The 72,089-nt window shown below is 41.7% G+C and overlaps 3 protein-coding genes across 5 annotated transcripts in view; all 3 read right to left on the minus strand.

Moving 5' to 3' along the window:
• The window catches only part of LOC110565307 (putative dimethylaniline monooxygenase [N-oxide-forming] 6), an 18,935-nt gene extending 16,628 nt beyond the window's left edge, over positions 1-2,307 (minus strand). Inside the window, exon 1 of the mRNA XM_021662959.1 lies at positions 2,077-2,307. Coding sequence (XP_021518634.1) covers positions 2,077-2,211 — 135 coding nt within the window. The 5' untranslated portion in view covers positions 2,212-2,307. The remainder of the gene's footprint in view (positions 1-2,076) is intronic.
• Positions 2,308-16,696: 14,389 nt separating this feature from the next.
• LOC110565308 (flavin-containing monooxygenase 3) lies at positions 16,697-42,466 on the minus strand. 3 transcript variants are annotated; one of them, XM_060364594.1, is made up of 9 exons: positions 42,357-42,466; positions 36,303-36,440; positions 29,802-29,990; positions 29,030-29,192; positions 28,194-28,336; positions 24,907-25,106; positions 21,413-21,768; positions 18,127-18,199; positions 16,697-17,419 (listed from the first exon to the last, which is right to left on the minus strand). In XM_060364594.1, exons 2-9 carry the CDS (start codon positions 36,432-36,434, stop codon positions 17,077-17,079), a joined length of 1,599 nt encoding a protein of 532 aa, XP_060220577.1. In that variant the 5' UTR covers positions 36,435-36,440; positions 42,357-42,466; the 3' UTR covers positions 16,697-17,076. The 3 variants fall into 3 exon arrangements, with proteins under 3 accessions (XP_060220577.1, XP_060220578.1, XP_060220576.1); XM_060364595.1 differs by lacking the exon at positions 42,357-42,466 and adding an exon at positions 42,121-42,303; XM_060364593.1 differs by lacking the exon at positions 42,357-42,466 and adding an exon at positions 37,744-37,874.
• Positions 42,467-71,594: 29,128 nt separating this feature from the next.
• Mroh9 (maestro heat like repeat family member 9) overlaps positions 71,595-72,089 on the minus strand; it is a 90,818-nt gene continuing 90,323 nt past the window's right edge. Inside the window, exon 20 of the mRNA XM_021662958.2 lies at positions 71,595-71,926. Within this exon, the coding sequence (XP_021518633.2) occupies positions 71,595-71,926 (332 nt within the window). The remainder of the gene's footprint in view (positions 71,927-72,089) is intronic.

A 72,089-nucleotide genomic window follows, 5' to 3' on the forward strand; every position in this document is an offset into this window, starting at 1 on the left:
ATCCACCGAGCTGACAATAATTGAAGGCTATCTTGTCAACAACTTTCTGCCTGAGCTACTTAGAAGCGTGTATTTTATAGAATATGTACAGTTTTGAGTTATTATTCATAGCCTCCTAGTGAGGTCTGGGGGACCTAACTATAATGATAAAATTTCTGCAGAATAAAACAAAAGTGGGAATTAGTTGTATGACAATTTGGCTTATATTTTTTTATTTCACTGCTACTGAACTTTGGGTCACAGTCTGTGGCCCAAGTAGCCAGAACTGAGTACCTGTCCTCAATAAGCCAATTCGGGTAGCAAAATAAATAGCAAAAAGCAGAAAGGGGGAATTTATTTAAAGTGACTCTTGGGAAAATGAGCAGAGAGATCCAGTTACCCACTCCGCTCCAGTTTATCTTCAGGGCCCTAAAACGAGAGAGTGGTGTTTAGACAGAGGACCAAGCATACACACATATAAGTAGTTGTGGTCCCCTCCCCCCATTATCTCCGAAAGGTTGTAAATCTCTTTCCTCTGGGGAAGAGCCTCCTTGGTGAATGGCCCAGGCTTTTCTTTGTTCAGCTTGATCCTGGGGGAAATTCCAACTTCTCAAGGTTAACTGTTTTAGTAGTTTAGATAATTAAAGCGCACCTTAGAAAGTGCTCAGTTTTTCCAGGTTCTATCGTATACCTCATGGTCAGACTGTTTTCAGCATTACCTAACGAAAGGTTTTGCTATCAAATGAGTTTTTGTTTCTTTGCTATCGAAGACTTGTGGACTTAAGTTATGACTCCCTTCACTGGTAGAATGGAAGCCATCGATCCATGTGGAATGGTTGTGCCACGTGCTTTTCATCCCACTTGCTGGCACAAAACAGACGCATCCAACCTTCATGTGGCATCCAGCTGTTGCTGATGTGATTGTAGACAGTTGTATTATGATTTAATTTAAGCTGGTAAATGTAAAGAAAATGGAATTTTCTAGAAACTCATTTCCAGAATGGAAAATAAAAAATCTATGAGTATATAGCTCATGTCATACTTTTCATTTACAGAACAACAACAACAACAAAAACTGTAAATAATCTTGTGAGATGAAAACAGATCCATTCTAAATTAGTACTAAATTCTCTATCAGAGGGAATAGTTTTTTGTTTTTTGTTTTTTTTTTCCAGGTGGGCAAGAACCGAGACTGAGACAGAAAAAGATGGTTACAAGACAAATGTCGTGGATACACTATCTTCCAGCCCAAAATATGTATCAGTTACATGCAGTAATATTGACTGGAAAACTTAAGACAAAACAAACAAACAAACACCTAGACAAGCTCCTAGATCTGGATTTTAAAGCTTAAATGTTATATTTATATTGAAAATTTTATGGTCATATTGTTTTAAAGGCTATATGGCAAAGATCATATTTTTCTCCTCAGATTTAGAACTGACAGACAATCCAATAATCACACACACAATCAGCAGTTATAATAAATTTTTAACTCCCCAGAGAGGCATAGTCGGTCATTAAATAACACCCTGTTGGAACTTCCAGGCACATTAGACTTAACCTAATTTCCCATTTCTGTGTTTGACCTGTGAGTATTGAGCTCCAGCGTGTGGTAGACACCTTGCCTAAGGGCTTTTGCCTAGATAGCTGTTTACAACCTGGGTTTGAAATAGAACTCAGAATTTGATTCTAGTCCAGATTTTGCAAACTGTTTTGTTGATAAAAGAGGAATAAATGGTAGAATCTTTGCAAGTATACGGCAAGGTGTCAATGTATTATTTTTAGACTTACTGACTTTAGCATTCTATCAGCTTGGAGAACTGGAGTCCACCCTGGTATTGTGTTCGTGAGCTGGAGACTAGAACTGTAACACAGAGTCCTCCGCTTTCTCTGAGGACATCCTTTAAAGTTCACCTAAGCACAGCGCTGCTAGTGTAAAGCAGTTTTGAGCGAACCAATATTAGTGTGACAGGAGCCTAAAGACTTAACTTTCCAGACCTGGGGTTTTTGTGATATGTCTTTCAGGTCTGAAAGATGTGATTTTCAATGAAAACCATCTTTCTGCCGCCTGTGTCCCAGACATGCACCACTTACTGAGAATTTCCATAGGCCTCCAACATCGTCGCTCCTTTCAAAGCAGATGGGCTCCAGCCCTTCCTCCAGACAGCACCGTATTGCAGCCAAGCCACTGACCCCAGCTCCCACAATGGCCACTTTCTTGCCCATCATAGGGGGTATGAAAAATGTCTTCAGAAGAACGTCCGTTGGTGCTTAGGGGTTTTCAGTAGAAATTATTAGCCAAGTTTCGTGTGTCAGGATCCTCACCTTAACGGAAGAAGACACAGGTAGGTACACATTAACGGTTGTGTTCATTGTATACAATTCTGGTGTAGCAAGACACTAACCCTGCCTTCTTCTGGTCATTCCGTTTTCTTAGAAAGGATCAGGTCAGTGGCTTCCATGACAGATAGCACCGGGAGGATCACCAAACCAAGGCTCAAAAATTCCAAATGAAGCTTCAGTAGCTTGAAATTAAAAAATGGCTTCTCTACCAACTCAGAGATAAATACAGGGTTCAGAACTAGAAATGAACCACTTAAATGGAACCCCTTGCATCAAATCACTTGTGTGGACACTGAGTGCCTGATTCTAAGGGATTTTTACCTCTTAACCAGCCGCCTTCGTTGGTTTCCCAGAGAACCAGCAGCTCTCCAAGAGGATGGCTTTTAATGTCTTTTGATGTAAATAGTGAGAGAGGGGGCGGGGTTATTTTTCTTAAAGCAAAAAATTCCTTCTCTTTGTATTTTCTATGTTGTAGAGCTCTGCTAAGACCTAGAAGGGAAGGATTGTGTGCAGTAGGAATAAGAGAAGAACCAGGAGGGCATGAGTGAACAAGTAAGAAAGGGATAGAGGAAGGACATGAACGGGGCCCTGGCCCTTGGCTCTACGGAAAATACAATAATGACTGGTATGGTCACCAGGATGTAAAGTGAAACCCCTGGGAGATTAAACGACCAATAATTCTTTTATTTGTTCTTGCTTTGAAACTACAGAAAGTGGAAACAAAAGCCAAGCACCTGGACTGTAAGGGAAGAGTTTGTTGGGCCAACAGTGAAAAAAAATAATAAGCTCAAACTTCTGAAGACTTTAGATGGCTTGATTTGGCCTGCCGATCTAATTCTTGGAGAGGACCGTTTTGAGAAACTAGCCAATGGAAAGTGCAGACTGTGAAGCCAGGGGTCTGCTCTCTGAGCCTCCCCCACTACCTTTTCCCTTACCTGGACCCCCAGCCCCTCCCCTTGCTCTTAGTCTTTTTATGATTCGAGAGGGAGTCCAGAGTGGAGGCAATTAGCTAGCCTGAACAGCTGCATTCCAGCCAGGCTTTCTTTACCCAAGGGCTAATCTTGCTAATCAGTTTCCCGGTGTTCTCAATCATTGTTTAACTGGCCACGTCTCAACACTTAAAGGGTGTGCTTCTTTATCTCAAGGACCCCGTGGTGGTATTTCTTCTGCCTAGAGCTAGCTAAGCAAAAGGCAGGGATTCAGAAGTGCATTTTAGTTTAAGTAGCTGTTTAGGAATCTAGGGATTTTAGAGCACTTTGAAATTATGGAGCTCCAGCTTTTATTAGCGTGTTAGAGAACTGTAAAAATCTCCAAGCCTCCTCTGGGGAGGTGATTAGGACTTCACATGGGAGGTGAGATCATCACAGAAACTACCTGGTGGGTCTAAGGTTGTTCTGTAGACTTCACATCTCCACTCTTCAAGCTCCATAGGTGGTTTGCAGCCTGACTGTCACACAGAGCAGGGCCGTGTGAACAATTTGCTCGCTGGCCCATTGACTGGCTTCTCTGGCCAGTGGATTAGGACTTTTTGGGGAGTCGAGGGAATCGAAGTGTGGAAAGAACTGGTGTTTGCCAGACAAGCTAATTATTGTAGAATTTGTGAGAGTTTGGGGAGATTCTCCAGATGATTTTATATTATGTAATTCTTATTTTTGTATTTTCATGGACCTAAGGGAACCTTGGAGGACCCTGAACCCCAGCCAGAGGCCTTGATTTACTATGATTTCTCTGGGCTTCACTCCTTTCCTGGCCCACTTGCACTGCATAGGCCCTCCTCCCTTGCCGGGGCTGTGCCTTGCTAGCTCTGTTTTAGCTCAGGCATAGAAGAGAGGCAGGGAAGACAATTCAGCCTTATCTTTCCTGTAATTTTCCTTCTGTTAGTGGACATCTAACACTTCACTTTTTAGTGACACCTTCAATTAGGCAAGAAGGAGATCTTGGACCAGACAGCTCTACCAGGAGGTGAAGGGCATAACAGAAGCCTGCTTCCTTTCTCCCACCCAGTGGTCTTGGATACCGCCCACCCCTGACAGATGAACTTTGGCTCAACTCTGCCCTCTCTATGGAGCTCCTTTGTCTCTGGCAGTAAATTTTCATCATGTAGTTCTTCAGGACCTGTGAGTCATTTGGAAGCTCTAATGGCCATAGGAAATTAATTTTCCTAAGTGTTAAATTTCATGGTGTTCCTTCCTTAGAGATTAGGGCATACACAATCTTGCCTGCTTCCTCATCTCCTCCCTTCTGTGGTGATGCCCAGTACTGCCTGTGCTCCAGCTGCTTTCTCTCTCATCTCCCCACAAGAGATCATACTCCTTCTGACATAGCCCTTTAAAATGACTCTCCCATGTTCATTTAATCTGTGCAAAGTTCACTCTCCAATAGAAAGTTTCTTAGCATTTACATGTTTTGTTCCTACATTTCCATAGACCAAATGCCATGACCCACAGTACTTAATAGCCATATATTTCAGGAAGTTTTGTGAATTGGCTCATAAATGTATATTACTATCCTGGTGGCAGACTTCCTGTTTGCTGTCAGACACCAGCATGTCTGGTCCTTTTTACGCCCGTTGAGAGTTGAGCTGAATATTCAGTAGAGGCTCGATAGATACATGCTGATTTAACTTGACAGTCTTTCAAAAATGTTTTGTTTCATTTTTGTCTAAAGAGAATTTTATTGATAGGTACAAAAATTAGAGCTTTTATTTTTTTAAGGATATGTTAGCGATTACATTATATAATTATCAATTACATCTTAAGAAGATATAATTGATAAATAAAATGTATGTTTTAAGGTACACAAAATGATCTTTTGCTATACTATACAATGTGAAACGGGAACACACAGGCTAATCAACATATTGGTCACCTCACATGATGATGAGCCTTGGTTCTCTGTAGGGGAACATTTAACATCTCCTTCTTAGCAAATCTTGAGTACATAATATTTAATTTAGTTAGCATTCTCTACCCTACATATTCAAGACATTCATGCCACCCAACTGAGCCTTTTCCTATAATCAGCATCATCCCCTCTCTCCCACCTCCAAGCTTCTGGCAACTACCCTTCTGCTCTCTGGTTCTGTTGGGATCCCTTCTTGGGATTCCACATAAGATGAGTGTTAGAAGTATTTGCCTATCCGTTCTTGGCTGATTTCACAGACAATAATGTACTTCGGATTCATCTGTGTAATACGAGTGGCAATATCCTGTTGTAGACGCCTATTTCACTTTATGCATTCATTGATGGGCATTAGGATGGTTGTATATTCTGGCTGTTGTGTATAAATCAGCACTGTCTATAAAAATACATCTCTCTCTTCAGTATACAGATTTCAGTTCCTTTCAGTATATGCCCATAAATGGGATTGATGGTAGATTTGTTTGTTTGTTTGTTTTGTTTTTTGAGGACTATTCATTCTGCTTCTATAATGGCTTTGCATTTCACTGGACAATGTATCAGGATTTCTTTTTGTCCTTCCACATCATTTTTATTTTGTCATTTGGAAACAGCAGTTGTAACAGATAAAGGTAACATCACGTTTGGTTTTGATTTGTGTCTTCCTGTAGAACAATGATATTAAACACTTACATTTTTCTTTATTTTTGAGAATTCACACATGTATGCAGTGAATTATGATCGAGTGTAACCCCCAATTCCCTATGCAATGCTCCCCACATTCTCTCATCATGCTCCCTCCCAATTTCATGCCTCCCCAGTGACGCCCAGATGCGCATGAATGTGGAGCCACCTACTGGAGCTCAGGACGTCTGTCAACTGTCACACCCTCGATAAATAATTACTCTCCCTCTCCAGCAACTAACCCCTTCCAGTCACATCGCTGTGGATGGGATGGGGCCTACAGGTCACCTACCCATCCGTGATGGGATTTGCCTGGCTTGACCTTGTGTGGGCCATATACAGGTCACCACAGCTGCTGAGTTAATGATTTTGATAGCTATGTAATGTCCTGAAGATAGCATTTCATAGCACTCCCCCCGCCCCATCACCTGGCTTGTACATTCTTTCTGTCTCCTCTTCTGTCATGCTTTTTTTGAGCCTTGGTTGTGATGGTGGTGGTGGTGGTGGTGATGGTGGTGGTGATGGTGGTGGTGGTGGTGATGGTGGTAGCGGTGATGAGGATCAATGTAGATGACTCATTTAGAGCTGATCATTCAGTCTCTTATTCTTAGCTCTTTGCCCATCTAGGCATCTCTGCCTTGACTGCTGTCCACTGCCAACAAAACAAAACAAGAACGAACAAGGGGGAGAGCAGCCCAGTCTTACCGGCATGAACATAAATCCTTAGAAGGCAATTTAACAGAGCTGAATTGATGATTACTTTTCTCTGGTAGTGTGTATAGCATCTTTCAGCACAACAAAAGCTAGCTAGTTAGAGCTAAAGCTTCCAGCTGAGTATCGGCTGGGTTTCTCCACGGGCTATGACTCAAGTATGTATGTCGGTTTGTTGTTGTTGTTTTTGACAGTTTTGTTTTAGGACCTTTGACCAGTTTTGAATTGGATTGCCTGACATTTTGCTATCAAGTTTTTCAGCTTCCCTGTTTAATACAGTTTGTTATTGTTCTGTCCTTGCATGTATGCTGCAAATATTTTCTCTTCTATGGTCTGTCTCTCTACTCAATGGTTATTTTCTTTATTCAATAAATGCTTTTTTTTGGTGACATTCCACTGTGTCATTTTGCTTTTATACTCTGTGTTACAAAACTCCCTGCCAAGTTGCCTAAACAAGACCTGGGCATTGACAATATCAGTAGGCATGCTTTCACAAAAGGCAGAAAATATCATGTTATTCCACCCCCAGACAAAGAGCTGCAGACAACTAATGAATGCTGAGAGAGAGGAAGAATTAGCCTCTTCCAAGAACATGGCCCTTAATTGGTTATCCAATGCATAGTGTCCGGTCCTGAAATCATATACACACAAAGAAACAAACAAAAAATGAACCCATCAGGTTATATTTATATATTTGCACATATATATGTAACAATAATAATAACAATAATAATAATTAATAGATTATAAATTTGACATGGAGCAGGGGGAACATGGTAGAGTTTGGAGAGAGAGGACATGGATGGGAGAAGTTGGAGGGAAGAGAGGGAAGGAAGGAATAACGTAACTATATTTTAATTAGAAATATATTACATTAAAAATCATTACCAACAACAATATCAAAAAGTACAACCCCCTTCAGTAGTTTCATGTCTTGTGTCAAGTCATCAAAGCAGTTTGCATTGTTTTTTGGCATATGGGATGTGATAAGGTGTCAATTTCTTTCTTTCTTTCTTTCTTTCTTTCTTTCTTTCTTTCTTTCTTTCTTTCTTTCTTTCTTGACATAATGATATCTAGCTTTTCCAACACCATTTGTGGAAGACATACCCTTTGCCTCTGTGCCAAGTGTCCATGTCATGTTTGTCAAAGCTTAACTTACTGTGTTAAGTATCGGCTAATTGCTGGTATCTACTCTGTTACTGCCCTGTGTATAATTTTAGTTTTTGGTGTTTCAATCTGTCTCCTTGTGAGTAGCTTTCTCTGTCTGTCTGTCTCTCTGTGTGTGTGTGTACATGTAGGCCAGAAGGCCAGAGGGAAGTCTTGGATGTTGTTCCTTAGGTTGCTGTCCCAAATAGATCTCTGAATAATGGTCTGGACCTCTCCAAGTCATCCAGACTGGCTAGCTAGCAAACCTCAGGAGACTCTGGTGTCTGCCTGGTTTTGCCTCTCCAGAGCTGGGATTAAAAGCATGTGCTGCCACTCCTGGCTCTTTTGTGTAGTTTCTGGGAGTCAAGCTTTACCAGCTCAATTATCTGCTCAGCCCCAAACTTGCTCCTTTTGTCTCCTTAGTCCTGGGTGTGGTAGTGTCCTCTGCAGTTCACACCTCTGTGATACTCTGGGCTGGGGAAGTGCTTTGGCCATGCCCTTTGTCTTGTATTCAGTTCTGAGTTCCTTGAGTATTTCACACTTAGAAACAGAAACTCATATAGGGTCACTGTTGTCCTCGCTTATGAAGTACTCATTTCAGCTTTGCTCACCAAGCCTTTATGCTACAGCACCCATGTGCCAGACCTAATTAAAAAAAAATTTCCTGTAGCTTCATGACCAACTTTGCTGAAAGTCAGAATGTATCTTAACTTTTCCAGTCTTCAGAACTGCAAGATGACTGAGAAATCCCCTGCTCTTCCAAGTGTTTCAGTGGCGCTGAGACTCTTGACCCTTTGGGTCAGTCAGAGCTTCTAGCATTTCTAGTTCAGAGCTTGTCCATAGTTTACACAAGCTTCAGAGTAGATGACTTTTATCACCAGTCATACTGTCATTGAGGGAAATTTTAATCTTTTGGTTTTGCTACCCCTAAACACTAATCTAGCACAGGTCAAAGCAGAAGGTGTGTACCCAGTGGGGGAAGGGGCTAGAAGGCCTCCTCCTTTGGTAATTTGGTGTCTGAAGCAAGCCTAGCGTCTGTACGCTTATTAAGGCTTTGATAGCTCATATTGGATTGGCCCCTTCTGCTGACCTTGAGAATGGTTAGCTATACGATCACAGTAAATCACAGTAAGTACAATCAGCCAAGGACCCACGTTTTCTGAAGCCTCTGAACTGAGGCCACATTTGTCCTGGGTGCTGGCAGCCAGTGGCTGGGCTTTTCAGGGCTGCTAAGCAAATCTATTCTCTGTACCCTAGGACTTCTCAGCTATCTAGTTTTGGGTTGAGGGTTTCTTCTACAGCCTTGTAAAATCTGCCTTAGATTGCTTGGCAGTCTAGACTGTTTCGCTCCCCTTTATTTTTCATGTGGTATATGGCATGGCTGGTTTCGTCTCCCTTTCAGCTCTCCATGGCTTTTCCTGCTCACATTTATCAGAGATTTCCTCCTAGTAAAGCTCTAGTTTAGTGCATCTCAGCGTGTTTCTTGGAGGATTCTGTTTGAACAATAAACTTAATCTCTCTGATTTGACCTTTTCTTTCTTAGTCCTTCATATCTAGAGCTTGTGGCCCATCCTGATGCTCAGGCCACTTTCCTGGGGCCTAGGTTCTCTAGGACCGTGCCTGGTTCTTCACAGTGTTTCTGTCTCTACATTAGGAGCTAGATCTTTCCCTCAGGCTGTTTCTGGCTGGAGTTTTGCAGCCTAGCCACATACAGCCTTACCACCCACTAGTGTGCCTTCCTCTTTGACAGTGGCTATGAGGTCAAATGACCATCTGTACACAATATCAGCCTTTGAAACAGCGAAAACATTATGACCTCAAAAATCAGAGCACCAATCTCCCCTATGAGATGTTGAGATGTACTATTTTTTTGGGAAAAGAGGCACTTTCAGCTCTCTATCTATCTATCTATCTATCTATCTATCTATCTATCTATCTATCTATTTTTATTTTAATTACAGGTCATTCACTTGTATCCCAGCCATAGGCCGCCCCCTCATTCCCTCCCAACCCCACCCTCCCTCATCTCCTCCCTGCTTCCTTCCAAGTCCACTGATAGAGGAGGTCCTCCTCCCCTTCCATCTGACCCTAGCTTATCAGGTATCTTCAGGACTAAGGCTGCTTTTTCCTCAGGGGGAGGGGAAACTCAATGAGCCAGCCATTGAGTTCATGTCAGAAATAATTCTTGTTCCCCTTACTAGGGAACCCACTTGGATACTGAGCTACCATGGGCCATGTATGAGCAGGGGTTATAGGTTATATCCACACATGGTCCTTGGTTGGAGAAACATTCTCATAGAAGACTCCTGCCCTGATATATTTGCTCCTTGTGGGGCTCCTGTCCCCTCTAGGTCATACTAACTCCCCCTTCTTTCATATGATTCCCTGCACTCTGCCGAAGGTTTGGTTATGAGTCTCAGCATCTGCTTTGATACAGTGCTAGGTTGAGTCTTTTAGATGCCCTCTGTGGTAGGCTCCTGTCCTGTTACTTATTTTCTCCTACTTCCATTGTCGATCCCCTTTGTCTTTCTAGGTGAGTATTGATCATCTTACCCCTGGTCCTCTTTCTTTATCTTCTTTAGGTGTACAGACTTTAGTATGTTTATCCCATCTTATAGGTCTAGTACCCACTTATAAGTGAGTATATACTGTGTGTTTTTCTGCTCCTGGGATACCTTACTCAGGATGATTTTTTCTAGGTCCTACCATTTGCCTGCAAATTTCATGATTTCCTTGTTTTTAATTGCTGAGTAGTATTCCATTGTGTAAAAGTACCACAATTTCTGTATCCGTTCCTCCATTGATGGACATCTGGGTTGTTTCCAGGTTCTGGCTATTACGAATAAGGCTGCTACAAACATGAACAAATGTCCTTCTTGTGTATTTGCACATATTTTGGCTATATGCCTAGGAGTGGTATAGCTGGATCTTGAGGAAAAGTAGTTATTAATGGCAATAAGTTATAGATCCTTTGCTGAGGTTAGTGTGAAAGCAGAGGGGAGATGATGTGAGTGGATTTTCAGTGACAGCGAACTCTTCTGAAGGTTAAACGAGCTGGAAGAAAAAATAGTAACTTCCAAGTGTCAGCGAGCACTCTGGACTCTCCACATTCCTGTGTCACAGGTTCAACAGAAAACTGGAGCCTTTATTTACAGAATACCCACATGATTACATAACAAACAGGAGGCTGTACATTTCCGTGGAGGAAATAGTATAACAGCTTAATTCTTTCCAAAGTCACAGCTGGTCAAATACCTGATCAACTTACCTTTTTTTTTTTTTTTTTTTTTTCCACACAGGTCCTCATTCACAGGGAAACCTGGTAACTCAATCCGTGAAAGGGAGCCGTGAATGCAGTTGCCACCACAGTTACAATGGATGTTTTGACTACTGAAGGGATAGCTCAGAGTTAGAAGGGGTGGTCAGGATTCCCTTTATTACTCTTGGGGACTGTCAATGGGGAGCTGAACGTTCAGCCCGCTGGTTGCCTGTCCTGCGTTGCTGAGAACAACAGCTCACAGACTTAAAAATGTCACATCTCTTCAAGGCTCTAGAGTACAGTATGGCAATCTCGTAAACACACAGCCCAGCACCATAATGCATGAGCTTGGGGTCTCCTGCAGACAATATGTGTCAGGAGGGATAAAGGGACAGTTTAGAATAAATATGTGTCACCTGGAGGTGTGTGCCACCTAAAAGACGTGAATGGAAGGACAAACTCATGAATGTCTGACCTCACCTTCCTGGAGGCCAGCTAAAAATATCATCTCTCACCTAGCACAAGGCTCAGTTCAGAAAAAGCTTCACAAACGTGACTCATGCATGAGTTGGAAAGTATTATCATTGTCTTTAAAGTACATATTGTGGCCCCAGGGCTCTCCTCCTGGCCTAGGAAGCAACAGTAGCAAAACAGCAACCATGCAGTGGGCAGAGGACAGCTCAGTAGCTGCAAGGGGATGCAGAGGATATGTTTAATTTCTTGTTTTAGATGCTTGGACTATTTCCCACATTTTGTTGTTAAAGATGCTTTACAGTAGACAAAATTAGTGGGGAATAAATGAAGCATTTGAAAACATTGAAAAATGAGCAGAAGAATTTTTATATATTTTTCATTCATAATATAGATGACAATTACTTTTCTAGATAAAGTATGTAAGTTCTCATGGATCTACAAGACTTCTTGAAGCACAAGCATTATGCATATCTGAAAGGCCAGAAGTAACACTGCTCCCCTTCAAGAGATTATGTTTACCCTGCTCAGATGTAGCCCATGGCAGCTCGGCATCCAAGTGGGTTTCCCTAGTAAGGGGAACAGGGATTTTCTCTGACATGAACTCTTGCCCTCCCCCCCTGAGGGGAGAGCAGCTTTGCTAGGCCACAGAGGAGGACATTGCAGCCAGTCCTGATGAGAACTGATAAGATAGGGTCAGATGGAAGGGGAGGAGGACCTCCCTTATCAGTGGACTTAGAGAGGGGCAGGGAGGAGATGAGGGAGGGAGGGTGGAATTGGGAGGGAATAAGGGAGGGAGCTACAGCTGGGATACAAAGTAAATAACCTATAATTAATATAAAAACGTAAAAAAACACTTAAAAAAAGGGGTTATGTTTAAGGTCAAGCATGTTTGTACAAAGACTCTGGCACAGCACAAACCCTCCTAGTTGTGCCCATGAAGCTGAGGTTGCTGCCTGGCAGTCTCTACCTCTGCTGCCTCACTTTGACACCTGCCCATCAGGACAGCATATCTGGTTGCATTAATCAAACCTTTAAATTTCTTTCCTCCCTCCCTCTCTCCATCCTTCTTTCCTTCCTCCTTCCTTCTCTCCCCTCCCTCCCTCCTTCTCTCTCTCTCCCTCTCTACCAATCATAATTGTCTGTCTGCATTTGGGGGTCACATTGGTAGTGGCTTGAGATTAATATGTAATGTAACATAATCGAACTAATTGACGCATCGATGCATCTTTTGTGGTGAGGCATTTCAAATTTAATCTCTTATTTTACCTATCAGTGGATAACAGTTCCCATTTCACAGCATCTTTTCCAAAACATTATTATACTTTCACATGCATCGACCATTTAAATATCTGACCTTGAGAGGTGTCTTTTATTGTGTCATTTACTTTCTTGTTGTTTAGTTGTGTTCTTTGTGTATTTTGGAGATTAGCTCTTTATTGGATGGAAGGATTGCATTTTCCCATTCTTCAGGTTGTCTCATAACTTTAATAATTTTCGTTGTCTTGCAAAAGCTTCTCAGTTTGATACCCCCAAAGCACCTAATTTCTTTTATGAACACATTATTAGAATAGGGAGATATTACTGACTTTTATGTTGTTTCTGTATCCTGCAATTTTACTGACTTTATCACTTCTCGGGGTTTTTGGTGGAGCCTTCATGTTGTGTAAGATCACATGGTCCACAAATAGAGACCGTTGCATGTCTTCCTACCCTGTTAGCATCTCCTTTCACTTCCTTGCTTAGTGTCTCTATTTATGACATCCACTAGTATGATGAAAAGCACTGAGGGTAGACACCCTTGCTCCTGACATGTGAGGAAAGGCTTATGGCTTAGGTCAGTTGTGGGCCTTTCACCTGAGGCTTACGTTGTGTTGAGGCACACCCCTCCTTCCTAATGTATTGGAGTTTTATTGAGAAAGGATGTTGAATTTTGTCAAATGTATTTTTCTCTCTGACATGATTACATGGTTTTTGTTCTCCCACCTGCCAATGTCATGTATCATATTTATTGATTCACATATGTTGACTATTCCCTGAGTCACAGGAATAAAACTCATGCTTTTAGTTTAAATGTTTATTTTTGCATGCATTTGCTTTGTGTGTATATATGTGCACATGTGCTATAGAGTGCCTGTGAAGGCCAGAGGATGTCTTATAGGGGTAGGTTCTTTCCATCCTGAGGGTTCCGGGAATTGAACTCAGGCCATCAGGCTTCGCAGCAAGCACCCTTACCCACTGAGTCATCTCACTGCTCCATAAATTTTATTCTTCTTAAAAAAACATTTATGTGTCTATTTGTTTATATTTTATGTATGTGAGTGTTTTACCTGCATGTATGTATGTGTACCACATACATGCAAAGGCATGTAGAGGGTTTTGGATCCCCTGGAACTGGGGTGGCATGCTGTGGGTTCTGGGAACTGAACCCAGGTCCTCTTCAAGAGCAGCAAGTGCCTTTAATTCCAGAGCCATTCCTTTAGCCCCTAATTCTACTCTTCAACAACAAGACTAAGGTCTGGCTGTAGTACAGGGTGGCCTTAAACTCTTAGCACTCTTGTCTCAACCTCCAAAGCTTTGGGATTAAAAGCATGCACCACTCTCCCTAGATTATTATTTTTTCATTCATTCATTAATTTATTTACTTTACAATGCAGCCCCTCCCTCCTCTCCTTCTGGTCCTACCCTCCAACCTCTTTCTTCATTCCCCAATCCCCTTCTCCTCAGAAAAGGGGCGCCTCCCCACCCACATCAAGCCACATCAGAACTAAGCACTTCTTCTTCCACTGAGGCCTGACAAGGCAGCCCAGCTAGGGGAAAGTGATCTGAAAGCAGGCAACTGCGCTCCCTAGATTCTTAATGTGTTCTTGAATTCAGCTAATACTTTGTTGAGGAATTTTTGCATCTGTTTCATCAGTGATATCGGCCTATATTTTATTCTTTTGTAACGTCTTGTCTGGCTTTGTTGCCAGTATACCCTTGTCCCAGTAAAATGAGTTTGGAGGCCTTTCACTTTGATGTTTCTAGAAGAGTCTGAAAAAAAATTGGTATTAATTCTTCAAATGATTGGGAGAATTCAACAATGAGGCCACCTGGTTTTAGACTTTCTTTCATTACTGGTTTAATTTTCTTACTTAATATTTGCTTTTTTTTTTCCCCTTTTTCTTCATGATTTATTCATGGGGTCAAGTATGTTTCTGTGGACTTCATCCATTTTTTCCAGATTCTCCCACCTGTTGATATGTACTTATTTCTAATAGTCTCTTATAATACTTAAAAGCATGGAATCACCTTAATATTTTCTCTCAGTTCTGATTTAATTTAACCTATTATTTTCTTCCTCTCTTTTCCATCCTAGTTTGTCTAGTTGAATGGCTAGATCCAACTTAATTTATCATGTAAAAAACCCAAGTCTTAGTTTGTTGATTTTTCTGATCTGAGTCTCACTCATTTCTGCTCTGGCTTTTTGTTCCTTCTTTGTAGCCACCTTTAGCTCAGTCCTTTTTCTACTTCCTTTAGGTGTGACATAGAGTTTTGTTGTCAAATTCTCAATCCTCTGGCACAGCTCTCTCCACACCCCATGCTAAGATTGTAGGCATGATTCACCATTCCTAGCTTTAATTTCTTTGATCATCTTCTTGTTCTTACACAGATATTTTTTTTCTTTTTTTAATGCTTTATTAATTACAGTTTATTCACTTTGTATCACCCCGTGGTTTCCTCCCTCCTCCCATTCCAATCCCTCCCCTCTTCCACCCTCTGCATGCTTGCTCCTCCCCAAGTCCACTGATAGGAGAGGTCTTCTTTTCCTTCCTTCTCATCCTAGTCAATTAGTTCTCATCAGGTGTGGCTGCATTGTCTTCTTCTATGGCCTAGTAATGCTACTTCCCCCTCAGGGGGAGGTAATTAAAGAGCAGGCCAATCAGTTCATGTCAGAGACAGTCCGTGTTCCTATTACTATGGAACCCACTTGGATACTGAACTGCCATGGGCTACATCTGGACAGGGGTCTTAGGTTATCTCCATGCATAGTCCTTGGTTGGAATATCAGTCTTAGGAAAGACCCCTGTGCTCAGATATTTTGGTTCTGTTGCTCTCCTTGTAGAGTTCCTGACTTCTCCAGATCTTACTGTTTCCCACTTCTTTCCTAAGATTCCCTGTACTCTGCCCAAAGGTTTCCCATAAGTCTCAGCATCTGCATTGATAGTCTGCAGGACAGAGCCTTTCAGAGGTCCTCTGTATCAGGCTCCTGACTTGTTCCCTCTTTTCTCCTTCTTCTGATGTTCATCCTCTTTGCCTTTCTGGATAGGAATTGAGCATTTTAGCAAGAGTCCTCCTTCTTGGCTATTTTCTTTAGGTTACACAGACATTTATCATAATAAATTTCTACCTTGAGGCTGCTTTTGCTATATTGAATATGCTTTGTTTTGTTTGTGTCAAGATACATTTTTATTTCTTCTTTTATTTTTTTCTCTGATATATTGGTGGTTTTTGGACCATGCTGTTGAATTTCTCATCGTTCTGAGTTTCTAAGAAAGATTCTTTCCCTAGGGAATCTGTGTGTATAATGAGCCACCCTTTGAATGGCAGTCATTTCCTGATCCATTACCCTTGTCATTCCTAAAAAAACTTTTTTTTTTTTTTTGTCGCTGTGATGAAATGCCAAAGGCAGATCACAGTTTGAGAGCATGAGACACTGGCATTGGCTGAGTTCCCGGTTGTGTCCCTTTGTGGTAGACATAACAACGAGAGCACATGAGAGAACCAAACAAACATAATTACATAACAAGCCAGTACCAGAGAGAAGAAACCAATGGCTTATACAGCCCTTGAGGGCCTGTTCCATGGAATGACCCAAGGATCTTCTGGTGGACCCTGCCTGTAGCAGGTCAGTCCATCCTGGACCCCCTACAAAACACTTACCATACTTAAACACTTACCTGCTTTAAAAAAAACCGCCTTCTGTATTGTTGCAATTATTTATTAGCTCTGTGTGGGCAAGTTTCGTTCCTTGTTTTACTGATTTTCTTATCAGTGAATTGAGCTAATTTGTGGTAACCTTCAGTGTCAGTCAGATTTCTGTATTTGTTTCTTAGCTAGGGACATAATGCCTGCAGCATTATGAATAAAATCCAAACAGAATGTAAGAGGCAAGCTCTCCCTCCAGCCTCATGAATAGTTTACAGTGCCAGCCTGAGAAGATCATGTTTGAAATTCTCTACTTTATTCACTGTTTGGATTTGAAGTACATCTTTCAAGTGTTGTTTAAAAGAGAAAAGGAATCATGTCCAACTGTTTCAGGAGATGATTCAAGTGCGATGTAAAAATGTAATTCTCATTATGAATTGTTAGTGGAACTTAAAGACTGACGACTTATGCCCTTTGCAGATCATCATGATTCTGAGAGGGGCTTATTTACAAGGGTAGAGCAAGCGCTGGCTTGCTTACTAATGAAGGCCTAAGAATCCTGGCAAATGATCTCAAACAGGAAAGGGAGAGGTATGGAAGTCTTAATTTTTAAACAGCAAAGTTCCTGTCTGGTTATTGTTAGTGAGTCTCAGAAATTCTAGAGGGAATCACTATCAGATCAACACAAGGAAAAGCGCAATGAGAAGAATGGGGACAGCGAGGAGACTGAGCAAATGGGAGTATAAGCAAGGCTTCCGAACGCCACCGACGACTCGTGTCTTCATAGGCTTCAGTGACCGGTCCCACTGTGTCAGGATGGCATTCCTGGCTCCTGACCACTTCCCCGGGCCTACCAACCGGAACTGGTAGGGACTGCAAGGGCCAAAGAATACTTCCATGGCCAACCTGGGATCCTTGAGAAACAGCCATAGGAGATTGGGCTTGGCTCCAATAAAGGAGGCCAGTTCATCCATGTAAACAATGTAATCTGTCTGGATGGTTGTGCTGTTGCCAAACCTAGAGATGGGAGAGGAGAGATTCCAGTGAGGCCCAAGCTTTACAGAAGCAGGAAGAGGGAAAGCAACTCATGTTCCCATCAGGGACCCTTGTTGTTATTCTCTTGTGTTATTGATGAGACTATTTCATATCTCATTTGGAAATTCCCTGGTTCTACAGAGCAGTGGAAAACAGTTTTTGTCCCTGTTAGCAAATGGATAATTCACTTGCTCAAGTGAGGTTAATCATGTACAGCCCTTGAGCTAATTAGTGGCAGGATCGGGCACGGAGTCCGGTTTCCTAGGTTCACTCCCATGCTGCTGAGTCATTTTCATTTAAGGCATCTACTTGAAGTGTCTGCCCTGTAGAAGATTTCTGGGCAGAATTCTGCTTTGCTATATTTCCCCAAATACTTTGAGTTCATGGCGTTGGCATGTCCTTTCTGGGGTGTACTACAGAAGACAGGGAGAAAGATGACAATACAATGAGGATCCTCAGTCTTCCTACTCACTTACTGTTCATCTACTATGGGGACCTCACACTTAGTAGGACATAATGCAATGGCAGCTGGGAAGATCTCCACTGATGATTCTTGGATGGAAGGATGTAGCTCATAGCTTTTACTCTATTGACTTCATTAAGGATCGTTTAAGACAAAATTAGTTTTACTGGAAAATTCTGACTTCTCTGTTCAAACCCTAGATCTACGTTCTCATAGGTACTCTTACCATTTGAGTTTTTCCCCCATTTTCTCATCAATATCATCCATCATGTCTTTTACAGAAGGCAAAATACAAGTTCCTGAAAGAGAAGGAAGGGTATAATGCTAGTTAATGAATCTGGTGTAGGAGCACCCTGGTATTTTTTCTTCTCAGTGAATTAGGAACTATATTATATTTTTATTTCAAAAAGTATTTATTATTTGTGATCATGTGTGCATGCACACATGCCATGGCAGGACAACTTTCAGGAGTCACTCCTGTTATTCCACTTCTGGGAATCAACCCCAGGATGCTAGGCTTGTGTGCCAGGCACTTTTAGCCACTGAGACACCTTGGTGATCCTATTTTCATCTGGCTTTTCACTGTTTAACAAAACAAAAATGTGAGCAGATGAATAGGTGCTTATTTTCAGACTGATTGCTACGCTTCTCAGAACTGATACTGTCACAATAATAAAAAATCTATTATGTAATTGTCTTTGTCTTGATTCTTAAAGATACTAGATGTTTAATATGAAATAAAGAGTTAAACTAAGCTTTCCATCATACTTTGAAGAATATATCCTATAAATTATAATCTAATGCAAGTGAATTGCAATTATTTTTCAGGGTATTTTGTTGTGTGTATGGAGTAGGTGTGCGTATTGTCTTTGTAAGAAAGATAGAGACAGAGACACATACAGAAAAAGAGATAAACAAAGAATGACATACAGAATGAGCAGAGGTCAGAGGTTAAACTCAAGTGTTTTTCTCTATGGCTCTCTGCCTTAATTTTTGAAATAGGGTCTGTCTTTGAACACAGAGCCCACCAGCTACCTAGAGAAGTTGATCAACAAATCCCAGGAACCCAGGAACCATTCTATGTTCACCCACTCTCCCCAGTACTAGGGTTACAGGAATATGCTGACATACGTTGAATTTTTACAGGGGTGTTGGGGATCTGACTCAGGTTGCTTTACAAACTGAGCCATCTCTCTGGTCTGGTTTTTTTTTTTTTTTTTTTTAATTCTTCCTAAGGACGTAGTGAACACCCAATTTGTTTGGTGGAGAAATAAGAGATGATGAATGTGCCTGAGATTATGGACTATCCAAATCCACCAAGGATACGGGGAATTCTGGGTGATGAGCCTACGTTAGGATTTTGGGCTCATATAGGTTAATACAGGTCTCTGAAACATAAGCCAAAATGTATTTTTAGAATAATTTATTTGGCAATGTTTGTAACGAATGAGATTAAAATTTATCTCCGAAAAGAAAAGAAAAGAAAAGAAAAAAAGATTGCTCACTCCTTGCAGTGACTTGCTTAGTTCCCAGTTCTTGCAATCCTTATAGTGTCACTGGACAGCTTTTTGTCACATGACATCGGTGTCAGTATAGCCCTTGAAGTCTGTCCTGTCCAGGTGTAGGTGAAGGAACTGGGCGGTGGGAGCTATGTTCATTAGGCCACTCACCTCCACCATCAGGTTGCTTGTAACTGGTCCCATGGTCCTGGGGTTCTGATTTTTTTCTAGGAGCTGGGAATCAAATCCAGGGCTTTGTGTTTGTTCAGTAAGTGCTAACCACTGAACTAAATGACCAGCCTTTATCTATTGCCTGATTCTGCCAAACTAAGTTGATTTCTCAATAGTCCATTTCTTATCAGTCCAAGCTTTTGCCTTTTTCATCAGTTTCCTGTCAATTGCCCACTTTACTTTTCTCTTTCAAGATTATCTTTACTATCTATCTATCTATCTATCTATCTATCTATCTATCTATCTATCTATCTATCTATCTATCTCTCTCTCTTTATCGTGTCTGTGTATGCATACACGCCTATGTATCATGGTGTGTGTGTGTGTGTGTGTGTGTGGTGGTTGGGGGACAACTTTTGGGAGTCAGTTTTCTCCTTCTACTATGTGGGTCCCAGAACAGAGCTCAGGTTTAACAGTCTTGGCATCAAGCACCTGTGTCAATTGAGCCACTTCACAGTTTTCCATTTTGTTTTACTTTTTTCTTATTTCCTTTTTTTTCAGAGCCCAAATTACAGCTCTCTTCCTTACAGAGAATGAAGGAGCTGCCTTTAGGGTGAGTCTGAGGTGGACTCTGAGGGCCTAGTGGCTGCTGCTGCTTCGCTAAAGCAAATTTGCCCTCCAATCTTGGTGTGAGCAAGGAGAGGAGACTCAGGAACATCACTGCTCAGTAGGAACATACTGATGCGGGGCGCAGCCTGCTGGCCCGAGGTGGACAGTGGTATATTCTAAGCTTCAACACGAAAGGGGGAGTCTTCTGGCCCTACAAGCGAAGGCAGTACTAAAAGCCATAGCTGCGGCTTCACGTTGCTAAAACTCCCTCGTCAAGATGTTTCATAACTGTCAGGGCCTATGGGGGCATGTCTGTAATCTCAGTACTGCGGAGGCCTGGTCTACAAAGTGAGTCTAGGACAGCCAAGACTACACAGAGAAACCCTATCTGAAAAAACAAAACAAAGACACACACACACAAAAAAAAAAAAGAAAAAAAAATTCATAATTTAAGATTCAATTAAATGTGTTTGCTTTACCCTGACATCTCTGTTCTTGTTTGTTTGTTTGTTTAATTATGTCCCTACTTAGTCTTATGACCTGCGGATGCCCACAGCCATTCCCGGGTCATGCAGACATTACTGTGACACTGCTCCCAGCTCTGCTCCCAGAGGATGCTGGCTGCCTTCCTTGCCTGGCCCTAATCAGGTCTGTTGCTTCCTTTCCCCTTTGAAAGTGTGAATAACATGTACCCTGAGATCTTAGAGACTCAACATCTCTCACACCCAGTACTTCCTGTCTCCAGTCAACCACTGCTTATCCTTAACTAACATCCTGCAGGGAAAAAAAGCATCACAGCAAAGCCAATGCCTTCCCCAAGAGTATAATTTCCATGGCTATAGATATCTGAGGCTGCATACGTGCTGGCCTGGAACTATCTTTCTCTATCGCTCTTTCAAGCAACGTAATTGCATACAGTTTGAAATCACAGTTTAATAAAGTTGTCATGCAGTTAGGACCAAGGACTCTTGGAATTCTTGGCTAATGAATGATCTCAGGTAATTGTCAGCTCCCAGAAATCATAATTAGAAAAAAAAAATTCTCCTAATAATATCTTACTCTTGCATATGATAACCTAGTGACACATATTTCAAACTGCTTGTAGTCTGCAGCACGGATGGAAATAGTTACAGATTCTCAAAACTGGATAGGTCCATTGTAACTAAAATGATTACTTAGATTCTGAAAATCACTCCCATTAGCATGCACTGGTGAACTTTCTGGCTCACTTACCCACTATTACTTTAGCAGCCCAGCGCGCCTGCAGGTCAGTTATGGGGATGGCGGCACCGAGGGACTGCACCAGGCCAATCACTGCCAAGGTCGGCTTCTCCAGTTGAGGAGGGAAGATGCCCTTGTACAAGGTGACCTCGTTGTTTCTGCTTCTGATGATGGAGTCCTCCAGAAAGGGGTAGGCGTATCCATAGCCCGTGGCGAAGATGACGCAGTCAATGGCCTCAAACACGGTCCCATCCTCAAACACAGCGGAGGTCTCGGTGAATTCCTTCACATTAGGCTTGATGGTCACGGTGCCACACAGGATGCGAGAAGGGAGCTCATCGTTGAACACGGGTTCTTTCCTCAGGGTTCTGCGTGGAGAGCAGAGACTGGTCATTGTATCAGTAACACTTCCTCTTTTTCTTGTCTGTACACAAATTGTTAAAGAAGGAACAAAACAACCAAAGAGTTTCCCACAAGCTGTGGGATATCATTAATACACGAGAAGAACTGACTACATGAGAATTGCTTTGAGGCCATATAGGAAATAAGAGAAATTACTTTTGGCTTGGTCCTTCTCATCCATACAGCTCCTTTCAGATCTCAAAATGAACATCTATTCCTAACCACTAGCAAAACGTATGTCTTTGTTTTGTTTTGTTTTGTTTGTTTGTTTTTCAAGGCAGCATTTCTCTGTGTAGCCTTGACTCTTCTGAACTCACTCTGTAGACCAGGCTGGCCTTGAACTCACATTGATCCACCTGCCTCTGCCTCCCAGAGTGCTGGATTACAAGCGTGCACCACCATGCCTACTTCAGTGAAGCATATGCCAAAGAAAGTTCTAGAGTAGGGTACCTGGTACCTGAACTTTTCCATTGCTTCTTATTACCCAGGAAATTGTGAAGATTAAGTCCTCCTAAATTCCCTGTGGCTCATTTTTTTTTCTTTCCTGGATTGTCAGTAACACTTATCCTAGGTCACAAGGAGATCTAAATAATATAAAGAATTTTGTAGTCTGTAGTGCAGATAAAGGGTTAACAATGTTAACTTCTATTTTTAATTTTCAAACTGGCCATGGTCAGATAAACTTGGGAGGGTGTAAGAAAAAAAAAAGAATCGCAAAGTCCACCTAGATTTCCACAGAGTGGTGAACAGTGAGCCACATGAAGTAACTGTATAACTTGGGCCATGGCAGGAACACCTAGGAACCTAGATAAGGGTAGAGGAAGGGGAAAGGGCTTGAAGCACTGGCCCCTGGAGATCTGAGAAGAGATCTTTATTTTCAGTCAGTAAAATCTCTGGGCACACAGATTATTCTGAACTTGGCAATGAACTTGGATACTGTGGAAGGAAAAGGCTTTGTTATGGTATGGCTAAGACAGCCATGAGAAGAAACCACAGGAGGATTCCTCTGGAGAAGCAACGCAGACAGTGAGAGCAGCTGGCATTCTGTTTGGAAAAGATTTAACTGCATTCACATCTGTCACTTTTATTAAACTCATTGCCATCGTCATCATGCATTCTGACCTCACTGAGATGGCATTTGCCAAGGCTGTCAGAATCAAGCTGATTGGGGTCCAGTGGTCCACACTCAATTTTTTTGCTTAACTTTTTATTAACAACCATCAACTTAGTTGGTTGTACCTTCCCTTTTGAAACACTGTATATCTTCCAAGATCACAATTTCTTCTTGGTTCCTTTCCTAACATGGCTACTCTCACTCTCAGTGTCTCTTGCTGATGTTTTCTTTTCCTCGTGACTACTGAGCAATGGTGTACACCCCAGAACTCAGCCCTCAGACTTTCTGCCTTCTGCATCTACACTCATCCTTGAAGAGATGGCATAAGCTTTAACTTAGAGGTTGAACTTCTTTTCTGTCTGGGTATCCCACAGATACTCGACATCTTTTTTTCTGTATTATGGCATCTCAGTTTTGATTTGTCTATAGATAAATCTCTGTTCTTTCCAGGGGTTCTGTATCTCAGTAAATACCAACTGTGTTCTTTCTCAGATCAAGTCTTGAAGATACTTTTGAAGCTTTTCTTACTGTCACATTACTACAATAACTTTTGGAGCACTCTTTTTGTTGTTATTGTTAGTTAGGATTGAAGCTATGGCCTCACACATTCTACCACTGAGCTATATTCCAGTCCTGACCATACCTTGAGAAATGGTCATACTTAACTTCTGTCCATCTCTGCCTGTCGACACTGAATGAGGTGATGCAACTAAGGAATCTCTAGCGTTAACTTAGACCTTGTCAGGAATCGTGGATGGTTTGGCTTGCTGTTGTTGCCCTCAGAGTAAAAGCCACGCCCTCACAAGGTCTATCAGATGCAATACTAACTGGATATTTTCATGCCTCTGGTTTCTTTTCCATGCTTACCTCTTCTTCTCTCCAAGAAGAGAAGCTAACACTGCAAAGTTGACTATGCCAGCCCTACTCTGAAGAGAGGCCCTGCCTATATCCTCACTCTGTCATAATCTTCCCTAGATAGTTTTGTATTTAATTTCCTCATCCTATTTAGGGCTTTGCTTGAAAAAGTATCCCTTTCTCTGAGTCCTAATTCAAGGACCCTGTTGAAAACTGTCCTTGTGGTACTTTCCATCACCCTCACTTTCATTGTATTCTTCATGCATACATCAGCATACAGCTTTCTGCAAAGCATTTATTGTCTGTTTACAGCTACTAAGAGTGTATTTAGGTAGGCCAGGATTCTGCTTCTCTGCTTATTCTAGACAATGATGTATCCACAAGGAATTACTGTGGGACCTGATATAGTAAATACTTCATTTACATTTGGTGAGTTAATGAATTTGCATGAAGTTTGGGATTTGCATCCAATGCTGGAGTCATTTCTTATGTAGCAAGCTTATGGGGCTGTAGAAAGGAATTAAGAAGGGAACAGGAGATGCTGGACCTGTTCAGGAGAGCTTTTCCTGAAGGGGTTGAGAAGAGAATGCGGCACAGGAAAGTTATTTTGTTAGCCTCAACTTTGACATCGACTGCAGAGTAAGCGGATAAAGAACAAAGGGCCTGACATCTGCAGATCTGGGTTTATAACTGAAGGTCGTTTCTACTTCCTGGAAGTGGTACTTTGGTAAGATTATTAACTTTGTTGTACTTTAGTGTTCTTCTCTGAAAAACAGGGTACCAAACAGAGCCCTCTCCACAGTTGTGAGGGTACATGTCATAATATATGCTGGAGCCTAAAGGAGACACTAGGTAAGACTCTGGTACTATATGACCTTACAAAACATGTTTATTTTTTATTACTGCTATTGTGAGAACTAAATGCTTCAGTATTACCTAACTTTCTAGATGTGCAAATCTGGTAAGGAGGCTGTGTGGAAATCGTTCCCAGTATTTGCAGTTCTTTATCCTTTGGCACATGCGATGTGACTACTTCATGAATATTTTTGGTTTGTTTTGAGGTTACAACACACGTCAAGGGTTGTTGACACTGAAATGTAAGTCAGCAGATACATCATGTCTCAGTCCACGTTACCCCATTAAAGGCATCAGGCCGTAGTTTTCGTGCTTGAATCTCGCATTCATCTGCCTCGTGTACCACCAGTCGGAGATGGCTGTGGGTAAGTTGTTCTTGAGGAAAGTTTGAAATCGTGTGAGCACCACCATGTCCCAAGGGTAGCCATTGTCCCAGACCCTGCTCATCACCCAAGAGCCACTTCTGGAGCTGATGGTGACCTGAAGAGAAAAAACAAAAAACAAACAAAACAAAACAAAAAACAAAACAAAAAAGAAACCACCACAAATGTTAAATGTAGTGAGTGCATATTGTTTTCTTTCTCATCTCTTTATTTTATTCACTTTACAGCCTTGTAGCCCCTCCCCTCCTCCTCTTCCAGTCCCACTCTCTCCCCCTCCCCCTTCCCTTTTCCTCAGAAGAGAGGTGCTCCCTTTCCCATCCACCCCAGCTCATCAAATTGCATCAGGACTGAACATGTCCTCTTCCCCTGTGGCCTGCCAGGGGAAAACGATCTAAAAGCTAGCAAGTGAGTCCTTGTCTGATGCAGTTCCCACTTCTCTTACTAGAGTACTCACTTTAAGCCTAAGCTGCCCAACTGCTATATCCTTGTAGGGGTCCTAGGTCCAGTTCATGCATGGTCTTTGAACCCCTCTGGCCCCTGGCGCTTTCTTAGAATATTGGGAATAACTTTACTTCAAGACCCAGCTATACCTCTGGGAATATACCCAAAAGACGCTCTGCCATACAATAGGGTCACTTGCTCAGCTATGTTCATAGCAGCTTTATTTGTAATAGTGAGAATCTGGAAAAAACCTAGATGTCCCTCAGCCAAAGAATGGATAAAGAAACTGTGGCACATTTACACAATGGAATACTACTCAGCTATTAAAAACAAAGAAATGCAATTTGCAGGCAAATGGATGGAACTAGAAAAGATAATCGTGAGTGAGGTAACCCAGACCCAGAAAGACACCCATGGTATGTACTCACTCATAAGTGGATTTTAGCCATACAGTACAAATAAGCATACTATGAAGCACCAACCCAAAGAAGATAAGTAATGAGGAGGACCCAAGTGAGGATGCATAAATGCCACCCGGAAAGGAAGGTGGACTAGACAGAGGTGTACTGCATATTGTAAGAGACCCTCTGCATCTCCATTTAGGGATGGGCTTGCTACTCTTGCTCAGTTCTTTTTCATTTTCTTTTTGCAGGAAGAAGTAGTACTCCCTCAGCTGTCAGTCCTCCTAAAGATGAAAGGTAAAAGGAAGCTAACTTTCCTTCCTGGGAGACATTGACTCCAGGAGCACTTTAACACGAGCTTCCTCAACTCTTTAGGCTCTAATGGCTCCGCTTCTGCTGGCAGGATCCAACTTATTCCAGTCCTTAGCACAGGTGACCACCGATGTGAATTCCAGTCATATTTCTCTGGGTGCTCACCCAAATACTGATGTCTATAAAAGGCAATTATTATCTCCAGATAGGCATTGATGTGAAATAAGACAAGCAGATTATGACCAGGATACCGCAGGCACAAATCCTGGTCCTCCTACCTCTAAATAAGCAACATGGGGAAGATTGCCTTAACTTCATTAATCTTGTTTCCCTTCTTCTACAACCAAAAGAAACAGCATCTTAGTTCAAACACCTAAGTGACAGCCGTTTACTAATGAAGAATCCACATTCTTCAGTCCTCTGTTGTGGTTTTTGAAACCATCACTTACTGGTACTCCATCCTTTCTTTTCTGCTCAGTTCCTGGAGCTACTACGCTGCTCTTGGAAACTTAAGCTCCGGATTTCATTTCTCTTAAGTCTTCTCCTGCTCAAATCTTAGGTTCCTCTGAGCCTTCTAAGTTGCTGATGTTTCTATCTTCAATTTTCCTTTTTCTCCAATGGGAAAATAAGATCCAATGACCTTTTACCTACAGTTGAAGGCACTCACTTATATGGGAATATTAATGCACCTTTGTGCAGTATAACTGTAGTCGCCATGAAAAATAAAAAACCTTCATTTCAGCAAAATGAGTCAGTAGTTATCAAATACTGATAACTACTCCTGTTTTCATGTTTTGCTGTCATTCCCCCTGCTAAGAACAGCTTCAGCCACACCCTTCAACTGTAGGGTTTACATGTCTCTTTCAAGAATAGGTTCAAGAATAGATCCATCTGCTTTGTGAAGCCTCAAATTCTACAATCTTTTAGGCAGTTAGTGACAGAATCATCCTTTTATCGCTCATTCCAGTGGTAGGTCTTATATTGTTTTTATGCATTCTGCTTAGGTTTTGAGATTGTGTGTGTGTGTGTGTGTGTGTGTGTGTGTATAAGTGTATGTGTGCCTGTGTGCACCTGAGTGTGTGAGTGTGTGAGTGTGTGTGTGTGTGTGTGTGTGTGTGTACTGAACAGCTTTTACTACCTCCTGAGAAGAAAGACCATTCGGTTAATTTATTTGTATGCCTCCTGGTCGTCAAGTGCAGAGACATAGGAATACATTTTTATGCCATTTGTCTTGACGTGATGTTTGTACATCTTGACTGGAGTACTGTAAAGTAAAACTAGATATTTGCTGGGGATTCCCAGGGGCCCTGTCTTTCAAAGTGAGGAGGTGACATTTGTCACGCCCTGAAAGGATCTTCATCTCACCCTCTACGTCTCCCTTTCAACTTCCTTCAGTTCCTTCTTTTCCAGCCCCCCCCACCCCCCGAGATGCAGCAGAGAGGCAGTGTTTCAGCTTCTGATACACTCCTCACTTGGAGACCCTCTTCCCGGAGACTCTTCTGATACCGTGCCCTTTTCGACTTCTGTTTCTCTGCTCGTGTCATCACAGGGCTCTTTCCCTCCACGTGTGGAGCCGTCACCCCTGTGAGGCACATGCGCTTTGTGCTTTGCTCTCTTTGCCAGCCCTTTCCACACCCACAGTCTACGCTTGCGAGTCTGTGCTTACCGTCTTGGAGTTCAAGAGTGAGGGTTATGTTTGTTTTGCTCACCATTTTCCTCCAGTGTGCCAGCGCCTGGAGCCACAGATAAGGACCGGCCGAATGCATGCGTGCATGGATGAGTGAATGAGCAGCAATGTTTTTACCGACTGGATCATAGTTCATGTCTGTGAGAGGCTCATTTTTAAATTTCTTCTGTTTTTATCTGTTATACTGATGAGTGATGCCTACAAAGCTATCCCAAAGCCTAGAAAGCGGAGGTATACGGAGTATCACTTGGTGTTCACGGGCCGTCCCATTCCATTGCACAGTTTTCAAAGGAAAGCACAGTTTCTGTTTCCTTAAGATTGTGGAGTGTGTGGGGTACAGTACCTGTTGAGCTACGTGGCTGAGCTCTGCAGCGATGTCACAGCCCGAGTTCCCCAGGCCAATCACCAGGACTCGTTTTCCCTTCCAGATCCCTGGTTCCTTATAGTCTCTGCTGTGGAAGCATTTGCCTTTAAAACGGTTCAGTCCTGAGTGAAACGTGGAAGACACGTGAATCAATCTGATTTCCATGAAAATAAAACAACTTTAGTGGTCACAGAATAACACAATTTAATTATCCTACTTTATCATATATAACAGAAATATATTTTAATTTGCCTGTTTGCAGTCTAATTGAAAAGACATTCCCACAGTTTGGGGATGGCTTGAGTACATTGCTGCCAGCGTGGTGCCCAGTGTAGTGGCACTGAAGTATGCATATAAACCTTTAAGGGGCAGAGACAGCTGGGAAGTAATTTGGTCATTCAGGACCTCACCCTTGAAAAAGACGGTAGGATGACTTTAGTTACACGAGAGCAGTAACTTTTTTGCCCTAAAAGGAGCAAGTCTGGCTGTTGGATCCTTCTACCTGCCCTTCTCACTTTGTAATTCTCACCTGCTGGCTATGACCAGTTCTTTTTCCACTTCTTCACCATGCTGTGATGCAGCTGGTGTGTGTGTGGGGGGGGGGGGTGAGGGTTGAGGTCCTTGCTAGAATGCTAGCACCGTGCTGTTTAGACTTTCTCGTGCCTGTAATTATGAGCCAAGTAAACTCACATCCTTTACAATGTCTTAATTGCCAGGTGTTCTATTACTAGCACCAGGAAACAGACTAAAATGGACACCACTGATATGTTTATTCCTGACAGATGAGTAGGTGGCTTCCTAAACATCAGCCTTACCTGGAAAGGAGTCTTTTGGCAGATGGGGATATACATGATGCCCAGAACAAATCATTACAGCATCAAAGACAGTTGTTTCTTTTTTGCTATTCTTTTCAGTGGTAACTTCCCACTTTCCAGTAGCTGAGAAATCGGGACACTTATTTATGCTGATTACAAGTGTCTAAGGAACACGGAGAGAAAGCCTTTTTAATATGCTAATAGCAGATGGTCTTGATAAGTAAGGTACATCTTAAAGAATTCAAAAGTCTCTTGGAAGAAATGAAAACATTAATTATATATGTATGTATGTGTCAATATAGTGTGTGTTCTTTTTGCCTTGTTTTAAAAATATTTTTCATTGTTTACTGCAAATGTTTATTTTTAAGCTTATGGTCTCACAAAAGTATGACTTTCTATGCCTTGCACAAAAAGTCTAACTAGTAGCCAGCTCTAAATGTTTTGTATTTTTTCATTAAATTTCTTTTGGACACATGGATGGATTATTTAGAAAATAGAGTTTGAAGTTTACAATCCCATGGATATTTTGTATCTATTTCCTTGTTCCTGATTTCAAAGTTGGTGCTAATTTGATTTTAAGAACTGTGTGTGATCATGTTTCTGACAGATTCCTGGAAAAAGATAGTGCTCACAAATCCACAGTTAGAGACTCCAGACTGTTAAAATGTTGGTTAAAGAAACGGACTCTAGGAGGAAAAATAGTGTGACCAGAGCAACAGCCATGGGCTTCCTCGTTCCTATATCTGAAGCTGCTTTGCTGACAGCATCTTACCTCAAATTGTATGTATTTGAGAAGGTTCTTTTCTGTGGCAAATGAAGTGATATATTCTTGGAGCTTGCTGTTATGCATAAAGTTGGGAAAGTCATCGGGATAGGGGAAGTCTGGAAAACACATCATCTCTTTGGAAGAGTTGGTGAAGACCGACCGGTAAATGCTAGCCCTGCCCTCTTCTGTATTATCCTGGGAATGAAAATTTCAGATGAAATTTCAGAAGGAAATTGGTAAATGAACATACAGTTCTTGTCCATATTCAGTTCCAAGTCATTAGAGTAAGTGGAGTTGACCTTTATCCATGAGTGGATCTGATAAGGTGACAAATAAATATTAACTTCCCCTAAACAATTGATGCTAATCACAGATGTTTATCAAGGTAATTTAAAATACGGAAGCATACACTTAATGTATTGTTTTTGTAAGGGAAACATCTTCTTTGTTTCCTTTTAGAAGTATGTAAATAGAACTCTTATTTCTATAACATGTGGTGATGGATGTTTCCACAGCTCAACTCTGCGGGATTTCATTTTGTCATCAAATCCTCTCATGCATGGGCAACTAGTAGTCGATTTGATTCATAAAAATGGTGAGAGGTGACTGGAACTATTTACAAGATTTGTAAATGCAAGCATTCTCAAACCCAGTGTTTCAGAATTAAGTGTAAAATGTCTACTACCTATTTTGAATGACACATATTGAATATATAGGCACTGCCTGCCCACTGAACATTTATGCAGATAACAGTTTTAACTTTAGGAAATACAGAAACATTTGCACTGGTAAAGTTGATGGAGAAGTTACAGAATTGTAGAGGAGATCTTAAGTGATGATGAAAGAAAGGAACATTGGGGGAAAAAAGGCTTAGCAAAGAACACATTGGGACATAGGTCTGGTTCTCATTTGTAGCCATGTACCCATAAACTCTCCTTGCCTTTCCCTCTGCCTCTGTCTCTGTCTCTCTATGTCTCTCCCTGTCTCTCTCTCACACACCACCACTACCACCACCTTCACCAACCACATAACTAACTAACCAACCAACCAACCAACCAACCAACCAACCAACCAACCAGACAAACAAACTCTCCTAGCAATCCAGAATTAGGTGGAGGTCAATGAGCGATAGAATAGTTCTCACTTGAGATCATACCTTAGGACATGGTTGTTGCAGCTGGTGCTGCAATGTCTGTGTTAGGTGAATTACAGACCAAGTTAAAAAATATGTGCATGTTTATAGGTGGGGCTACTCTGTGTGTCCGTGTGCAGATGAGCCTTACCCCAGGGGTGTGGAGGACAATTTCAGGTGTGTGTTCCTTCAGTGCCACTCACTCACTGACAAGGCTAGGCTGGCTAGCAGGAGAGCTCCGGGAATCCCTCACTTCTGTATTCTGGTGCTGGCACTACAACACTGGCTTCTCAGGCTCAAACCCAAATGCTCACACTTACTAGGTAAACATGCCACTGATGGAGCCACCTCCTTAGCCCAAGGCATCAAACCAAACCAAACCAAACCAAACCAAACCAAACCAAACCAAACCAAACCAAACCAAAGAACCACAACAAAAAAATCACTGTAAAGACCACGATAAAAGAACTGAAACATTACTTGGCTCTATGAAACCACCAAGGTAGGTCGGGAGTTCTCTGTAGTTCTAAATAAAATATCTGTCTTTCTCAGAAGCCCTGTCAGCGATAAATCAGTACACTGTCTGGATTTGACCTTCCATTTTGTGAGGAAGGATTAAATTACAGATCTCCATGGATGTTTGTAAATGTGTAGAGAAACATGTGGACATTAGAAAGTTCTCATTAGGTTTCATGTAACTCCAAGCTGATGGGTGCCTGGATTCTGACCTTTTAGTAAACACTGGGATATTACAACATGCCAATCATTATTACTAGCAAGGCTGAATTTGTTTATTGTCAAGTGACAGATTAGCTGTTGTGTTTGTTTCAAAAAGGAATGTGACCTTGAAATGGTACCCATGTTTTCTTTTGTTCATGTGACTCGTCCACCGACTAGCCAGCGTGAGAATTTGAGGAGGTGAAGGGATTTGCAGCTTCTAGTCAGTTTAGAAAGCTCGACAGAAGTTATATTGTGAGGAAAGAAGAAGAAATTAAGGAACAAATTAATTCACATAGAAACGCTCAACCTGAAAATCCTAAATCTGAAACGTTTTCAGCACTAACGTAACAGTGCAAGTAGAAAAATCCAGCTGTGTAGATCCCCTCTCTCCAAGGCTCAGGGAACATTGTAGAAGAAAGGGTAGAAAGAATGTAAGGACCAGAGGGTGGAGAAGGCTGTTATGAAAAGATGTCCTATGGACATGACATGGCTGCTGTACTCATGAGCTCGTGTGTACAGGTGTGGTTACCTGCACAGGACCTGAACAACAGCCAGTTCAGAATTCAAACAAGGACTAGGGAGGGGGCTCCCAGGTCCCACTCCAAGCTGAGAAACTGTTGGCAGTTAATGGCTGCTGGGGGAGGAAGAATTACTTTTCCTTCTTCCCCTCCTTTCCTCCTTTCCTCCTTCCTTCCTTCCTTCCTTCCTTCCTTCCTTCCTTCCTTCTTTCCTCTCTCTCTCCAATACATCCTGACCTCAGTTTCCCCTCCCTTCACTACTCTCAGTACCCCTCTTCCCGCTCCCAAGATTCACTCCTTTTCATTTTCCTTCAGAAAAGAGCAGGCCTCCCAGGAATATTAACCTAAAATGGTGTAACAAGATATAAAAAGACTAGGCACAAACCCTTATATCGAGGCTGGACAAGGCAACCCAGCAGGAGGAAAAGAGTCTCAAGAGCAGACAAACGAGTCAGAGACATCCTCACTCACACTGTTAGGAGTCCTACAAGAACACCAAGCTGCACAACCGTGCCTGTATGCAGAGAACCTAGTGCAGACCCATGCATGCTAGAATGACTTTTCTTACAGGATGTGGCTACCGGTAAATTGCCCAAACCCAGTAGATGACCTAACCCATGAGCATATAGGCAGCACTAACTGAATTCAGTGAATTATAAAGTTAAGAAGGCAGTGTGTCTGGAGGTAGGAAGGGGGGATTTGGAGTTAAAAAACTTGGGGGTGGATATGGAGTGCATATGATCAAGATATACTGAATATGTGTATGCAAACTTCAAATCATTAATAAATATTAATAAAAATAGTCCATTGAAAAAGGAAAAGAAGAGCTTATATTTATTTAACTTCTTGTAAATCAGGGCAATTTACCGACTAATTGTTGTGGAGGGGGCTGCTAGGAAACAGAAATTTTCGCTAAATCTGTGGCCTTATCAGAGTAGCTCATTTACTCTGTGAGTAAGCAGTGAGAGGTCAGTACATTACTCTGGTGTTGAATCAGGGGTGGAATAAGAACCCCATGGGCACAGAATGTGTTTAAGAAAACAGTTACAAACCAGCAAGGTCTCTGAACCTATAGATTCTTATACTTGAGTAAGGCTTGGATTCCTATGAAAGGTGAGCAAATGCTGAGAGAATGTACAATGCTGACTTTAGAAACTAAAAGCAACAAAAAGAAAAATTAATATAATTTTATTATTATTAGTTCCTCAAGAGAGTACTTGTCTGGTTGCTGCTGACTCCTAGTGACTTGAGTGACACCGATTCCTGGTCTAGTTTGTGATTTGTTTGTTTTGAGACAATGGTTCTGTGTGTAGACTTGGCTGTGATGGATGTGTTTTGTAGACCAGGCTGGTCTCAAACTCACAGAGATCCACCTGCCTCTGAATGCTGGGATTACAGGTGGGTGCCACTGCACCTGGCTTCATGAGCAATCTTAACCCAGCTCATGCTGGTAAAAGAGCTGGGAGGTCTGAATGGCCAATTATGTTGGTTTTGTGTGGCTCCTGGAACAGACTGACACAAATGTGATCAACTAAAGCCATATGACCTTGTCCTCCTCCAGTGTGGAGGCCAGCCATGGGAGCCTTACCTGTTCACAGCCCCAAGCTGTTAACTCCCAGAGGCTGTGGAGAACCCTCTCTTTGCCCTTTTCAGGGCGCACCAGCTTGTCAGTGTCAAATGTATCTGCCTTCAGTCACTTGTGGATTCTGTATCTATTTACATACACAAAATGCAGTGCCTTTTCTCTTCTGTCTCTCTTAAGTCTCCCTTTTCTTCCTTCATAGAAGAGCATATGTTATGGCATTTCTATATAGCCTGGATAATTCAGGAGGATCTCTCCATCTCAAGATTTTAACCTAGTCTTAGCCCCACAGGTTAAGGTCCCATAGGTCCCAGGAATTAGGGAGCGACTTAGTACATACACGCACATCGGCCACGTAGGATAAGAAGACAGGGACAAATGGCATCAGGGAGCTTCAGTGTGGGCTCTACACTGCCCTTTGCTTGGGTGCCTCTCTTCTACTTGTTCAAAAACATTGTTTACTATAAGTTACAGTAGAGCATATTAATTTAATTTACCTGTATTCGGGTGCCTGCTAGCTAAACTCCCAGAATCTTCCCCGTCTCTTAAATTTCCCAGCCTTTAGTAATCACTATTACATGTTCAATTACTTAAGAACACACTTTTTTGGGTTTAATACAATGGTTTCCATTTCCACCTGTTTCATTGAAAAAAAAAAAAGGAATATTACTCTTTTTAAGGTCAAACATTATTCCATTCAGAGTATATGCCAGACTTACTTTATCCATTCCCCTCTAACATCCTGCGCTGCTGGGGTTGATGTATATCTATTTTCTTTTTTGCCTGAGTTAATGTCTTGCGGTATCTTTCCTGTTTTCTGCTAGTAATTTTGTAGTTCTGGGTCTTACAGTTAGGTCTTTGATTAATTTTTGCTGTGTCTTTGTACGTGTGAGAGATACAGGGGTCAAGTTTTAATCTTCTGTGTGTGAAGGTCTGTTTTTTTCCAGTGTCATCCACCAAAGTGGTTATCTTTCCAAGTTTCCTCTGTAACTAATGAAATTAAAGAGAAAGAGGTCATAAAAGGAACCTCATTCACAATGAGTACAAAACTGCCAAGGAGCTGAGCATAGTGGCATACACTTCTAATCCCAGCACTTGAGAGGCAGAGGTGGGCTGATGTCTGTGAGTTTGTGTTCAGCCTGGTCTACATAGTGAGTTTCAGGTCAGCCAGAGCCAGGGCTATGAAGTAGAGGACCCCAGCTTCAAACAAACAAACAACAACACAACAACAAACCGCTACTTCCCATAAAACTATAAAGGAATAATTTTAAGCAAAAACAAAACAAAACAAAACAAAACAAAACAAAAACAAAAACAAAAAACAAAAACAAAAAAAAAGTGAAAGACATCTCAGTGAAAATTGTAAACTCTGGAGAAAGGAATTAAGAAGACTTCTCCAGGTGGAGAAACCTCTGCTGTTCACAGATGGGAAGAATTCATGCTACTGTGTCCATACTACCCTAGTCAGTTACAGATTCAGTTCAGATTGTTATTCTATCTATCAACATACCAAACAAATTCTTTACAAAACTAGCGAAATAAAGTCCTGAAATTGTTCCAGAAGTACAGAAGACTACAAATACACACAATAGATTTGAACCAAGCAAAGCAATTCTAAACAAACAAAAAACCCAAAACAAAAACAAAGCTGGAAGTAATCATGTTACCTGACCCCACAATATATATCACAAAGCAATAGAATCAAAACATCACAGCAGTGGTATAAAAACAGACACGTAGACCGGTGGAATAGAATATGGAACTCAGAAACAACCTAATTCAATTGTAGCCACTTGTTTCTTGACAAAGCTGCTTACCAAACCCATCTGAGAAATTGAAATTTGTGGTCTAAACTACAACCATTACTTTTTTTGTAACTTCACATGTCTGCTATCTATCTATCTGTCTATCTGTCTGTCTGTCTATCTATCTATCTATCTATCTATCTATCTATCTATCTATCTATCTATCTATCTATCTATCTATCTATCTATCTATCTATCTGTGTGACAAGTGTACACCTTCAGGAACACGTTGAGGTCAGAGGCTGACACTAGATATCTTCCTCGGTTGCTTTCCACCTTATTTTTTGTGCTAGGGTCCCTCACTGAACATGAACTCACTGTGTTGGCTAGACTGGCTGTCCAGTAGTTATACATACTGATCTGGCTTTGCCTGGCCACATAGGTGTGTCCCGCTCGCACCAGACTTTTATGTGTTTTCTGGGCATCCAAACTCATACCCTCATGCCTGTGGGGACAAGCACTTTATGCACTGAGCCCTCTCCCAGCCCTACCCGGTGGCTTTCAAACAAGGAAGACATGTATCTGGATTGTATAAACATACCTAGTACTTGACTATGGATGCTTATCTCTAAGTGGCTCTTACTCATGATTTGTCAGATTTCCTGCTAACTCACAAGGAGGTTATTCCTGACCTGCTTCCATTATTGCATCCTGTGGGGGCCAAGCCTGCTAGGAATCACAACTCCCATCCTGGCGGGCCCGGAGCCTCCTCCTCCACTCCCCTGCTGGTGGCACAGATGCCCTACTCACAGAGAATTTCCACAGGCCCCCGACGTCATTACTCCTCTCAAAGCAGGTAGGCTCCAGCCCCTCCTCCAGACAGCTCCTGATGGAGGCCAGGCCACTGACGCCAGCTCCAACTATGGCCACTCTCCTCTTCATGGGTGCCTGTGGAGAGGGGCAGAGATCAGTTTCAGAAGCATTTCTGAGAACATATTTTGTTATATGTTTTTGGTTTGATAGGAAATTTTACTTTGGCATGTGAGAAAACATTGACAGAGTAGCTCAGAATTTCTGTCAGTAATCAAAACACATTTTGCACTTTTTGTTTCTTGGCAAAAAAAAAAAAAAAAAAAAAAAGGCAGCTGAACAAAGCCACCTGGACCTTGAGATTTGTGATCCAAATCACTAACGCTACCTTTGGTAACCTCATGTTTAAAAAATGTGCCTTGTGTATGTGGGGGGGGTGGGGTGGGGTGGGGGGTGTTCACTCATGTGAGTTAGAATGTGAAAGCAAAATGTATTAAGCATTTTGTTTTCAGTCAGCTCCCCAAATAAAGAGATTTACACCTAAGCTGAATAAACACTCACACACACTACACATCCACAGCCAAGTTTTATGCATACCCACTCTGCACATATGTTTATATGTAAAGCAAACCAAGATCTATGCATAGATGTGTGGCAGTCCCTCTGTGTGAGAGGGTTGGTTTCATGACCATCTGCAGATGCTCGGGTTCCTTCTATAAATGACCTCGTATTTTGTCTAACCTAGCGACTCCTGTATCCTTCAGTTCATCTCTGGATTATTTATAGTTCATAGTATTATCAACTCTATGGAAATACTTGCTTTGCTGTATCACTTCAGAATAGTATCAAGAGAGGGAAAAAAAGCCTGCATGTGTACATTCAATACAGGTGCAGCCCTCATAGTATCATTGGTTCATGGCTATTTGAATTTTCATATGTGAAACGCACATGCATACACTCACACATACTTGCACACATATACATGCATGCACACTTACACACATGACAGACATGTATGCATATGTCTATCTTACTTGACATAAGACTGGGAATACCCGTATCTCAATATGTCAGGTGACCACTCCTTTTGCTCCCTTAAAACAACTTCCTTCCATTGTTATACATTTTCAACTCCTTTTTTTTTTTTTTTTTGTTTTGTTTTGTTTTAGCATCTACCACTGCCCCTCTACTTTTCTTTTTTAGGTAAAATTCCTTACCTCTGCAAACAAAATACTTAGATGATGAGAATCATGGTCTGTGATTCCCAGGGAAAATAAAGACTGGACAACTTCCTGAGTGACATGCCACACTCATTCTAACCACACTGAAGGTAAGGTCACCTAACTTCATCCACCCACCTGACCCTCCTTCATGCTCCCCCATTCACCTGCAAGGGTCCCTGCCCCACCCCCAGCCCTTTGCAATAGATTTCTTTCTCTACCTTTTCTTTGTCTTTCTTGCTTCTCCGTGGTTAAGCCTGTGGTCTTCAGGGGAGTCTGAGGGAGATAATGCTGCACACCTGGGCTGTGTGTGAGCCTGTGTAGGGGGTGTTATTGGAATAGGGAGGAGCTTCTCTTAAAGAACCAATCCTTTGCCCTGTCACAAGTGAGCACACACCCCTGCTCCGGTGCTGAGCAGGTCTTTGGGTCACCTCTCTTGTCACTCAGGCCTGCTTTTCTGCTAACAGTAGTTACCAACCTCCAATTTTACCCCTAGGTCCTTTCCTCAGAGGACAGGTTCTCCTGTCTATGGCTCTTGACTCCATCTTCGTAGGTGTAATCCCAAAATTTACCTTATGTTCCTTATTTGTAGGTCTTCCAGGGTAGCCCACGGTAGCCTCCTAAACTCCACTGAAATTTATTCACTATTTGAGATAGAGCAGAAACACAGATGGCTCTTCTGTTCTGCTGGATGTGAGGGATCATCCTTGGCTTGCCAGTCACCGATACAACAAGTAGACCTGGTCCTGGGCATCCCCCTGATTTAGAAAAATTTTAACATTCACAGGAACCACACTGAGGGTGTTGTGGGCCTTCTGTGAGACCTTCCCCAGCAGCTCTGAACTTTAAAGGAGCTTGCAACTGAATTTTAAAGGAATTCCACAGGGAAGAGTTTGTAAGTGAATGTGCCTCTCACCACCTCAATTTACCCTCCTAAGGGACCTCCAGAAGGAAGGGGGGTCCCACTGTCCTCCATCCCTCAGGAGTGGAGAGTCTGCCAGGAAGGCAGAGACCTGGCAGGAGACTGTCCAGTTCTTTAGGAGCATCACTGAGCCGTCATCTCCACCAGTCAACCTCTTCTACATACAGAAATAGGCCTCAGCGTCTGAAACTGCCCAACATTTGGTCAGAATGGACCAGGGACATATGGTAGTTATGGGAGGGTGTTCCACACACGGAGCGAAGATGTCAGCAGAGTGGAGCTCAGCTTTTCAGAAAGCAGTGAAGAATAAGCCAGCACTTAAATACGCTCACGAAACTTGGTTAGGTACCTAACATCAATCCAAGCCACTTGGAAAAGTAACTTTACAAAGCTTTATTTTCTGTTAGTAATCTAAAGCATGCATCTTGGTTTGTTCCATTCAAAGATTTCTATCTCTGAAAAGCTGAGACTTAGTTTGTTGAATATGTACTTTCCGGAGGCAGCATCTCTGAGTGAGCGTGGTCACAGAATGCCTCACAGTCCAGGACAGGAGGAAGCACCTGTGCTTTGAACAGTGAGCTGGCACAATGACTGGCATGTGTGGAAAAACAGACATATCTGGGCAGTGTTAGGTCATGGTTTTTTTTTTTTTTAAGTGGCCGAATGCAGAATGATGACCATTTGCTAATGCACTTGATTTTTAAAGAAAGCACTTGTTTCCAAAGGGAGAATAATTACATGGGAAGGTAGACATGCAGTTTCCATTTTGGTGGAAATAGTTGGCCGAGACAAATTGAAGACAAATTGGTTCATGTTCATGCAACAACAGGTGAAGCTGACACTCTGGAGACAATGCGGGTGAGATGCTTGGCTCATCTCTTGGATCCTCCTGCAGGTCCTCTCTCAGTGACACCGATCCAGCATCCGCACAATTGGACTAGAAACATCATGAGGGTCGACCTTTGTTGACAGGTAAAAATGGTTATATATCCAGACCTGCCAATCTCTTTATACCTCTGAAGGGAGAAGGGAGAAACACAGGCTTCTTCTTCTTCTTCTTCTTCTTCTTCTTCTTCTTCTTCTTCTTCTTCTTCTTCTTCTTCTTCTTCTTCTTCTTTTTTTCAAATTTTATTGAGACCTAACTTTTCTTTTTCAGTTTATTTTTAGAGACAGCGTTTCTCTGTGTAGCCTTGGCTGTCCTGAAACTTGCTCTATAGACCAGAGCTGGCCTCGAACTTAGAGATCCACCCGCCCCTGCCTACCCGAGTGCTGGGATTAAAGGCGTCCTCCACCACAGCCCGATAAGACCTAACAGGTTAAAGTTACACATCTTTAGAATTTATTTCGGCATGTATGTGTGTGTGTATGTGTGAGTGTGTGAGTATGTGTATACATTTGTGCATACTGAGCAGACAACCTTGAATGTCATCCTCAAAAACACAATCCATCTCTTCTTGATGAAGGGTCCCTCAGTGACCTGGAGCTCGCTGAATAGACTATGTTGTGGCCAGAGAGCCCCAGGCATCTTCCTGTCTCCATTGTCCCAGTGCTGGAATCAGAAACGCATAGCACCGTGCCTGGATTATCTTCAGATAATTTCTAGGGATTCTCCAGTTCTCACAAGGCAATCACTTTACCAATGGGGCTGTCTCCCAGGCCGCACCCTTGTGCTTTAAACTGTTCACTAGAGTTAGAAGGCATTGGTCCACTGTTCCATTATTCGGGTGCCCTGTTCTTCTACTTATTGGCATTTGCCAGTATGTTTTACAATTCCATATGGTTTCTGAGCCTTTTTTACTTTAACTAGAAGTTGAAACTGCATTTTTATTTGACAGGCCTAGGGATAAGCTCTCTCAGGTTTTACTGGCTTTGAAATTGTCTTTACTTCTCCTTTATTTCTATATTTCTTTTGGACAGTTGTGGTACTTCTGGTGTTGTTGTTGTATTTTACCCTCTTTTAAGCATGTTGAAAAGTGCCACCTTTTAAAAAGAATTAATAATTAATTATTTTATCAGTTCCTGCTGATAAAACCAAGGAAAGCCGGAAAGCCTTACGGTAGTCGTGCTGCGTGTAACAAGTCTCTTCCATGTTGATGGGTTTGAAACCACATGTCTGTCTTTGATAAATGCTTATTGTTGGAGAAATTAATAAGTGATTTAATTCCCCGAGAGAAGGGCTGGGGGTTCTAAAAAGCTATGATGTATAATGGAATGTATTACGGTTGTAACAGAAGGCTTGTACTATAAGATATAGAGATCTTACCAATTATTTAAAAAAACAACTCTTTTAAATGAACATACAAGCACATGCAGGCACACTTATACAATCTATCATAAACTTTAACTCCCGAGAAAAATGTTGATGCATGCGACACCAAGCTGTTTATGTGCCCTGCCCTGCTGAGGGGAGGACCATATGAGCGCGAATGAGAGAGCCAGGGTGAAACAAAAACCGAACAAACAAACAGGACACAAAACACGCACAAAAACATTCTTACTGAGAAAAAGGAAACAAAATGTTCTAGAACTTAGACAGTAAGATTGCGTGTGTCATTCTGGAGACAACCGGTTAGTGCGAATTTGGACATGTGTTTCAGACAAGGTCTGGCTGTGAATCACTGCGCTCTTGGACCTTTGGGTACACTGTTGGGCAATACTGAGTCGAGCCCTGGATCCGACCACAGGGGCTACGGGCTTCTTTCACTCAGCGTTCTTTGCCAAGGGGTAAGGTCCTCACACTGCAAATGTTACTCCACAGGCGAGAACCAAAGGGGAAGCTACAGCTCCGTGTTCCCACCTGCAGCTTCTACAATCGTTCCAGAAAGCCTGAGAGGGTAGCAGCCCTCATTCCAGCCTTCCTGATAAAGAGCCCTGTGGCATGAGAATGCTCACACTGTGACTTGGGATATTTCTTGTCTTGGCTGGGGGTTGGCAATAGGGGCCAAGATAAACTACTGGGTTCCATTTTATTCCCCAGACCACAGGAGCTGGAACTGGTATTAGGAGCAGGGACATAGGTCAGAGTTCAGGCCAAAGCGCTTGGCTGCTCTGTTGCTGCCTTCTACATGTGGGCCCTGACAGTGAAGCCAGGGACATTCCTAAAGCTAACAGGATGCAGAGCTGGAGCCTTTTAGCTAATGTTAGCTTGAGAGTCATAACTGACAATTTAAAAATTACTTTTCACTTCGATTCATATAATTGTATAATTTAAAAATCAGTATTAAATTTCTAATTAACATCACCAGATACCCAGGACAGTTTTTCAATTTATTGGCCTATTCTTGGGAATTCTGGATATTTATCCCTCCTGGAATATAGTTGCTGATATATGCCAATTATGCTTGCCTGGCATAAAGAAAAACAACAAAGCCCCTGTGCCTAGTGGTTTTCAGCTCTTCCAATGAAGAAGTCTCGCTATCTCTGTGAGCAATTTATAGGCCAATTATGTTTTTATGTTTAGACAAAAAATAAGGACCTTAACTGAAAGAACTTTAATTGATTTATTCAATTTGTGACTTACCAATTCAACACGCATTTCGTGAACGCGTGGTACACGTCAAACACTGAGGACAAAGAAATTTATAAGGTATAGCACAGAGTCTGGCCAACAAGACAGCACAAACAGTTAACACTACTATAACACATATTTTTATATGTTAACTTAGTAAATACTTGCCTACATGCGCGCATATCCAAACAATCTCCATATTGGTGTTCTCCGATTTCACTACTAATTGCCCAACAACAATATTTCATATTTAAAACAGAAGGCTGAGTTGTTAGTCCATTTCATTATCTCTCCCAACGCCAGGCCAAGATCAAAAGAGAAGATATATCATGTATTGATCCAGAAGTAGTTTAAACATCATTGAGACAGGCTATTGTTTAAAAGATAGAAGAGTTTGAAATTACCTTAAAAAGTTCAGAGTTCGTGAAAATGCTGTATGTTGGAATAAAAATGTTGTGCTAGCTATGACTGTGGCCTTCACCACTGATTAATCAAGTTGATTTAGAGAACAGAATGCAGCGGTTTATGTAAGCCCTGGTACATTGTACTTTTGTGAACTGGATTTTCTGGCTTGGCTTCTGAAGGTGTTGGAAGATACTCAACTACTCTTTGATCTTTTCATTTGAGAACAAAAAGCACCATGTTTAGGCACGTAACTCAGCTTCTGAAGCTGAAATTATCTCTCGTTTGCTGATAATATCTCTAGTTTGAAGTAAAATGAGGTTTTCTTTCCTGAGAATTACTTAGGCTTACGAGCAGTCCCTACTTACTTTGACATCGGAGTTTTCAGTTTACCCATTACCAACAACTTGGCTATTGCCAAACCTGCACAATCAATTCTCAAAACAGGCAATGGATTCCTGAAGAGTGGAGGAAATGTTTTATATCTTTCCCTAGATTTTCTTCCAGACCATGCTGCTCTGTCCACCAGTATGTTCTCACTGAAGGACCCGTTTTATGGTCAGTAGTCAGAAGAGGGATGTTTTTAGCAGTTTCTCCTCAGCCAAGTCCACTTAAATTTAAGACTCGTCAGCAAATACCATTGTTTTGTTTCTCATTGTCTTGTTGGGATAAGTGATTGCAGCATATTAACTCAGATGATAACCAAGCTTGAAAAATGACACTAACAGAGCACAGAACATTTTCTTTCTGATCAAAGGCTTTACATCCCAGCCTGCCAATAAATGACAGGCATTGACTAAAGAATGAGATGGGTGAGCAAAGACATATAAAATTTATGCAGGAAACTGGAAGTTACCAGAAAACCATCTTGTTGGTTTTTTTTGTAGGCACCACAACAGTGGATTTTCTATAAACTCCATATATGACTAGAGCTTTTGGTAACCTACTTAATTCTAAACCAACAGATTTCTCAGCCATATGAGCCAGGGTTAAGCTCAAAGTATGCATGAGTGGTATTATGGTGCTTAGGAAATGGAACACTACAGGGGACAAAATGAAGAGCAAAACAGAAAAGTCAAGAGAAGATGGCGTAGGACGAGGCAGATGTGGTTTGGAACTCAGTTCTTCCTTTTTCTTTTTCCTTTTTAAAAAATTGTTGGAGTTTTCATACACTGTGTAAAGATCATATATATCGGCAGAGATCTGACCATAGGCCAGACCTGTAAGCATTACCTATCTCAGTGTTTCGTTAACACTCCCTTTCTCATCTTCTGTTTGGTTTTAATAAAAAGCTTCGGAGGCAGGATTAGGAGTCAGAACTTTTGGGCCCGAAGACGCAGGGGTGGGGCAGGGGGGCATAGGGGGTTGGGGTAGAGGATAAGGGTGGGTGGGTCCCAGGTGGGGACCAGAGGGAGAGAAGTTGCCAGCTGGAGATGGAGTAAGAAACAGGCCAGTACTGAAGGAGAGGCAATAAGAGCCATGTCTCAGAATTTAGATTAGGATGAATGAGATAACTGAGTTATGAGCTAGTTGGGAACAAGCCTAGCTATAAGGCATAGCATTCACAAATAAATATAAGTCTCTTTGTCATTATTTGGGAGCTGTCACCCCAGAGAAAGCCCCATTTTACTAAATAAATGTTGTTTTTGGTTTTTTGAGACCTGGCTGTCCTGGAACTTGCTTTGTAGACCAGGCTGGCCTCGAACTCACAGAGATTCACCTGCCTCTGCCTCCTAAGTGCTGGGATTAAAGGTATGTGCTATCACTGACAGGCTTAAAAATGTTTTTGAGATTTAAATTATTTTCTTTGTTAGACTTTCTCATTTAAAGTTTTATTTTTGAAAACCAGTATGCAAAAGATTAGGCATCATTATGACTTTTATTTTTTTTCCAAAGGTTTTATTTTCATTTTGCTTGTATACATACATACACACATACACACACACACACACACACACACACACACACACATACACACACACATACATACATACATACATACATACATATATGTCTGTATGTGCCTTGTGTGTGGGTTTGTATCTATGGGTGCAGTGCCTGTGGCAATCATGAGTGGAGTTAGATCCCAGAGCTGGAGTTACAGGCACTTATGAGCTGCCCAGTGTGGGTACTGGGAACTAATTTGAGTCCTCTGTGAGAGCAATAGATGCTCTTAACCACCGTACCATCTCTCCAGATATTTCTGAACAAATTGTATTTTAGTAGCTTCTCCTCCCTCCCTATTCAACTATCCATCCTTCTACCAGGGTGATCTTGATCAACTGAGCCTTTCCCAAAAAAAGAAAATGCTTTTGGGAAGATTTTCTAGCAGTGGCCGTGAAGACAAAATTGTTCATTCCCTTGTTTTGGGTTATAGACATTGGCTGTAGTCAGTGACATGTGGTGATTGTAGGACAATTCCCCCAAGTAAAGCTGAGCAAATAGAGGAGCACGAACCTTTACTGTAGCCCAGGAATAAGGGTGTGAGATGAAGACCTGCTTGCATTTGGAGCAAGGGATTGTTTCTGCTGGGTTCAGGCCCTTCCAGGCTTTCTTGCAGTTACTCTCCTAAAAGGAAGCCCTCCCCTTGAGCTCCTCTGCACACTGGTTTAGAGGCCCAGTTTATATTAACTTTATGATTATAAACAATCTGGTAAAATTATACTGCTGAAAGCACCTAATCATAATTGATTATAATATATTATTATATTAATGGTACATTCTTTTTTGGTTAATTAAGTTACTTATTTACTTTATATCTTGATTGCAGCTTTCCCTCATTCCTCTCCCCTCAGTCTCTTCTTCTTCCCTCCCCTCCCCCACCCACCCCTTCTCCCCTTCTCCTCAGAAAAGAGGAGGCCTCCCATAGATATGAACCAGCCTTGGCGTATCAAGCTGCAGTAAGAATAGATGCATGTTCTCCTGTTGAGGCGAGATGAGGCGGCACAGTTGGGGGGGAAGATCCAAAGGCAGGCAGTGCAATCAGAGACAGACTCTGCTCTCACTTTAGGAGCCCCACATGTAGGCCCAGCTGCATAACTATCACATATCTGCAGCGGGCCTAGGTCCTTCCGATGCATGCTCTACGGTTGGCAGTTCAGGCTCTATGAGCCCCTCCAGGTTAGTTGATTCTATAGGTTTTCTTGTGATAGCCTTGGCAGGTTGGTGGGGGGGGGGGATGCCTCTGGGATGAGAGGGAAACCTAGGACAATGGAAACTCCCAGGAATCTACGAGGGTGACCCCTAGCTAGCAATGGGAGATATGAAGCCAGAACCCATATGCTATAACCAAGCAAGGCTTCCAGTGGAGGGATTGGGATACCAGTCCAGCCACAAAACATTAGGCCTACAATTGTCCTGCCTACAGGGCAAAAGATGGAGCAGAATTCCAGGGAAGGACCAGCCAATGACTGGCCCAGCTTGAGACTCATGCCATGAGAGGGAGCCTGCCCCTGACACTATTGATGATACTCTCCTATACTAGCAGACAGAGCCTAGCATAACCGTCATCATCAGAGAGGCTTTTACACAGCAACTGATGGAAACAGAATCAGAGACCTGTAGCCAAACATTAAGGGGAACTTGGAGGCTACTCTACTAATGGTGTGTTTTTCGTTTTCTTACTTTGCACAGGTATAGCTGTATCTCATGAGTGTTTGCTATGCATATAAATGAGATAATATTTGAGAGTGAGACAATCTCAACAGGCTATCAACTTACTAAAGGAGTTAATAGTAAGAGATCTACAGTGCAGGGTTTTTTTCATATCATTCTACTGTGAAAATAATATGTAAGACAGTCTACATTAATTTTTTAATTAATTAATGAAGAACTTGGCAAAATGAAAGCATCTGCGTACACGACAAACTTAGATGATGCTGTCTCTATCCTCCTGCTCCAGACACTCATTTTACCCTATTTCTGGCTGAGTTGTGGATCCTGAGAGTAGAGTTGTAGATACTTATCATTTGTGTTCATTCATGCTCTAAAGTACCAAAGCAAAAACTCTCCCAGCCAATGGTTTCCGACTTTCTGCCTTACGGGAATAATAGACCCCATGCTGATCTTCTATTTGAAATCTAAATGTAGGGCTGGAGAGATGGCTCAGCCGTTAAAGGCTAGGCTCACAACCGTAAATGTAAGACAGCTAGAACACGTTACTCTATAGCTCTTTATCATCCAACAGACCGGGGAAGATAACAGGCCTGACAAAACCAGCAATGTTGCTCAGTGTCCAGTGGGAGGTGGAATGGCTTAGCGGACTGCAGCTAAAGATTTAACTCTATGAGAGAGGTACGGATCCCGTGCAAGCCATTTCAGCTGGATAGGCATCTGGCTCCTCACTGACTACAGTGCGCCTCCCGTTGCTGCTAGAAGGGTAAAACACAATATGACACAGAGACTTTAAACACACATTCTCCAAAAAAACTGTGGTATGAACCTGTTTAGTAAGTATACAGGAAGTATAAAGAAAAGAATAAATCCCAAGCAGCAGAGAGCAAGCATCACCAAATCAGGTGTTTACAGCAGCTGCTAGAGATGGCAATCATGCAATAAGCCTGGGTTTAACACTATCAGCAGAGACGGACGGGACCGATTAAGGTGGTCAGCTGTTCTCTAGGGCTGGAGCTTTCCGTGGCTGAACTTCTGGCTTTCTGTTCCTACCTGAGGCGTTTTTATATCACGGGATAAGCAGTAGTAATCTCTGAAGCTCGTGGAACACTTAAGTGTTCTCAAGATGCAATATTTTTCCTCTTTCTACTCCATCACAGAGCATTAGAGCACCCAGTTTCTTCCTGGACAAAGGCTCTTAAAAGACATAATAAACACGTTTGAATCTGAAGTCAGAGGGCCACTCCCCTGGTAAAGCCAACTTCTCAGTGAGTTCAAAGAGCACATGACATTTTACCAAAATAATGTGTTATACCAGGAAAGGTTTCTGTTTCCTTAGATGAAGTCCGTCACAGGAAAACGGTAGAACTGTGGTCTTGATCATAATAAGGGTGGCTGAGGTGAAAGACAAAAGACCCGAGAGAGAAGAGAGAGAGAGAGAGAGAGAGAGAGAGAGAGATGAAAATGTGAGGAAAAGGGAGCAAGCTCCAGTAATGTGAAAGGTGAAGTGTGGTGGAAATGAAGTAGTTGCAAGCTGAATCACACCCCCCTTCCCAGGAGCACAAAATGTAAATGTATTTGCAGATAGGTTCTTTCAAGAGTTAATTAAAGTCGAATGATGTCTTTAGGATACAGGCAATCCCGTGATTGCCATATGAGGAGAAAGATTTAGACACCACCTAGAAGCCAAGGGCACCCCAGGAGAAAATTAGATAGTAACAAATTTACTTTAGACTCTTAGTTCTCAGGACTATGAGAGAAAGCCAACTTCTGGTGTTAAAGCAGGATTGCTTGAAGACAGGTATTTTTGTTGTTGATCATGCCTGTGGTGTGGGAGTGAGGCTGAGGTGCTAAGGAAGGGGCTGGAGGTTATTAACAAGGACAGCAAAGCCCACAATAGATAGGTAAAGAACTTGAAACAGTCTCTGTAACATTCTAAAGGAACTGAAGGTTGATAGCGTCAGTAGCAATTAAAGGTCAGTTTACAGCTTATTGTGTAGATATCTTTGTAACAAAACCTGGCACATGAGATAATACACGAGAAACTTCAAACGGTAAAATAGCGTCCTGATCTTGAGGTGCAGGAATGTAGGCCTGTTAAGAGCTAAGTGTGCACTGAAGCATGACAGGTTTATCTGCTCACAAAATGCTGTCTTCATGTGACTCTCCCTTCGTTTGATGTGGCTGTCAAATTACATGGGTATGGAGTTCCAAGGACAGCGCAGAGCCTGGCATGTGACGTTTGCTGCACAGGCAGGCAACTCTGGGCAGGGTGAGCTCTGCAAATCTTCCTCCCAGTGGGATGGTCCGTATATTATTAACTGAACTCTAAGCCGGCAGCAGTTCTCAGCCGCCTGGTTGCAATCCCTTTGGGGGTAGCGCATCAGATGTTTACAGTAAGATTGATAACAGTATCGAAATCACAGTTGTGAAGTAGCAACAAAATTCGGGTCACCATGATGCGAGGAACTGTGTTAAAGGATAGCAGCACTGGGAGTGTTGAGAACCACTGCCCTAAGCAAGCTATGGAAGCCAACTCCATGCTCACACAGGAAAACCTCACAACCTACAAGCTTCCTGTCATCCCTGGACATGACTGCTCTCCTTAAAGGTCCTTAGCCAAGCAACATTTTCTGGGCAGCAGCCAGAGACCCGAGTTACATAAATACAAGGTTTTTTTCATCATGGCTTTTTGGGGGAAATGAGAGATTTCCTGGACTGAGAAGAAAACCGGCCTTCCTGCTGTGCATGCAGTACCCAGCTGTCCCTTTCTGCTCGCGCAGCTAAGGCACGCTTAGGGAAGGGACTGCATCGACTCAACTCGCTCCTGTTCGTGTTTTCTTTCTTCTTTTTCCTGTTTTGTTTTCTTTGGTTGGCACTGACCACCATCCTCCATGGTCAATCACTTAATTTGTGTTTTCTGGTACCTCTCTACCTTCTGTCAGGACCAAACCTCAATAAAGGCCAGGCAGGTTTAAGAAGTGTACCCACCTCTGTGCCTTCAGCTCTCAGAACAATGCCTGACGGTAGACACTTGATGGTATTGTGAGTTGAAACCCTTAGTAAAATGTATCACTTTACCCCTGAATCTGAGGGTTTGGTTTTGATTTGTCCCCCAAAAGTTGGGTTGGAAGGTGGGGTTTGGCTCTCCCAAGGGGCTGAGAGTTAAGCCAGGTGAGGGTCCTTGAAGGTTTTATTCTCTCAGAACAATGCCTGACGGTAGACACTTGATGGGATTGTGAGTTGAAACCCTTAGTAAAATGTATCACTTTACCCCTGAATCTGAGGGTTTGGTTTTGATTTGTCCCCCAAAAGTTGGGTTGGAAGGTGGGGTTTGGCTCTCCCAAGGGGCTGAGAGTTAAGCCAGGTGAGGGTCCTTGAAGGTTTTATTGCACGAACAGAAACTATCTTGGTTTGTACTGAGTAGAAAGCTAGAGAACTCTGATGCAGCAAGTTTTCACTTGATTGCAGATACCATAGACCACAGACTACAAAAGCATACAGAACTGCTCTTACTGTCCCGTGGATCTGTGATAGCGGGTGGAAGAGTTGGTTGTGAATCAGTTCAGCTCAACACAATGGCATTGATACTCATTCCACATCATTGTCCTGAGACCAAATGACTGTATGTGGCATTACCTGGAATCCTGCTCTCGGTGTAGAGCAATGATTTGAGACCCTATTATATTCCTGGGAATTGTTTTAAGTGGCGTCTATGCAATGCCTCTGCTTCTCAGTACATCCCTCTCTACACTGATGTCATGTTTTCCAGTTTACCAAAGCCAGCTGTAGCCCAGAGGAGGCTGGTTTCAAAGCCACACAATGTTACTAACGCATTCAGCACCGAAATTTCACACTAACTGCCGTTCGTTATCAAACTAGATAGTACTTAGTGGTAATAATCCACACTGGATCACAAGCGTTACCACAGTATTCACTAGTGGATACATAGGTTCTACTATACTACACATAGAAATTCTCTGTTTTTTTCTAAGAATAGTATTTCTTTGTCCTCCCCAGTAAAACATGGCTATGTTGGCCATTTTTTTCCTAGTAATATCAAATAGATAAAAAAATGTTCCTTTGCATTTTACAGAATCTTATTTTTAGCATAAACCCAGGATCAAGTGTAAACCTGCATGCCCCTCCCATGCACGTCCCCTGATCTAGCTGGCCTTCTGCAAGTGCGCACTGTGAACCCTGGGCAGCTATTAGGGACATTTGTTCGTTTTCAGTTTGCTTTTGTGTCTGTCTTCCCTTAGGAGATGGCGAGGACCGTGAATCCAGAACGGTGTCCCCAGCATCCAGAGCAGCATTGTGTAAGTGACACTGTAAGTAAGTAGACACTCAATAAAACCTGAATGTACGAAGATGAGGGAACACATTTTATCAGCTCCTTCCAAATATATGTTCTACATTTGACTCTGCTGATTAAAAATAGGCATTTTAGTAGCATTGTATAGGTTAAAATTCATTTTCCTTTGGGATGGATAAAGTGGTTTGCTTTCCTCGAGCCTTGTAGACCAACTTCCAGGTGTTTTACAACCAAACTCAGCAATACGCTAGAAGTACATAGCTACATAGCAGCAACAGTAGCAAACACTCATGCTGTATTTACTGTATGTTCTAGACAGTTTACATTTTTTTTTGGTCTTACTCAGCACAGAAGAAACTCTGGGAAGAAGGAACTGTTATTGTCACCCTGATGATGCTGATGAATGGAAAAACTAAGGCATTGAATGTATAACCACTCTCCCAAGGTTATAGTTTGAAGTGATGAAGCTTGAACTTGAACCCAAGTTAGCTGTCCTCAGAACCTAACTGCTCCATCTCTACTTCATAAGACTTCTTTGTTTTAATAAACCCAGCAGGCTAAGGTAGCCTATAAGGATCACTATATCCTGGGACAATATTCTGATACATTAACTGTTTTCTTTCATTTGTTTGTTTTCTGTTTCCTGAAACATTATTTCTTATCAAATTATTATAACTTAGTAACCTTAGAAGGGACAACAGAATAAATGCAGAAAACTAGTCAAAATTTGAGCTGAAGGCATGAACAGTAGGTACAAAGAATAACATTTTGTTTTGTAACTGCTGGCAGTCAGGTTTGTCTCTTAGAGAGGAGAGAGAAACAGGATTTGTGTCCAAGCTGCTGTCCCCCAACATTTGCTTGAAGGACATCTGCACTCTCAGGGTCTGCAGATCTTGTTGCAGAGAAGACTTAGAAGAAGAAAGCACACAGAAGCTTGTAAGTTGCTGGAAGTTTCGTTGGAAGCAGCAAGGAATAAGAAATAATAATACAGAGGATATAGCACCAAAGATAAATACTACCACCTAGTTTCCCAAGTGTGATGCTTAGCAGAAAAAAAAAAAGTTTATCATGGGTCAGAGAGGTGTGGTTGGTTGAGAGCTAAGCATGGTCAGATCTTGAGATAGGGTAAACGGGGTCTCCTGTGACCCCATGGGCGATTTTGACCGGCTTGAGTTGGGCTCAGAAAGTGTGAATGTGGATCCTTGATGATGACTGTGGAGCAGCTGCGTTGCCCTTGAACCTCTCTACCTCTTGAAACTGAAATGACTGAGAATATTCAGAAAGGGAATTGTGACTTAAAATTATAAGAATGATACAGCAAATGAAGTGAAATACCTTTCATACGAAAAAACTCCAGCCCAACAGCTAATATTTATTGTTGAATAGGCTCTGAAGACCGTGCTAATTTATTTAGTCTCAGGCGTTTAGACAGAGCTTCTATTCCCCACCGTTGAGTTAAATGAATAATTTATGTAATAACTAGGTTACATAAGGACTTAATCTCCGTCTTACTCAGTCCGAAATTCCTTTCCCTAAGCCATTTCACCAGCTCTTCAGGTTTTATCTCCTGGCAATGTAATAAAACACTAAAATTGGAACCAGTCTTGGTTTCCTTTATCCATTATCTTCATTTTTTTAAGACACAGGGAATCTACAATCAAAATACTAGATGCTTGCTTTTTCATTTTTGCTGGCATCACCACAGTTTAAGTTATTGTCAAAGGGCATGAAGGAAAGTTATAGACCGCATAAAGCTGAGTGAGTACCTGGCAGAGCTTCTGGTGTCTTAGGCTGAAGTAAGAGAAAGGAATGTGTACAATGTGAATTGGATTCTCACAGGATGGTTAAGCCAGAGCAGAGAGAGCAGGGATTTGGACAGACTTTTCAACGTGGAAGGAATTACTAGCCTTCCCTTGCAAACATAAGCTTCTGTGTACTTACTGACACATCCGTTATTCATGGACTGATAGAGCAGATGAACCATCTATTACTAGGACTCTTTGAGCTTAGTTTGGTATGTTCACCATGCCCAACTAGGTGTGGTTTGTCTATCTCGCAAACCAGAATGTACTTTTCCACCACCCCTTCTCTCTCGGTCCTGTATATAGCCTGGCTAGTATCCCTGTTTACATGCTTTTTCACCTCTGATCATTTCTGGACAGAAAAATCAAAATGATGTTTTTGCAAAGCTCAATGAGGATGTTATTTTTTTCCACCCAGCATTCCTCAGTGCCTTCCCAATAAACCTGGAACAACTCCTCAATCTCTGAACATCCTGTGCAGCTGTCAACAACTCAAGTGTCATCCTGTATCTCTGTCCCTCACTTGCCCATCCAACTTGGTTGTCTTTGTGTCACGAATATACCAGGTTATTACCACCTCAATCTCCCTCATATGTGATTTTTAATGTTTTTTTTTTAATGATTTTTCTTCAACTTTTCCAATGCTGAAGCTCTATGTAATTCTTACTTTTCTGCTAATGAACACTTTTGAATCCCCCATTTTGCATTACGTTTCTTTAGGACAAGATGAGCACACTGTATTCTCTTTCATTTGCATACATGATAACCTAGTAATACACTTACTCATATGCTTTTTGTTTGATGTTTCATCTATGGTAGATAGTCAAAGTCTATGTAAAAGGAAACTTGTGCTCATTTGCTTGATACTGTATTTCTGGCATTGCCAGCCACGAAGTGCTTGATAAATATTGACTCAATGATGAAAGTATCTCACAGATTATACCTGGAGGTTGGTTTAGGGAGGAAGGACCTGCATGTCCTCAGATGTCAAGGGCTGGTACTTTCCCATTACTCAAGTCTAGCTTAGTTTGTGACCAATTCTTGAGAAATGACATCAACAAGTCTAAAGATTTCTTTTTAAAAATTTTTAATTAATTACTTTTTTATTAATTACAGTTTATTAATTTTGTATTCCAGCTGTAGCTCCCCCCCATTCCCTCTCACTCTCACCCTCCCTCTCTCTTCTCCTCCCATGCCCTTCCCCCTGTCCACTGATGGGGCGGTCTTCCTCCCCTTCCATCTGACCCTAGCCTATCAGGTCTCACCAGGATTGGCTGCATTGTCTTCCTCTGTGGCCTGGTGAGGCTGCTCTCCTCTCAGGTGGAGGTGATCAAAGAGCTAGCCACTGAGTTCATGTCAGAGACAGCCCTGTTCCCCTTACTAGGGAGCCCATTTGGAGACTGAGCTGCCATGAGGTACATCTGTGCAGGGTTTCTAGTTTATATCCACGAATGGTCCTTGGTTTGAGTATCAGTCTCAGAAAAGACCCCTGGGCCCAGATTTTTTTGGTTCTGTTGATCTCCTTGTAGAGCTCCAGTCCCCTCCAGGTCTTTTTCTCTACCTCTTCTTTCATAAGATTCCCTGCACTCTGCCCAAAGTTTGGCTATGAGCCTAAGCCTCTGCTTTGGTACCCTGCTGGGTAGAGTCTTTCAGAGGTGCTCTGTGGTATAAAGATTTCTTTTCATTTAAAATAGAGATATAAGAGCGTAAGGAAATGCTTTGATGGATAAGAGTGCCTGCTGTGCAAACATGGCAAGTTGAATTTGAATTGCTAGCTCCTGTACTAAACAAACAAAACAAGCAAACATGTTGGGCATGCTTTGTAATTCATGCCCGTAATCCCTTTGCTAAAGATTAGAGACAGGTGGAGATGTCTAGCCGGCTTGTCTACCCAAGAAAGTGAGCGTTAGGTTTGGTAAAAAGACCTGTCTCAAGGGAATAGAGGTGGATCATGATAAAGCATGCTCTGTAATGCCTTCCATAAGTACATGTAAGAATGCATGCAACTGCACACACTAGTGCACATATGTGCATTCACTGCATGTACACTTACCACACACACACACACACACACACACACATGCACACAAATAAAATAACACAGTGATATATATTTTCTATAACAAAATTATTGTGAGGGTATTTGATGCAAGAGATCTGATTGTGAGGAACTGGAGTAACAAATACGACCACATCACTTGAGGAGCCTGAGAAAAAATGGAAGTGGAAGAACTGGACAATTGAGCATTGTGAAGGAGGGACTAGAGCCAGAAAGTATGGATTTGAATCATTGAACTTCAACTTATCCCAGTAAGTTGAGTGTTCCGGAAAATTACTCTCTATGTTTTATTTATCTAAAATGAGGGATTAAAAATTGTTTGCCTTCAGAACGTTACGTGGATTAATAATGGCTCTGAGGAAGAGCTCAAAAGAAGTTAAGCTCTACACTCAGTTTAGACATAGACTTGGGGTGAGTAGGAAGCTGAGGGCAGCTGTGAAATCAGGCAGGCTATCCTAGTACTTCATTGTTACAGCTTTACAAGACAAACACATGTGAAGGGCTGTTGGGAGCGAACATTAATGATTTGACAGAATGCTCATGAGTCTATTGAAATTCTTTATTTCATCTGGATTTAGCTTTGGTAGGCTATATGTATCTAGAAATATATCCTCTTTTTTAAATTTTCCAGTTTGGTAGAATACAGACATACAGAAATTTAAAGTATGGCTTTTATGATTCTCTGACTTTCCTTGATGTCTGTTGTAATGTTTTTTTTTTTCAACCCTAATTTTCTGCATTTGCATACTTTTTTTGTTAATTTGGACAAAGGTCTGTCAATCTTGTAATTTTTTTCAAGGAACCAATTCTTCATTTAATCAATTGTTGTGTTTTTATTTGTTTCTGTTTCATTAATTTCAGACCTGATTTTGATCTGTCTCCTTTTTTTTTGCGGGGGGGGGGAGTTGCTTCTTGTTTTTCCAAGGTTTTTTTTTTTAGGTATATCATTAAGTTAGAAATCTGAGATCTCTATTTAAAAAAGAATTTCTTCATTTCATAAGGACATAACCAACACTTGGAATTCCTGTGAGTTTCTCTGAGTACATGGGTTTATTTATTTTAAACTTTCCTAAGTAGAGAATGCTTCTTTGGCAGAATGAGTTTACAGATTTCTATCAGTCAATGCATTTGTGGAATGATGGATGTGTTATGAATGGAAACTGAATTAAGGACTTACGAATTCTGAAATGTTATCTAGTTACTTACATGATTAATGTTGTGTATATACGCTGTAATATTATACATAGATCTTGGGTTATGCCCTCTGGGGTGCACTCTGGGAAATTAACTAGCTAGTTTATGCAATGGATGTCATGTTCTTTTTAGCTTCATCAGCCCAGAAAACTTCTACTACATTGGGTTTTAGCCATTCTTCACTTTTCAAGAGTGACTGTTTAGTGCTCCCTTTGTGTCTGATAGTGTCTGATGTGAAGGAAAGGCTAATTCTGAGACATTTTTCATACTTGTAAGTATAAGGAGAAAGAACAGAAGGGAGAGGGAAATCACACTGCAAAGCAAAGGCGGCTGAAAATATTCGGAATGAGATTTGCTGCTACTGTGGAGTAGCTGAGTTCTTATGGCCTCATAAATATATGTCTAAGGAGCTATCTAATTCCAGTCATGCATCTCCATTATAGAATTACACCTCTCTCACATTTCTCATATTCTTTGATGAAAAACTTTCAAAGTGATTTTTTGTTTTTTACATTATTCTCCCATGGAATAGATTCAGAGTTCAACTGGAATAATTTTTCATGTTATGGTAAGATGGCGAAGGGAGGGGTGCAGAGGGAGGCTCCTGCAGAAGGGAGGGGTGGAAAGGGAAGATCCTGCAGAAGAGAGGGAGCGTAAGGAAAGATCCCAGACTCTGCTGGTTTGCTGAAAACAGAACATTGGGACAGAGCTACTGGTTTCTCTTTCAGCTTTATGGGTACCTGGGTGTCCAAGGTACTTTCAAGCGTTTTAACTTGTAGGGTTTCACTTTTTAGATCTCGCTCTGTGGTTACTGATGCGTGTCTAATGTGGATGTTGACTTTTATGATAGGTCTAGGATCGTATTGGGAAACATTCATGGTGTGATAGAAGTGCAACCTCACCCTGTTGTTTTTAAAACAAAATCCCAGACGTTTAATTTTACCAATAAAGACTTAGGAGTCAGGGTGAAAGCCGACTGCCTACTAGATCAGAGAGATAGAGAAAGCACCAGATGACCTTCCTACTCATACAATGTCCTAGAAGGAAAAAGCCCTTCCTACTCATCTCATGTCCCAGAAAGAAAAATCCCCTTCTACAGTCTAATGATCTAACATGGATTTAAGACACGTGGTTTAAGACCCATCTTTCATTTCATGCCAGTAAGGCAAGTGTGCCTTCGGTAAATTGTCATTTGAAAATGTTATTTTTTATTCTTAGCTTTTCATGCCTACTTAACCATTTTAAAAGTAGGGCAGTGGGTACCTTTGAAAGACCAACACCTGTCATGCCCTGCTTATGGACAACCTAGACAGTCTGTGACTGTTCTCAAAAATACCTTTTAATATTTTTCTTAGAAGTATTCTTTATTTTATGTTTTGTTTCTGAGATTGGAAGAATGTTAATCTGCATTTTCCATCGCTGAAATAAATCACATTCCATAATTCATGGCGATATTAGCTACATATGGCCTTAGTTTTCCTGTTTCTCCTTCTGGCCCTATACATTCAATCCAGCTTATATTTTGCTTTATCTGAGATAAAGTACCAATCCCTAGAAGCTGAATATTTACTTCCTGAAGAGGCCAATCTGGATGCCAAGATTCTGGTGAAATTATTGTCACATCTGCCTCTGTGTCTACTAAACCTTCAATTTCAGTGCCATTTATTTGTATTTTCAACTTAAGTCTCTGATCATTTATAGCAGTTTGCCAAAATACTTGTTTTCTCGTATCTCGTGAATTTTTGTTTTATTTATTGAAGCTGTTTTGTTCTTGACTATATCCAGAGCAACACTGTGTTTAACAACAGTCATTAAATGGTCTGTGAATGAGTTTCTCTGATGCTGACAGGGAATTATTGAATCAAATTTGATGTCTGGGCATGCAGGAGGCTCCCTCAGGCATTTCTCAATGGCAAAGGGTTACTTACCTATCCCTTGTTGATCTACATTCCTTAGTCCAGTGCTGGACTTTGTCACACCTTCTGCATGATCTAGAACATTGAGGCCTTCTTTTTGGATTATTTCTAGAAAAAAAAAAAACAAAAACATTGTTTCTAGGAATGCCTTGCCTACAATTCCTTTTCAAATGACTTTGCTTACCACAATTAAAACATCCAACATTTTTATTTTTCTTAAAACTTAGAAATTACTTCTCCTATCAGAGTAGCATTATAAATGTGAGATTCAGTATCAGCTGTATCTCTAATCCATTCCTCCATTGGTGCTGATCCTGCCTTTAAAAGTCTAATCACCCTTTTGCATTCTGAATTACCATTTTCAAAAGTCAAAGATTCAGTGCTACACCCACTCCAGCGTCGTCAGTATAGCATATCAATAGATTGCACTACTAGATTGCACTACTAGGAGATACGTTTCCCTTGGGAATAGGCTCCCTGGAGGTCACTGGCAATGTGTTTCCCCTGGCCACGTAAGCCAAAAAGACATATTCTGAGATTTCTACGCTTCCTCGATTGCGGGATTGGATTAATGAGCCTTTTGTTCTTTCTCTGTGATTCTTGGAACAGCACAATTAACTATTCAAGGAAACACATCTTTGATAGGTTATTAAAAGCTTTAGCAAGAATAGAGTAGAAGAAAAATAAAATTTTAAAAGAAGTAACGAATCAGATTCAGTATCAGAAAGCATTACAAGAATAGTGAAAAAATAGTGGGCTCCTCCTTAGGAAAAGATACCGAATGGCAGAGAAGCACTTAAAGAAATGCTCAACCTCACTAGCCATTAGGGAAATGCAAATCAAAACAACCCTGAGATTTCACCTTACACCCATGAGAATGGCCAAGATCAAAAACTCAAGTGACAACACATGCTGGAGAGGTTGTGGAGAAAGGGGAACCCTTCTCCACTGCTGGTGGGAATGTAAACTTGTACAACCACTCTGGAAATCAATCTGGCGCTTTCTCAGACAACTAGGAATAGCACTTCCTCAAGATCCAGCCATACCACTACTGGGCATATATCCAAAAGAGGCCCAAGTACACAAAAAGGACATTTGCTCAACCATGTTTGTAGCAGCTTTATTTGTAATAGCCAGAAGCTGGAAACAACCCAGATGCCCCTCAACTGAAGAATGGATGCAGAAATAGTGGTACATCTACACAATGGAATATTACTCAGCAATGAAAAATAAGGAAATCATGAAATTTGCAGGTAAATGGTGGGATCTGGAAAGGATCATCCTGAGTGAGTTGTCCCAGAAGCAAAAAGACACACATGGTATATGCTCACTCATATAGACATACAACATAGGACAAACCCACTAAAACCTGTGCATCTAAAGAAACTAAGCAAGAGAGAGGACCCTAACTAAAATGTCCAATCCCCATCCGGAAAGTCAAAGAGGATGGACATCAGAAGAAGAAGAAAACAGGAAACAACCTAGGAAACTACCACAGAGGGTCTCTCTGAAAGCCTCTGCCCTTCAGACTATCAAAGCAGATGCTGAGCCGGATGGGCAACTGTTGGGCAGGAGAATGGAATTTTAGGTAAGAACTGGGAAATAGTAAGAGCTGGAGAGGACAGGGTCTCCACAAGGAGAGCAACAGAACCAGAAAATTTGAACACAGGGAACTTCCCAGAGACTCATACTCCAACCAAGGACTATTCATGGAGATAACCCAGAACCCCTGCACAGATGTAGCCCAGGGCAGTTCAGAGTCCAATTGGGTTACATAGTAATGTGAAGAGGGACTGCCTCTGACATAATCTGATTGGCCTGCTCTTTTATCACCTCCCTCTGGGGGGGAGCAGCCTTACCAGGCCATAGTAGAGGACAATACAGCCACTTTTGATGTGAACTGACGGACTAAGATCAGAAAGGAGAGGAGAACCTCCCCTATTAGTGGACTTGGGGAGTGGCATGCAAGCAGAGGGAGGAGGGAGGGTGGGATTGGGAGGGGAGGAAGGAGGGGCTTATGGGGGGATGCAGAATGAATAAAGTGTAATTGATGAAAAATTTTTAAAAAAGGGAAAAAAATAATTTAAGAACCTTAAATGACTTTCAAAATTGGAGGAAAACATGGAGTTAGTCAATTGGCATGGAGCACGTCTCGCCCCTGGGGGCAATGGTCTCCTGAACCTACTCAGACCTCGGACACCACCACTGCTAGTTCTAGAACTGACGCAGGATGTTCCAACGAGGGGTTAAGGCTTCTCATAATATTTCCTATAAGCCCACACCTGTTTGTCTATATCTCCCATTTTTATTCATTATTAGCCAGATAGAGCCAAGTAATTGTGGTAATGATACTTGCTTTTTTGCCCAATGCTGGAATGCTAGTAAATTTAGGTATGCCCTGGTTACTCGCATGCCTCACTGGGTGCCTGTGCCCATTGATGCCCCTCACGCTATGACTCTCTTCAGACAGAAAAGGGATCTTGGAACTACAGCCACCATTGTTACTACCATCTCATTGGCGGCTGTTGGAGCTACCACCAGGGCATTAGCCATGAGTCATACTGGGCAGACTGCTCAGACCCTGAATAATCATTTAGCCAATGTAGCTCATGCCTTAGTTGTACATAAAGGAATTAATGCTCAACTAAAAGGAAGCTTGATGGTGTTCAATCAGAGGATTGACCTCTTGCAGGAGCAAATTGATACCCTATGGCAAATCGCTCAACCTGGCTGTCAATGAAAGTATGCTGGACTTTGTGTCACTAGCATACAACATGAGAATTTTTCCTGTGCTGCAAATCTGTCTAAACAATTGTCGAGCTATATTTTAGGTAATTGGACTGGAGAATTCGATACTACGATGGAGCAGCTGAGAGTGGCCATTGTCACAGTAAATTCTACCAGAGTGGACGCAGGACTAGCCACAGGATTATCACCATGGATTGCTGCAGCCATGAATCATCTGAAGGAATGGGCGGGCATGGGAGCGTTAGCAGGCCTTCTGGTGTTGGTCTCCTTGGTTTGCCTGTGGTATATATGCAAGATTAGAGTCTCACAACAGTGTGATGCAGCCATGATCATTCAGGCCTTTACAGCCATTGAAGCAGGACAGTCTCCCCAAGCATGGTTGGATACCATAAAAAGCTAAAATGATACGCTCAGGATGCGAGGCTAAGCACTGCACTCAGGGTCAGCCGCTTTGGACCCAGAGAAGAGCATGTCTGATTGCATGCGGGTTGATGCCCCAGGTCCCGCCTCTGAGAAAAAGGTATCGGACGGGTCTGATGCTCTTTGGGTGGATGACACCTAAATGAACATCGGTACAAAGTCCCAAGTTATTTCTAATATCAGAGATCAGACCTCTACTCTTGCCTGATGCGTCTAAAACAAAAAGGGGGAACTGTAGAGAGCTGCGGAATGCTGTGCCTTAAAGATGGAGCTGGTTTCCGCCTTCCACCTTCCCGATGGTGAGTGCTCTCTGTCACGAACAACTCCACATTTGGCTAAGGCCGAGGATCTGGCTTGCTTCCATGTATGTGGACCTATCTGCATTGCCCACGTGGCACGCCTGGGTTGGCTACCCAGAGGCTATTTAAGCTGTGGGCTGGCTTTCCCCAGGGTCCGAGGATTGTTCAAGGTTCCTGAATAAACTGCATTGAAAAAAAAAAAAAAAAGAAATATACAGGCAGCACAAAGCCTAAGTGCAAGCATACCAATGGCACAACACATACACTTTCCAGAGCGGGAAACCATGAGTTACTAGGCCTGTGTGTATGTATTTGTTCCTTTGCGTCTCACAGGATCTCACCTGCTCTCAGGTAAAATCAGCTTTGCATGCTGCCCCTTCTAAGACCACTTCCTTTTCTGGGTCAACTAGCTCTTATTTGGTCGTATTTATTCAAGACTATTGTTTTTCATTGTACTGACAGACACAGGTTCTGACTTTGGACTACCACTCTTGCCTTTTCCCCTGCTAATGGAACTTACTGAATATCATTGACAGTGTTAATTTTGCTTTTTCTTAACTAGATTTTAAATTCTAGAGTGTCAAAGACAAGATTGTCTGGTGCTAAAACATGAATAGACCTAGGCCTGATGCTTCTCTGGTGTCTATATAAATAGTTAATATTATGAAGTATTTGTGCTACAAAATATATGCATGTAATATTCATATTTGTATGACTTGGCTATGCTTTGAGTGTCTAATCCCCAATGTTGCAGAATTAAGAAGTAACAGATTCTTTAAATCCCAAAGTAAAGTTTAATATGAAGTAATTAAAAAAAAAAAGTACAGCTGGCTCTAGTGTGTCCCCCTTGGCGTCTTATTTCTAAGGAAGATCGTAAATCTTTAGCAAGACATATGGGAGGATGGTTAACAAAGGTGTATTTAGACTTTGATGCAGAGAAAGATTTTGGCAGGTATCTGACCTGGCTCGGAGGACTATTACGCTCCTGACTTTCCTCTTCACCAGTTAGCAATAATGAAACTGCAGTTTGAGGTTTTTTGTTTTTTGTTTGCTTTGATCAGAAAGTTCCTAGGCCAAGATTTCTTGTGGGCACTTTTTTATGTTTGGCTACACTTTCGAGTTAAAATGTAAACTTTGTATTCTTGGTAAAAATCTAAGTGTTCTGGGAAGTATGCCAACTTTAAGGTATTTCCTTTATGTAATTACTATAAAATTATTAGCTTGACTTCAGTAAAATTGCAGCAGAGTCAAATCTATCTCGGTGTCATCTCTGACTGTCATTTGTCGAAACCGTGCCTTCCTGATATCTAAACCTCTGATTTCCCACTAGTGTGGGACCCCGGTGGGTCAGTCCAAGACAATTCAATTAATATTTGACTTGTGAATCTGATAGTTTTCTATTTACAACTGATGCCAATCTTTGCGGAAAAAAAATCAGTTAAGGCTTCTTTTGGGCCTTGTATAATTTTAGTAAATGACTCAGACCTTTTTCCTGATTCTTCAACCTTATCCCAAGCATTTAAAACTGCTAAACAACCTAGTGCCAAGGTGATCATCAAATGCAAGCTGCCTCTGTAAATTTCAAAAGACTATATACCCAGCAGATCCAACATGCCAGTGACCAGCATGCACAGTATCTTAGGGACAGAGGATCTGAAACTCAAAATTGATGAGTGGAGGGGAAGCTAAAGCCAGAACATTGACATTGAGACTTCCTGGGCAAGAGGAGACAACCCGTGAGCTGAGAACATTTGGATCCAGGTTACCTTCGAACTTCTCTGGGGACTGATAGCAGCAAATATTCAACGCCCCTGCACTTCCCCTTGTCAGGGTCCCCTCCTTTGCAGAGGTGGTTCACAGTGGCCCTTGCTCCTAGCACAGAACTCCCTGCTTGGTAACTGAGACAGTAGAGGCGGGCCTCCCAGTCCCTCATTGGTGGGCAGCTGTACGGCCTCCCAGCAGGCATCTGTACTGTCCTCCAAGTACTGTGGCTGGACTCCTAGCAGGCTGCTATACCAGCCTCCAAGTTTTGCTGCTGCAGCACCACTGAGCTGACTGATCTACAGTTGCATTTGCCCCGGCAGGCACAAATCTGACAGTAGAGAACAGGGGGAACCCCTGTGTTTTCTGATTAGGCATGCTAGAGAGTGAGTGTGCCTTCAAGAGAGTGTGTGCTGAGGCCCAGATTCAGGGTCCCTCTACACTAATAGCTAGACATTGGATCCCTCCCACCCACAGCCTGACCGTGGCAACACAGGGATTCTTGGGACAGCGTTCTCAACATTGAAGCATTCTGTGGGTCTACCAGTGGAGTCTAGGCAAACAATTCCTGTAGCCCAGACAGATCTGAATACTAGAAGGACAGCCTAACAGGCACAAATAGAGGCACAATTAGTGGCATGTAGAGAGGAAACAAACAAAATATAGGAGCCCTCATAGAAAGACAGGAATCCACATTCAAACAAATGAAGGACGTGGTGCAAGACATGAAAACAGAATGAGAATCAATAAAGGAAACACAATCAGAGAAAACCCTGGAGCTGGAGAACTTAGAGAAAAGATCAGGAACCACAAAGGTAAGCATCACCAACAGAATACAAGAGATGGAAGAGAGAATCTCAGGTGCTGAAGATATACTTGCAGAAATTGATACTTTTCTCAAAGAAATAGCAAAATTGGAAAAGTTCCATACATAAAACATCCAAGAAATTAAGGACACCATGAAAAGACAAACTCTAAGCATAATAGGAATTGATGAAGAAGAAGATTCCAGGCTCCAAGGTTCAGAAAATATTTTCAAGAAAAACATTGAAGAAAAATTTTCCAACTTAAGAAAGAGATGTCCATAAACATACAAGAGGCCTACCGAACACCAGCTAGACTAGACCAGAAAAGAAACTCCTCATGTCACATCAAGAGTAAAAGGCCAAGTAACATATAAAGGCAGCCTTATCAGAATCACACCAGACTTCTCAACAGAAATGATGAAAGCCAGAAGGGCCTGGGCAGATGTCATGCAGACTCTAAAGGACCACAGATGCCAACCCAGACTACTATACTCAGCAAAGCTTTAAATCAACATAGATGGAAAAAACAAAATATTCCATGACAAAACTACACTTCAACAATATCTATTTAGCAACCCAGCCCTACAGAAGATACTAGAAAGAAAACTCCAATTCAACGAAAACAACTACACCCAAGAAAACATAGGATATAGATAACTTCACAACAAAAAATTAAAAGAAAACAAGCAATGAAACACATAACTCCACAACAAACACCAACTCCACAATAAAAGGAACTAGCATTCATTGGTCACTACTTTCTATAGACATCAATGGACTGAACTCTCCAATAAAAAGACAGACTAACAGAATGGTTGCAGAAACAGGATCCAACATTCTGCTATATCCAAGAAACACACATCTGCAACAAAGATAAACATTACCCCAGAGTAAAAGGCTGGAAAAATGTTTTTCAAGCAAACAGACCCAGAAAACAAGCTGGGGTAGCTATTCTAATATATAATAAGATAAATTTTCAACCAAAATTAATCAAAAAAGATGAGGAAGGGCACTTCATCCTCATCAAAGGTAAAATCTACCAGGAGGACATCACAATTCTGAACATCTATGGCCCCAATACAAAAGCACCTACATTTGTAAATGAAACATTATTAAAATTTAAACCACATATTGATACCAACACCTTAATAGTGGGAGACTTCAATACTCTCACCAAGGGACAGATCATCTAGATAAAAGCTAAATAGGGAAATAATGACATAGAGGTCCTAATTAAAATGGACCAAATAGGTATCTACAGAACATTTTCTTCAAATTCAAAAGACTATATACCTTTTTTTCAGCACCTCATGGAATCTTCTCCAAAATAGACAATATAGTTGGTCACAAAGCAAGCTTCAGCAGATACAAGAAAATTGAAATATTTGTTTGTTTCCTATCTGACCACCATGGACTAAATCTGGACCTCAACAACAACAGAAATAGCAAAAAGCCACAGATACATGGAAACTGAGCAACTCGCTACTCAATGACAGCTGGGTTATGGAAGAAATAAAGAAAGAAATCAAAGACTTCCTAGAATTCAATGAAAATGACAGCACAACATACCAAACTTATGGACCACAATGAAAGCAGTGCTAAGAGGAAAATTCCTAGCACTAAGTGCCTTCAAGAAGAAATTGGAAACATCTCATACAAGCAACTTAGTGACTCAAGTGAAAGCCCTAGGAAAAAAAAAAGAAGCAGACACACCCAAGAGGAATAGACAGCTGGAAATAATCAAACTCAGGGCTGAAATCAATAAATTAGAAATGAATAAAACTATTCAAAGAATCAATGAAACCAAGAGCTGGTTCTTTGAGAAAATCAAGATAGACAAACCCTTAGCCAAACTAACTAAAATGCAGAGAGAAACTATCCAAGTCAGCAAGATCAGAAATGAAAAGGGGGATATAACAACAAACACTGAGGAAATCCAACCAATCATTATATCTTACTACAAAAGCCTATATGCCACAAAATTTGAAAATCTAAATGAAATGGACAATTTCCTTGATAGATTCCATTTACCAAAATTGAATTAAGACCAGGTAAATAGATTAAATAGTCCTATATCCCCCAAGGGAAATAGAAGCAGTCATCAAAAGTCTCCCTTCCAAAAAAAGCCCAGGGCCAGATAGTTTCAGCACAGAATTCTACCAGGCCTTCAAAGAAGAGCTAACTCCAATTCTCTTTGAACTATTGCACAAAATAGAAAAAGAAGGAACATTACCAAACTCATTTTATGAATCCATAGTAACCTTGATACCTAAACCCCACAAAGAATCCAACAAAAATAGAGAACTTCAGTCCTATCACTTTTTTGAACATTCATGCAAAAATACTCAATATAATACTTGCAACCCAAATCCAAGAACACATAATATATATCATCCACCATCACCAAGTAGGCTTCATTCCAGGCATGCAAAGGTTTAATATATGGAAATGCATCAATGGAATCAATTAACAAACTGAAGGAGAAAAACCACATGACCATCTCCTTAGATGCAGGAAAACATTTGACAAAATCTAACAGCCATTCATGTTTAAAGTCTTGGAGAGATCAGGGATACAAGGCACATATCTAAACATAGTAAAGACAATATGCAGCAAGCCGATAGCCAACATTGAACTAAACAGAGACAAACCTAAATCCATCCCACTGAAATCAGGGGCAAGGCAAGGCTTCCCACTCTCTCTGTATCTCTTTGACATAGTACTTGAAGTCCTGGTAGGTTTTTTTAATTTAATTTAATTGTTTTATTATTAGTTATATTTTATTAACTCTGTATTCCAGCTGTATCCCACTCCCTTATTCCCTCCTAATCCCACCCACCCTCCCTCATCTCCTCCCTGCCCCTTTCCAAGTCCACTGATTGGGGAGGACCTCCTCTCCTTTCATCTGACCCTGTTTTATCAGGTATCTTCAGGACTGGCTGCAAAGTCCTCCTCTGTGGCCTAACAGGACTGCTCCTCCCTTGGGTGCTGGGGAGGTCAAAGAGCTTGCCATTGAGTTCCTGTCAGAAATAGTTCCTGTCCCCCTTACTATGGGAAACCAATTGGTTACTGAGCTACCATGGGCTACATCCGAGCAGAAGTATCCCAGAAGGAGAAAGACAAACATGGTATATACTTGCTTATATAGACCTACAAGATATGATAAACATAATGAAATCTATACACCTAAAGAAGATAAACAAGAAAGCAGACACGGGGTAAGATGATCAATCCTCACTTAGAAAGACAAATGGGATGTACATTGGATATATGACAGGAGTCTACTGCAGAAGGCATCTGAAAGACTCTACCTAGCAGTGTTTCAAAGCAGATAGTAAGACTCATAACCAAACCTTAGAGTGCAGGGAATCATATGAAAGAAGGGGAAGTTAGTATGATGTGGAAAGGATAGGAACTCCACAAGGACCAAATATGTCTGGGCACAGGGGTCTTTTCTGAGACTGACACTCCACCAAGGACCATGTATGGATATAACCTAGTAGCTTTTTTCGAAATAGCTAGAACCTGGAAACAACCCAGATGTCCTTCAGTTGAGGAATGGATACAGAAATTGTGCTACATTTACACAATGGAATATTACTCAGCAATTTAAAAACAAGGAAATCATGAAATTTGCAGGCAAATGGTGGGATCTAGAAAAGATCATCCTGAGTGAGGTATCCCAGAAGCAGAAAGACACACATGGTACACACTCACTTATAAGTGGGTATTAGACATATAATACAGGATAAACATACTAAAATCTGTACACCTAAAGAGGCTAACCAAGAAGGAGGAACCTGGGTAAGATGATCAATTCTCATTCAGAAAGACAAATGGGATGGACAATGGAAGAAGGAGACTACAGGAAACAGGACAGGAGCCTACCCCAGCAGACCTCTGACTCTATCCAGTAATGTCTCAAAGTAGATGCTGAGACTCATAACCAAACTTTGGGCAGAGTGCAGGAAATCTTATGAAAGAAATGGGAGATAGTAAGACCTGGAGGAGACAGGAGCTCCACAAGGAGAGCAACAGAACAAAAAAAAAAATCTGGACCCAGGGGTCTTTTCTGAGACTGATACTCTAACCAATGACCATGCATGGAGATAACCTATATATATAACCCATGCATGGATATAACCCCCTGCAGGGGCAGAGATGTAGCCCATGGCAGCTCAGTCTCCAAGTGGGTCTCCCTGGTAAGGGGAACAGGGACTGTCTCTGACATGAACTCAGTGGCTGGCTCTTTGATCACCTCCTCTTAAGGGGGGAGCAGCCTTTCAGGCCACAGAGGAGGACAATGTAGCTGGTCCTGATGAGACCTAATAAGCTAGGTTCAGATGGAAGGGGAGGAGGACCTCTCTTATCAGTGGACTAGGAGAGGGGTATGGGAGGAAATGAGGGAGGGTGGGTGGGATTGGGAGGAAATGAGGGAGGGGCTACAGTTCAGATACAAAGTGAATAAGATGCATTTAATATAAAAATTTTTTAAAGCCTATACACCACAAAATTTGAAAATCTATATGAAATATACAATTTTCTTGATTGATTCCACTTACCAAAGCTGAATCAACATCAAGTAAATAAATTAAATAGTCCTATGTCTGCTAAAGACATAGAAGCAATCATCAAAAGTCTCCCATCCAAAAAAGCCCTGGAACAGATGGTTTCAGCACCGATTTCTACTAAACCTTCAAAGAAGAGCTAACACCAACACTCTTCAAACTATTCCACAACATAGAAACAGAAGGAACATTACCAAACTCATTCTGTGAAGCCACAGTCACTTTGATACCTAAACCTCACAAAGATCCAAGAAACAGAGAATTTCAGACCAATTTCCCTTATAAACATTGATGCAAAACAAAAACAAAAACAAATAACTCAATAAAACACTTGCAAACCACATCCAAGAAGGCAGCAAGAATATCATCCACTATGACCAAGTAGGTTTCATCTCCATTGTGCAGGGGTGTTTCAACATATGGGAATCCATCAATGTGATCTGCATATAAACAAACTGAAAGAAAAGAAGCCCCACATGATTATCTCTTTAAATGCTGAAAAAGCATTTGATACAATTCAACACCCTTTCATGTTTAAAGTCTTGGAGAGATCAGGGATACAAAGCACCTACCTAAACATAGTAAAAGGCTGTATACAGCAAGCCTATAACCAATATCAAACTAAACAGAGAGAAAATTAAAACAATTCCACTGAAATCAGGGACAGGACGAGGCTGCTCACTCTCTCAATATCTTTTTAATATAGTACTTGAACTCTAGTTAGAGCAATAAGACAACTAAAAGAGATCAAGGGTATTCAAATCAGAAAAGAAGAAATCAAAGTATCACTATTTGCAGATGATATGATGGTTTACATGAATGAACCCAAAAATTCAACCAGAGAACTCCTTCAACTGATAAACACTTTTGGCAAAGTGGCTGGCTACAAAATTAACTCAAAAGAAAAATCAGTTGCCTTCCTACATATGAATGACAAATGGGCTGAGAAAGAAATTAAAGAAACAACACCCTTCACAATAGCCACAAAAACATAAAGTATCTTGGTGTAACTCTAACCAAGCAAGGAAAAGACTTGTATGAAAAAAAAATTTCAAGTCTTTGAAGAAAGAAATTGAAGAAGATAGGAGAAGATGCAAAGATCTCCCATGCTCATGGATTGGTAGGATTAACACAGTGAAAATGGCCATCTTACCAAAAGAAATCTACAGATTCAATGCAATTCCCATCAAACTACCAACATAATTCTTTACAGACCTTGAAAGAACAACTCTCAATTTATGTTTTTCATGTGGAAAAACATAAAACCCCAGAATATCTATAACAATCCTCTACAATAAAACATCTTCTGGAGTTATCACCATCCCTGATCTCAAGCTGTACTAGAGAGCAACAGTAATAAAAACTGCATGGTTGGCATAGAAACAGACTGGTGGACCAATGGAATCGAATAGAAGACCCAGAAATAAACCTATATGCCTATGGACACCTGACTTTTGACAAAGATGCCAAAGCCTTTTAACAGAAAAAAGACAGCATCTTCAACAAATGATGCGGGTCTAACTGGATGTCTACATGTAGAAAAATGCAAATAGACCCATATCTATCACCCTGCACACAATTAAAGTCCAAGTGGATCAAAGACCTCAATGTAAAACCAGACACATTAAATCTGTTGGAAGAAAATGTGGGGACGAGTTTCTAACACTTTGGCACAGGAGACAACTTCCTGAACAGAACACCAACAGCACAGGCTCTAAGATCAACAATCAATAAATGGGACCTCATGAAACTGAAAAGTTTATGTAAAGCAAAGGACAGTCAAAGGACAGAACAAAACTACAGTCTACTGGATGGGAAAAGATCTTCACCAACCCTACATTTGATAGAAGGCTAATATCCAGAATATATAAAGAACTCAAGAAATTAGACACCAACAAACCAAATAAAATGATTAAAATAATGGGATCCAGAGCCAAACAGAGAAGGCTCAACAGAGGAATATTGAATAGCAGATAAACATTTAAAGAAATGTTCAGCATCCTTAATCATCAGGAAAATGTAAATCAAAGCAACTCTGAGTTTCCATGTTACATTATCAGACTGGCTAAGTACAAAAACTCAAGTGACAATACATGCTGGAGAGGATGTGGAGAAGGGGAACCCTCCTCCATTGCTGGTGGAAGTGCAAACTTGTACAACTATGGAAATTAATCTGGTGCTTTCTCAGAAAATTGGGAATAGAACTACCTCAAGATCCAGCTATACCACTCCCGGGCATATACCCAACATGCCCCACCATTCAATAAGGACATTTGCTCAACTATGTTCATAGCAGCTTTATTTGTAACAGCCATCACTTGGAAACAACCTAGATATCCCTCAACGGAGGAATGGATACAGAAATTGTGGTACATTTACACAATAGAATTCTATTAAAAACAAGGAATCCATGAATTTTCAGGCAAATGGATGGAACTATAAGAAATCATACTGAGTGAGGTAACCCAGAAACAGAAAGACAGGCATGGTATACACGCATTTATAAGTGGATATTAGACACATAATAAAGGTAACAATACTAAAATCTACAGCCTTGAAGAGGCTAAACAATAAGGAGGACCCTAGGGAGGATTTTTAAATCTTATTTAGAATGGCAAACAGGACACCAGAAGTAGTGGAAGAGAGGGAACAGGACAGGAGCCTACTCTAGAGGGTCCTCTAAAAGGCTCCACCCAACAGGGAATCGGAGCAGATGCTGAAACTCACAGCCAAATTTTGGGCAGAGCTCCCGGAGTCTTACGGAAGAAGGAGGTGGAAAGGGATAGAAGTACCCAGAGGGGAGAGGAGCGCCACAAGAAGACCAACAACGCTAACAAAGCTGAGCCCTGGGGGTCCTGCAGAGACTGATGCATCAACCGAGGACCATTTATGGAGAGAACCTAGACCTCACTGCTCAGAGAGATCTGATTGGTAACTCAGTTTCCATGTGGGTTCCCGAGTAAGGTGAACAGGGTCTGTCCCTGTCATGAACTCAATTGCTTGCTCTTTGATCACTTGCTCATGGCAATGCAGCCTTGCCAGGCCACAGAGGAAGAGGATCCAGGCAGTCTTGATGAGACTTGATAAGCTAGGGTCAGAAGGCAGGGGAGGAGAACTACCCCCTTTCTGTGGACTAGGGGAAGGGAATGGGGAAAGAGGGAGGGCCCGGTACAAGCCCTCTGCCCTTTGTCAAATCTCACAGAGGTTTTTCTTCTCTGTAATCCTGGCATGGTGCGGTCTGCCTTAAAATATCACCGTGAGCCTTAGAGATGACCCGAGACATGCGCGATACCTCTGGCACAATCAACACACTGAGTCTGCGTCTGTCTGTTCTTTTTCAAATAGCCGGTTGTTGATCGCTTCTGCTAGGCTCCACTTACGGGTATGTGGAGATGTTTCCAAAGCGTGGAAGAAATAGCACACCTCGAAACGCAAGATAAGACGGGGGCTTTCGACAAACTTTGGTTTGTGAGACAGGAGAAGAAAATGAGTTTTAGTACAGTCTGATAAATGCAAAGAGAGATTTTAAGCCAGGAAGATAAGACAAGACAGGAGCAGCGCCCACCCTACTTGAGAAAGAAAGCATTAAAACCCCGATCATCAGCGTTGCACGAGCTAGGGTTTGTCCACTGTCAGACACGTGGTCGGATGTTCGTGTTTATACATTTTAATAGAGAACGAGAAGGATTAGTGATAACATCCAGCGTTCCTCGGGAAAAAGATTGAAGCACAGACCGGAGTTAGGAAGGGGCAAAACACAAATGCTTCATTTTCAGGAGTGATTCCGGCTTCTTAGTACTGAGCTCCATCACGGAATGTTTGACACTCTGCTCTTTAAGGCCTTCTGGATTGCCCTCTTCGAGGGCTGCGGTGGTAGCGGCAACAGCAGTAGTATAAGCCAAGTTATAGATGAACTTCAATCTTTTGGTATGGACCATCTTAAACCATCTTCGGAAGGTTTGTTTAATGGTCGAAGAGGCTATTTTATTGGCTATTTCTTTGAAAAGTTTACGGGTTTTTTCTGCCAACAGTTTGATCACAGGGTCTTCCTCCCGGGTCACTCTTTCAATAACTGTAACAGCAGAGAGAGGTCCTTACGTCAAGGTCTCGCTGGCTCCAACCAACATTAAGTCTAAGCAGCCATCTTTCACCAAGTGGCTCTCCCCTTTGTCTCCCGCCAACCCCCGTAACTCTTCCCTAACCTTTTGACTTGACTAGCATGATCTATTAAAGAA

Source organism: Meriones unguiculatus, chromosome 11 (assembly GCF_030254825.1).
Source record: "Meriones unguiculatus strain TT.TT164.6M chromosome 11, Bangor_MerUng_6.1, whole genome shotgun sequence".
Lineage (NCBI taxonomy): Eukaryota > Metazoa > Chordata > Mammalia > Rodentia > Muridae > Meriones > Meriones unguiculatus.

Bases quoted from the DNA above. Each gene is read 5' to 3' on its own strand.
- LOC110565308 (XM_060364594.1), bottom strand. From the start codon at position 36,434: ATGAAGAGGAGAGTGGCCATAGTTGGAGCTGGCGTCAGTGGCCTGGCC. The intron at 25,107-28,193 runs GTACTGTACCCC...TTTTCTCTTCAG, and splicing joins TCAGCCACGTAGCTCAACAG to GTCACCATCAGCTCCAGAAG. The intron at 18,200-21,412 runs GTAAGTGAGCCA...CTTCTCTTTCAG, and splicing joins GGCTGCTAAAGTAATAGTGG to GAACTTGTATTTTGCCTTCT.